Source organism: Hyperolius riggenbachi, chromosome 1 (genome assembly GCF_040937935.1).
Source record: "Hyperolius riggenbachi isolate aHypRig1 chromosome 1, aHypRig1.pri, whole genome shotgun sequence".
NCBI classification, from domain to species: Eukaryota; Metazoa; Chordata; class Amphibia; order Anura; family Hyperoliidae; genus Hyperolius; species Hyperolius riggenbachi.
Window position 1 is genome coordinate 595,138,635 of NC_090646.1, and position 60,948 is coordinate 595,199,582.

Genomic DNA, 60,948 nt, shown 5'->3' on the forward strand with positions numbered 1-60,948 from the left:
CCCCTCCTGTTTGTCCACAGTAATCGATGGAATTCTCCGTCCTCCATTTTAAAAATTGCAATGACCCAGTAACAGCTTTCGGGTCAGCACACTGTTAAACTGTAACATCGCCCACTTGAGCCATAGAGAAACATGGACATTATAACTGACAGCAACTGATATATAACTGACAGCATCTTATATATTTCAATTGACAAAAACTAAGGCCGGGTTTCCACTGCTGCGAATCCGGGCCGATTCCCCACCCATGAATTCGGATGGATTTCAGGAGCCTATAGAAGTCTATGTGAGCCATCCAAATTCGTGGCCGAGGAAAAATCTGATTCCCTGCAGCATATTCTGTGCGTCGCTGTCTAAATCCCATAGCCGTGCATTGCGCGGCTAGAGGTATTCGGCTGAGAGAGGCACCAGGTGTGCCGGCATCGCGTCTCGCAAGACGCATGCCGCCGCACAGATGGAAACCCGGCCCAATTGTTTGAAGAAAATGGTGAGCTTCTGAGAAGAACTGATGGCAAGGTAACTATGTAATATTCTCCTTCAATAACTCACCGTTACAGGGAATTTCAGACTAATATATCCATCACCAGACACCCTTCAAAGTGCAGGCTTACCAATTTCTGAAGAGACCCAAATTATAAGATCTAAAGGCTCAATTGGATCACCAATACGATCACCACAACGATCAACTTCCTCATAAGTCCTTGAAGATTTGTATTACCACTTCTCCTCCTTCTTACAACAACCGCTCCCAGCATAAAAAGAATAATAATCGGGACAAATCTAAGTGTACTCCATTTAAAAACAACACATTTATTGCACATCCACGTTTAGATACAATCTCAATACTCACTACCGGGCCCTTGTGGGGTACCATAGGGAGCGAGTGAACTATTTGCCTGCTCCAGCACCGTGGGTTTCCTTCATGCTTTAAAGGGAACCTGTACCAAATAAAATTATTTAAAATATACGCATGATGTACCTGCAAATGAATATTACATACTTGCACATGAATATATCCGCGCTGGAGATATTAAAATGTCCCATAAGCTGCCAGGAAGTCAAAAGTCCTCAGAAAGACTTCATCACCAATTCTCCTTTAAAGAGAATCTGTATTGTTAAAATCGCTCAAAAGTAAACATACCAGTGCTTTAGGGGACATCTCCTATTACCCTCTGTCACAATTTTGCCGCTCCTCGCCGCATTAAAAGTGGTTAAAAACAGTTTTAAAAAGTTTGTTTGTAAACAAACAAAATGGCCACCAAAACAGGAAGTAAGTTGATGTACAGTATGTCCACACATAGAAAATACATCCATACATAAGCAGGCTGTATACAGCATTTCTTTTGAATCTCAAGAGATCATTTGTGTGTTTTTTTTCCCCCATGCACTGAAGTTTCAGGCTGCTCTTTTCTTCCTGCAAACAGCTTTGTCCTTGTTTGTAATTCCTCAGTATGTGAAAGCCCAGCCACCTCAGAGGAAGATTTATCCAGCTGATTAGAGCAGCTTCTCTCTTATCTAAATAATACACAGGCAGTGTGCATAGAGGGGCCAGGAAAGGTGAGTTCATAGCAGAACCACAACACTGAAGAACTTGGCAGCCTTCCAGACACAGGCCGACAACTCTGACAGGGGAAAGATACATTGATTTATTACAGAGACTGTCATAGTAGAAAGTGCTGCAGTTAGCCAGAACACATTAGAATAGCTTTTGGAACTTGTAGGATAATAAAAAACAGGATGCAATTTTTGTTACGGAGTCTCTTTAATAACTTCAATGCCCCTGATGACGCAACAGCGAAACTGGTCAGGCCTACGGATGGTAGATAAGGACGGCACTCCAGGATATTTTTGTGATACGCGAGATAACATTAAGGGTCCCTGTCATAAGGGCCCAGAAGTGAGTATTGAGATTGTATCTAAACGTGAATATGCAATAAATGTGTTGTTTTTAAATGGAGTACACTTAGATTTGTCCGGGTTATTATTCTTTTTATGCTGGGAGCGGTTGTTGTTAGAAGAAGGAGAAGTGGTAATACGAATCTTCAATGACTTATGAGGAAGTTGATCGTTGTGGTGATCCAGTTGAGCCTTTAGACCTTATAATTTGTGTCTCTTCAGAAATTGGTAAGCCTACACTTTGAAGGGTGTCTGGTGATGGATATATTAGTCTAAAATTCCCTGTAGCACTGACGTTATTGAAGGAGAATTGGTGATGAAGTCTTTCTGAGGACTTTTGACTTCCTGGCAGCTTATGGAACATTTTATTATCTCCAGCGCGGATATATTAATGTGCAAGTATGTAATATTCATTTGCAGGTACATCATGCGTATATTTTAAATACTTTTACTCGGTACAGGTTCCCTTTAAAGCATGAAGGAGACCCGCTGTGATGGAGCAGGTAAATAGTTTACTCGCTCCCTATGGTACCCTGCATGGCTGGAGGAGGTGGTGGGACATGATTTTTATAAGGGGATGGGGGAGGTTTTTTAGCTTATACACATATACTTTCTTGAAAGGAGGAGCAGGGGCCCCAAAGGCACCCCACCATAACCTTCTTATCCTCCCCTCGGTAGCAGGAAAAAATGGCGCCGGCTGAGGTTGGACGAAAAGGGAGCCGCAACAGACTTTAATGCAGTTAACGTTAATACGGCGAAAAAAGCAGAAAAAAGTGCGCCGCGATAAATATCGTTAACAACATAAGAACATTAAAGTTTTTGAAGTATGTTATCGTTTTAAAAGCTTGCCACGTTATAGTTTTTATCATATTTTTTCGTTTGTATGTACAGATTTTACGTTATCAAAGATATTATCATTTCTATGTGGAAAATGGTGTTTCTGCAAAGGGAGTGGTTAGGGTTAGGCAACACAAGGGGGAGTGGTTAGGGTTAGGTACCACCCAGGTGGTGGTTAGTTTTAAGCAACACCAGGGGTGGAGGTTAGGGTTAGGCACCACCAGGAGGGTGGTTAGGGTTAGGCACCACTAGAGGGGTGGTTAGTTTTAGACACCACCAGGGAAGGGTTTTGTGTGAGAGTAGGGTTGGGTTAAGCTATATTGTTAAATTACGTAAAAGAAATTAACGTTAATATCTTCTCGTTATTATTTCCCATCTGTTTTAACACTGGTATTTATTGTTAACCTGACAAGGTTAAGTCTGACAAGGATGTTTATCGTTATCAGATTTCGTTATCCGCCGGCGCCATTTCGTTATCCAGTCGGGGCCCTTTTTTCATGCACGCCTCCCCTCCCCCGCGTGGTTGCAGGGCCTACTGCTACACCCATGGAAGTCTCTTACATGATATGCTTGGATAAAAGCCCAGATATAAATAATCATGCAAAGCTGGTAGTAATTTTGTGTTATGCAGTTGGTGACACCATGGGCCCAATCCAATTCAAGTTTTCTTTTGGAGTTAATTTTTCATCTTATGTTTAAATATCTTTTTCAGCACTCTGCAATTGAAAAAGTAACAAAAAGTAGGTGATAAAGTACTGTCAAAAGAATTTTCTTGTTTGCTTGTATTTTCTTGCTTGCTGGTGCCTTATTGATAAGATGTAAAAATATCTCCTAGGTAACAACTTAGGAGAAAAAGTGAATTGGATCGGCCCAATAAGAGAAGAGCTTGTGAAACTTGTGTCTTTAACTTAAAGGATACATGAGAGGAAAAAAACCCTGCAGCTTTACTCACCAGGGGCTTTTTCCAGCCCCAATAAGTCTCTGTGTCCAGAGATGAATTAAGATGTAATAGGGCCCTAGGTAAGTTAGTAGATTTGTGGTCCTTTTGGTAAGCTGAAGTGAAGAGAGGTAAAATAGGTGGCAGGTGGGCCCCTTAACAACCAGGAGGCCTCAGGCAACTGCTTAGGTTGCCTGGTGGATGATCCTGCTATGTCTGTGTCCCTTGGCGCAGTTGTGATGTCGGCGGGTTCTGTACATGCACAGGTGCACGTACTCACCACTTGCACCTCCCAAGCCTCCCTGCGTGACAGACAGTACAGACAATAGGGGACACTTTAAGTGGCAATGTGGGACTCAGCATGGTTATATATATGTGACCTGAGCGCAGGGATTCATTATTGATAGAGCAGGAGGGTCTGATGCATAGGATTTACTATATGCAAATTTATTGTCATTTTGCACATGCATATGTAAAAGGGGCAGTCTTTTCAGGATTGTCTTGGGTGGCCCTCCAACATCATGTTATTTATAGCTTGTCTGCGCTGTGATTAATTGTTTGTCTGCACTCTCTGAAGAAGAAGACCCCCGTGGCCCTGAAATAATTGTCAAATCTGCGTTGACAAATGCATAAAACAGATGCTGCATTTAACAGGGTGTGCTAACCTACTTTGGACTTTTTGCAGGGACAAGAAAGGTTCTGAGGAGCTGTTCGACCCAGAAGGTAGCTATATTGGTGTACAGTGCAAACAGTGACAGGCCGGACAGAGGAACAGAAAGGCTCTATCCACAGTCATAACTACAGGGGAGGGTCCAGTGTTGTAAGAGTGTTGTAAAACTACCTTTTCACCGCCTCCGATTTAGTGGTCCATTCTTCAGATCAGCTGTTTTTGTGGCTGCACTTGTTATGGGTGTAAAGATTATGATGTCACACTTGTTTTATGACCCTTGTGAGATGGGCTCCAAGGCTGTGAGGGCCACCAGAGGTAGGCAAGGGAAAGGGTGTAAACATGGGAGGCCCCATCAAAGTTTTTCTATGCCCCAGGCTCTATCTGTGCTATCCAGAAAGGCGTGCATGAAAAAAGGGCACCATGAAAAAAGGGCCCGGCTGGATAATGAAATGGCGCCGGTGGATAACGAAATCTGATAATGATAAAAGTTGTTTTAAAACTTGGTTAACAATAAATACCATTGTTAAAACAGACAGGAAATAATAATGAAAAGATATTAATGTTAAAAATCATTATGTAATTCAATAATACAGCTTAACCCAACCCTATTCTCACACAGAACCCTCCCCTAGTGGTGCCTAAAACTAACCACTCCCCTGGTGGCGGTGGCGCCTAAACCTAACCACCACCCCTTGGTGGTGCCTAACCCTAACCACTCCCCTGTTGGTGCCTAAAACTAGCCACCCTCCTGGTGTTGCCTAAAACTAACCACCGCCCAGGTGATAACTTACCCTAACCACTATCTCTGGTGTTCCCTAACCACTCCCTCTGCAGAAACACCCTTTTCCACATAGAAACGATAATATCTTTCATAACGTAAAAACTGTACATACAAAGTAATATGATGAAAACTATAATGTTGCAAGTTTCTAAAACAATAACATACTTTAAAAACTTTAATGCTCTAATGTTTTTAACGAGATTTATCTCTCAGCACCCTTTGTTCTGCTTTTTTCACTGTATTAATAATAATTGCATTAAAGTCTAAGGTGCCGCCCTTTTCGTCCACAATCAGCCAGCGCCCTTTTTTTCCTGCTACCCCAGAGCCTTCCTTCTATTAAGCAGAGTATAAAACCTGAAACAAATTCTCGTACTTTGCTTTAAATAGTCCAATCTGGAACACCAAAAGTGATTTAACCTCTTGAGGGCCGTGGGCTTAAACCCCCCTAGTGACCAGGTCATTTTGTTCAAAATTGGCCACTGCAGCTTTAAGGCCAAGCTGCAGGACCGCACAACACTGCACACAAATGATTCCCCCCCCCCTTTTGTCCCCACCAACAGAGCTCTCTATTGGTGGGGTCTGATCGCCCCTGCAGTGTTTGTTTTTTTAAATATAAATATTTATGTTATTTTTTTTTTATTAAATTCGTGTATTTTTTTAAATATTTTATTCCCTCCATCCCTCCCACCCCTCAGGCAGCCAATAACGGCGATCGGCTGTCATAGGCTTCAGCCTATGAGAGCCGATCGCTCTCTTGTCCTCCAGGGGGACAGCCGTGTCACACGGCTGTCCCCAGTACAGCGCTGCTGCAGATCGCAGCGCTGTACAATACAATTAAGCGGCGGTTTCGCCGTTACAGTCTCCAGAGCGGCAATCGCCGCTCGGAGACTGAAGGCGGAGCTCCGCTCCGCCCACCAAGCAGGAGATGCGCGCGCATCCTGCGCGCGATCTCCTGCAAATGCAAGACCCAGGACTTTCCGCCAATCGGCGTTAGGCGGTCCTGGGGCTGCCGCCGCGGCCACGCCTTCCGGCGTGTAGCCGTCGGCAAGTGGTTAATAGTTGATAGCTGTAAGGTTACATACTACACAGCTGATCCCCAAAAGGGGAAACAGCACTGCCCTTTTAATAAATAGACACAATGGACCCAATACAATGAACCTTTTCTCGTAAGTTTTCTCCTAGGAGATCAGTTTAATCTTCTGCTTACCAAAGTGCCAAAAAGTAGGGGGAAAAGTACTGTCTAAATTGTTCTAAATATTTTCTTATTTGCTGGTGGCATCATGATAGGCATTTTAATGACAAATATGAAGCTATCACCTAGGAGAAAAACTGAATTGGACCAAGCGCAATAAGTTCTCTAGGATGGTTAGAATATGGCATCAACTTTTTTAGAATACGACATCAGCAACAACCCAAGGACCCAACTTACCTTTAAAAATACAGTGTATATATTAGGTTTTCTGAGTCTTTCCCTCATTTTGTAACTCACTTCCAAAGTAAAACTTATCATAGCCTTATCATAAAAAGTAGGCATTTATACTTACATGGATGGATGAGTAAGGTGAACGTTGCAGCAAATAGTGGCAAGACAACCCTCATGGTGACTGCAGAGTGTTGTCACTTGTTTGGTCAATGCACTATACAGTGAGAAGTTAGAGCAGCTTTCAGAGCCGGGACAAGGTTCTCAAGCACCCAAGGCTGAGACACCAAAGTGCGCCCCTCCATCCCTCCCACCCCACCCCATCTTAATCTCTAGTTATCTGGCTTGCAGTATCTGCCATGTATCCCCTTTTCTTATTTCTCTTTGCTTCAAACACAATGACTTCAATTCATCAAGCATTATCGCATTCGGTAATGCTGAAAATAGCTGACTTTACGGAGCACTTAAGAAAATGTTAATTCATCAAAGCTGTTACCGCGTGAAAAGCTGAAATTACAGAGCAATGAGATAAATTACCGACTTGTGCTCAACACATGTCAGCAAATGTCAGTAAATGTCAATTCATCAAGGTTACAGCATTCGCTAACACATTCGGTGATTATCTCCAGCTCTCCTCTGTCATTAACTGGCTTCGAATGCCTTCCTGTGTATGTCCTCATGATTAACAGGAGCAGGCAGCCAATAGAAACAGCCCCTGTTCTCCTGCAAGTGCTGCTGATAGGTCTCAGACCCCCCAGACAGTGAGCAGAGAGAAGGGACAAAACATATTTTCCAGGTTCCCTTCGGTGGTGTAACTGTCATGATCGGTGTCAGCACGCAGAGAGAATCTGATTATTGGCGATCTGCAGTATCACCAAAAATGCAGATATATACCCGATTATTGATGATCTGCAGTATCACCGATAATCCGATATATTGCTAACCTCTGGACACCAGCAAAAGAACACAATAAAGACAGTAATAAATCAGATAGTGTGGAAATGTCCACCACACAATTCCTCAGAGGTGTGGTTAGCTCTGAATGGGAACCCTGTGAGTGAGATCCTCTAACCAGGCTGAGTGAGGAATCTCGACCCCCAGCAGTAATGGTCTGCTTGGGGCAGGCGTCTCGGAGAGGCAAGCCTCAGAGATAACCCTCCAGTGGGAGATGTTCCACTGAAGGGAGAAAGGTCAGACAGGCAAGGGTTCGGTAACAGAGATGTTGCTGGCAGTACAGGAACGGAAGGCAGTAAGAAGAGTAATCGTAAACAGGCAGAAGTCGGCAACAAGAATCAGATAGGCAAAGCACAAGATCAGCAAGAGATAGAGTAGTCAGGGATAGCAAAAGGTCAAAACACAGATCAATATACAACAATATTCCTAAGCTATGGTGTGAAATCCTTAGCATCAACACCAGGGAACTGCACTAAGGTCTGAGCGCTAACACAACATGTGTATTCATGACAGCAGACAAGGAGCAACTGACAGAGAGCTCCTTTTATGCTGGGGAACGCTCTAGCAGCATCCCTCAGCTGCCCAGCCAATCGCTGGCCCTGCTGGGTGCCGGCGAAGGAGACCCCACGGGAGGCAACTGCGCGGCGGAGTCCGCCGAGCATGCGGACTCCGCCGACCGCGCAGCCCCGCTCAGCGGCACGCCGGCGGTGGGAGTCCGAGAAGCTATCCCTCACAGTAACCCTTTCAGACCCTGTTTGGAAAAGCAAAGATGCTGGTGGTGAAATCACCAAGCATGGCATTTGTAATGTCTCCGGGAAGTTCATCTAAGCTGTGGCAATTAAATAAAATGTTAAGAAACACTGATGGACAGATTTAGAGCAGCAGAGGCAGTATAGAAAACAGTGAATGTAACAAATGTTTACATCTAAAGGGATGTCATGATGCCTCTGCAGCTTGTAAAAACACAGAGACATTCCAAGCTGCTCCAGCTGCTCTGCTGTTAGTAGTTCGGTAACTTAAAGAAAACCTGAACTGAACATTAAAAGTCAAAATAAACATACACAAGTCATACTTACCTCCTGTGTAGTCTACTCCTCAATCTATTTTTCCTCTCCTGCATCCTGTTTGTCTACTGTGATCAATGGACTTCTCCGTCCTCCATTTTGAAAATGGCTATTACCCCATAACAGCTTTCTGGTCAGCACACTGTTTAACTGTAACATCGCCCACTTGAGCCATAGGGAAACATGGACACATCAGTTCTCCTCTCAGCTGTAACTGACAGCAACTGAAATATAACTGACAGCAGCTGATATATTTCAGTTCTGACAAAATGTTGTCAGAACTGGAAGGCATCATTATAAGAAGAAAATGGCGAGCTTCTGAGAGGAACTGATGGCAAGGTAACTATGTAATGTTCATTTGAAGTTACCTCATGTGTTTATTTTAAATAATTTTACTCAGTACAGGTTCTCTTTAAGGAACATCTACCTCACATGTGAAAATATTGATGAATTAGCACATTGAAGTGTAAAATACCGAATGCGGTATTTTAAGGACTGGGATTTTGTTATCGAACAGCCTTTGATGAATTGAAGCCAATGGCCTCAATTCATAAAAATGAGTCCGGTAGTTCAGAGATGGGCGGGAAATTACCACCAGTGGTAAATGAGGGTTTTTGCAGTGAATTCATAAAAAAAAAATTCCGAGTGCGATAGCAGTCGGTAAGTGTGCGGTAAGTTGTCGGTAAAATTTGCTGAGTGCGGTAGTTTTCCGCTGACTTCCTAATGACAAGGTGCATGCAGTTTTAGACACATGTGACTTATTTTATATAAATATATATGTATATGTATCCTACTAATATAATAAATGGGAAAGTTCGGATGTTTGGATGTTTGTTACTCGATCACGCAAAACCGGCTGAACAGATTTGAATGAAATTTGGCACACACATAGTACATTACCTGGAATAAAGTATAAGATACTTTTTATTCCCATAACCAAAAAGTGGGCGGAGACAAATACAAATGTCACTGGAAAATGTAAACAGCAGCCATTCTTACACTGTTAATGGTAGGGTTCTCAAACTTTGCACAGTTGGTTACTGGGTAACTGGGATTAATATTCAGAAAGGTGGGTGGAGTCTATAAAAGCCAATCAAAATTAACCGATTGATTTTCAAGGGAAATATTAACATTTCTGCCATTCTTGCACTGTTAATGGCACAAGGCTCAAACCTAGTACAGTTGATCATTGGGTGACTAGGGTTCAATTTCAGAAAGGGGGAGGAGCCACAAACAGCCAATTAAATTTGTTTCATTCCAATGCAAATTATTGATGCCAAACACTGCAAAACTCACAAACTAGGTCATTGAGTAATTGAGTAATTGTGTGTTAGGGTTAGAAAAGTGGGCACAGCCAACACCAGCCAAATACATAATCGGGCAATGCCGGGTCATAAGTGGGTGGAGACAAATACAAATTTCACTGAGAAAATGTAAACTGCAGCCATTCTTACACTTTTAATGGTAGGGTTCTCAAACTTTGCACAATTGGTCACTGGGTGACTGGGATTAATATTCAGAGAAGTGGGTGGAGCCTACAAAAGCCAATCAAAATTCACCTATTGATTTTCAAGGGGAATATGTAATTGCTACCATTCTTGCACTGTTAATGGCGCAAGCCTTAAACCTGGTACAGTTGGTCATTGGGTGACTGGGGTTCAAATCCAGACAAAGGGATGGAGCCACAAACAGCCAATCAGATTTGTTTAATCTCAGTGCAAATTATTGATGCCAATGACTGCAAAGCTCACAAACTTGGTTATTGAGTAATTGTGTGTTAGGGTTAGAAATAGTAGGCAGAGCCAACACCAGCCAAATACATACCTGAACAATGTTAGGAAATAAGTGGGTGGAGAAAAATACAAATTTCACTGGGAAAATGTAAACTGCAGCCATTTTTACACTGTTAATGGCTGGGTTCTCAAACTTTGCACAGTTGGTCACTGGGTGACTGGGATTAATATTCAGAAAGGTGGGTGGAGCGTAAAAAAGCCAATCAAAATCCACCTATTGATTTTTAAGGGGAATATTTAATTGCTGCCATTCTTGCACTGTTAATCACCTGTACCTGGTACAGTTGGCCATTGGGTGATTAGGGTTCAAATTCAGAAAAGGGGTGAAGCCACATCCAATCAGGGGGAGTCAGCAGCTATCACAGGCTGGAGGTTGAAGGTGCACGCAACTGGGGGTGCTCAAACCCCTTAGGTTATATAAAAAAAAGCATGTGGAGTTGCAGCACACAGCTCTTCTTTTTATTTAGAGCAAATACATTTCCAAACAGCAGACAGTTGCCGGCATTGATAAAGGTCGGGGACGACCGAAACTGTCTGCTGTTTGAAAATGTATTTGCTCTAAATATAAAGAAGAGCTGTGTGCTGCAACTCCACGTGCTTTTTATATATATACTAGCTGGTCGCCCGGCGTTGCCCGGGTATGTAATTGGCTACTGTCCACTTTTTCTAATCCTAACACACAATTACCTAGTTTGTGAGCTTTGCGGTCTTTGGCATCAATAATTGGCTGTGGCTCCACTACTTTGAAAATCAATAGGTGAATTTTGATTAGCTTTTGTAGGCTCCACCTACTTTTCTGAATATTAATCCCAGTCACCCACTGTGCAAAGTTTAAGAACCCTGCCATTGACAGACAGTGTAAGAATGGCTGCAGTTTACATTCTGGCAGTTAAATTTGTATTTTTCTCCACCCACTGATGTCCTGATGTTTCCCGGGTATGTATTTGGCTGCTGTTGGCTGTGGCCACATTTTCTAACCCTAACACACAATTGTCAATAGTCAATGACCAAGTTTGTGAGATTTGTGGTCTTTGGCATAAATAATTTTCATTGAAATGAAACACATCTGATTTGCTGTTTGTAGCCCCACCCCTTTTCTAAATATTTAACCCCAGTCACCCAATGATCAACTGTACCATGTTTGAGGCTTGTGCCATTAACAGTGCAAAAATTGCAGCAATTAAATATTTGCCTTGAAAATCAATATGTGAATTGTGATTGGTTTTTGTAGGCTCCACCCACTTTTCTGAATATTAATCCCAGTCACCCAGTGACCAACTGTGCAAAGTTTTAGAACCCCACAATTAATAGTGTAAGAATGGCTGCAGTTTACATTTTCCCAGTGAAATTTGTGTTTGTCTCCGCCCACTGAAGACTTGGCATTGCCCAGGTATGTATTTGGCTGGTGCTAGCTCCGCCCACTTTTTCTAACCCAAACACAAAATTACTTAACCCCCTTGGCGGTATGAAAAATTCCGCCAGGGGGAAGCGCAGAAGTTTTTTTTAATTTTTTTTTTGTTTAACCACTTCACCACTGAGGGGTTTTACCCCCTGAGCACCAGAGCAATTTTCACCTTTCAGCGCTCCTTCCATTCATTCGTCTATAACTTTATTATTACTTATCGCAATGAAATGAACTATATCTTGTTTTTTTTTCGCCACCAATTAGGCTTTCTTTAGGTGGGACATTATGCCAAGAATTATTTTTTTCTAAATGTGTTTTAATGGGAAAATAGGAAAAATGTGGGGAAAAAAATAATTATTTTTCAGTTTTCGGCCATTATAGTTTTTAAATAATGCATGCTACTGTAATTAAAACCCATGAAACGTATTTGCCCTTTTGTCCCGGTTATAAAACCATTTAAATTATGTCCCTATCACAATGTTTGGCGCCAATATTTTATTTGGAAATAAAGGTGCATTTTTTTCAGTTTTGCGTCCATCCCTAATTACAAGCCCATAGTTTATAAAGTAACAGTGTTATACCCTCTTGACATAAATATTTAAAAAGTTCAGTCCCTAAGGTAACTATTTATGTATTTTTTTTAATTGTAAATTTTTTAATTTTTTTTTAATTACAAAAAAAAAAAAATGGGGAGTGTGGGAGGTAATGAGTTAATGTTATGTGTAAAAGTCATTTATTTGTATGTGAAAAATGTGTAGGGTGTAGTTTACTATTTGGCCACAAGATGGCCACAGTAACTTTTTGTTTTAATGCGACCTCCAAGCTTCCTTCCGGAAGCTTGGAGGAAGAATAAGGAGGCTGGACACGTGAGTTTTTTCTCACAATGATCGCGCTGCCCATAGGAGAGCAGCTGATCATTGCGGGGCTTAGATCAACGAACGGGAATGGATTTTCCCGTTCATTGATCTCTGGGCGAGCGGGCGGCGGTTTTACTAGCGGCGGGCGGCGTGTTTACGAGCGGGAGCGCGGGCAGCGTCGGGAACGCGGAAAGTACGTGTTTCTCCGTCCCTGGTTTTTAAAGGATGGAAAAAGGGGCGGAGAAATACGTACGCGCGGGGGTAAAGTGGTTAAATCATGTAGCGAGCCCAGGGCTCGCTACATGATAGCCGCATCCCCCCACCCTCTTCGATCGCCTTCAGCGATCTCCGATCAGGAAATCCCGTTCAAAGAACGGGATTTCCTGGAGGGCTTCCCCCGTCACCATGGCGACGGGGCGGGATGACGTCACCGACGTCAGGATGTCATTGGGAGTCCCGATCCACCCCTCGGCGCTGCCTGGCACTGATTGGCTAGGCAGTGCACGGGGTCTGGGGGGGGGGCGCACGCCGCACCGGATAGCGGCGATCGGGCGCGGGGCGGCGGCGATCGGGGTGCTGGCGCAGCTAACAAAGTGCTAGCTGCGTCCAGCAAAAAAAAATTATGTAAATCGGCCCAGCAGGGCCTGAGCGGCACCCTCCGGCGGCTTACCCCGTGTCACACACGGGGTTACCGCTAAGGAGGTTAATGACCAAGTTTTTGAGCTTTGAGGTCTTTGGCATCAATAATTTGCATTGAAATAAAATAAATCTGATTGGCTGTGGCTCCACCCCTTTTCTGAATTTGAACCCCAATCACCCAATGGCCAACTGTACCAGGTACAGGTGATTAACAGTGCAAGAGGCTTGTGCCATTAACAGTGCAAGAATGGCATCAATTAAATATTCCCCTTAAAGATTAATAGGTGGATTTTGATTGGCTTTTGTAGGCTCCACCCACTTTTCTGAATATCAATCTCAGTCACCCAGTGACCAACTGTGCAAAGTTTGAGAACCCTACCATTAATAGTGTAAGAATTGCTGCAGTTTACATTTTCTCAGTGAAATTTGTATTTGTCTCCGCCTACTGATGACCCAGCATTGCCCGATTATGTATTTGGCTGGTGTTGGCTGCGCCCACTTTTCCTAACCCTAACACACAATTACTCAATTACTCAATGACCAAGTTTGTGAGCTTTGCGGTCTTTGGCATCAATAACCTGCATTAAAATGAAACAAATCAGATTGGCTGTTTGGGGCTCCACCCCCTTATATAAATTTAAACCCAGTCACGCAATGATCAACTGTACCAGGTATGAGGCTTGTGCCATTAACAGTGCAAGAATGGCAGCAATGAAATATTCCCCTGAAAAATCAATAGGTCATTTTTGATTGTTTTTTGTAGGCTCCACCCACTTTTCTGAATATTAACCCCAGTCACCCAGTAACCAACTGTGCAAAGTTTGAGAACCCTACCATTAACAGTGTAAGAATGGCTGCTGTTTACATTTTCCCAGTAAAATTTGTATTTGTCTCTGCCCACTTATGACCCGGCGTTGCCCGCTTATGTATTTGGCTGGTGTTGGCTGTGCCCACTTTCCTAACCCTAACACACAATTAATCAATTACTCAATTACCAAGTTTGTGAGCTTTGCGGTGTTTGGCAACAATAATTTGCATTGGAATGAAACAAATCTGATTGGCTATTTGTGGCTCCACCCCCTTTCTGAAATTGAACCCCAGTCACCCAATGATCAACTATACCAGGTTTGAGGCTTGTGCCATTAACAGTGCAAGAATGGCAGAAATGTAAATATTCCCCTTGAAAATCATTAGGTGAATTTTGATTGGCTTTCAGAGGCTCCAACCACTTTTCTGAATAATAACCCTAGTCACTCAACGACCAACTGTGCAAAGTTTGAGAACACTACCATTAACAGTGTAAGAAAAACAAAATTTTGCTTTCTTAAAACAGAAAGAATTTGCGAAAAATTCAGGTTGTAGTGAGCTTGAGATGTCTCCCAGTGCATCACTGCTGATAACATGCTAATTAACCATTGTTACCCTTAGAAGCTAAACACACCTCCAGAACCGCTGGAATGCAATGATGTGTCAGCTTGTTAAATTGTACAGAGCCATAATAATCCAACACGCATACAGCCTGTTTTGGATTGTTTGATCCTTATCAGTGCATGGCATACATTAATTTGGCTCTATGCAGTAGGGCTTGTAACACCGAGAGGGACATGCTACCCAGCAAGCTCATGGTGACCCAGAACTCATTGGAGTGTGTAAGGGACTACAATGGTCCTAAAAGCCCCCTTTTTATTTTTTATTATTATTATTTAGTATTTATATAGCGCCGACATATTACACAGCGCTGTACAGTGTATATATATATATATATATCTTGTCACTAACTGTCCCTCAAAGGAGCTCACAATCTAATCCCTACCATTGCCATATGTCTATATTATGTAGTGTAAGTACTGTAGTCTAGGGCCAATTTTTTTAGGGGGAGCCAATTAACTTATCCGTATGTTTTTGGAATGTGGGAGGAAACCGGAGTGCCCGGAGGAAACCCACGCAGACACGGAGAGAACATACAAACTCTTTGCAGATAGTGCCCTGGCTGGGATTCGAACCAGGGACCCAGCGCTGCAAGGCGAGAGAGCTAACCACTACGCCACCGTGCTGCCCCCTTACTAAGATGTTAAGAAAAACAAACGTTTGCTTTCTTAAAACAGAAAGAATTTGCGATAATTCAGGTTGGAGTGAGCTTGAGATGTCTCCCAGTGCATCACTGCTGAATATATGCAAATTAACTATTCTACCCTTAGAAGCTAAACACACCTCCAGTGTAACAGTGTATGGCTGCAGTTTACATTTTCCAGTGAAATTTGTATTTGTCTCTTTTTGGTTATGGGAATAAAAAGTATCCTATACTTTATTCCAGGTAATGTACTATGTGTGTGCCAAATTTCATTCAAATCCGTTCAGCCGTTTTTGCGTAATCGAGTAACAAACATCCAAACATCCGAACTTTCCCATTTATTATATTAGTAGGATATATATATACAAAATATATATAAAATCGGGTGTGTGTGTGTGTGCGTGTGTGCGTGCGTGTGTGTGTGTGTGTGCCGCGATCACGCGAAAACGGCTTGACCGATTTGAACGAAACTTGGTATACAAATCCCTTACTACCTGGGATGATATGCTCTGGTGGTCTCGCGGCCCCCCTGCACACCTGGGCGGAGCTACAAACAGCAAATCAGATTTCACCCATTCATGTCAATGGAAAAAATGTAAAATGCTGCCATTCTCACAGTAATCAAGCCAGAGTCCCCACACTTGGCACAGTTGGTTACTTGGTGACCGAGATTACAAATCCAGGAAAAGTGAGTTGGAGCATAAAACAGCCAATCAAATTTCAGCCGTTCGTTTTAAATGGGAAAATGTAAACTGCAGCCATTCTTAGACTGTTAATCGCAGGGTTCTCAAACTTGGCACAGTTAGTCACTGGGTGAATGTGATTAAGATTCAAGAAAATGGGTGGAGCCTACAACAGCCAATCAAAATTCACCTATTGATTTTCAAGGGGAATATTTAAACTGCTGCTATTCTTACACTTTTAATGGCAGAGGCTTCAAACTTGCTACAGTCGGTCATTGGGTGACTGGGGTCCAAAATCACTAAAGGGGCGGGGCCACATACAGCCAATCAGATTTCCTTGGTGGATAAACTGCTTCCATTCACACATTTTTGATGCCAGGAACCTGAAAGCTCACAAACTTGGTCATTGAGTGACTGTGTGTCAAGGTTACACAAAGTGGGCGGAGCCAAAACAACTTTCACTGGGAAAATATAAACTCTAGCCATTCTTATACCGTTAATGGCAGGGTTCTCAAACGATGCGCAGTTGGTCATTGGGTGACTGAAATTAAGATTTTGGAAGGTGGGTGGAGCCTACAACAGCCAATAAAATTCACCTTTTGATTTTCAAAGGGAATATTTCATCTGCTACCATTTTCTTATACTGTTAAAAGCAGATGCCTCAAACCTGGTACAATTGGTCACTGGGTGACGAGGGGCCAAATTCAGAAAGTGGGCGGAGCCACAAACAGTCAGATTTGTTTATTTTTCAATGGGAATATACAAAGTATTGGTACCAAGGACCCCAAAGCTGATAAACTTGCTAACTGAGTGACTGTATGTCAAGGTTAGAAAAAGTGGGCGGTGCCAACAACTAAATTTTTTACATGGCAGGGTTCCCAAACTTTACACAATTGGCCACTGTGTGCCTGGGATGAATATGTGGGTTGAGCCTACAACAGCCAATCAAAATGTACCTATTGATTTTCAAGGGGAATAGTCACGTTGCTACCATTCTTACACTGTTAGTGGCGGAGGCCTCAAACCTGATACAGTTAGTCATTGCGTGACTGGGGTCCAAATTCACTAAAGGGGTGGAGCAACAAACAGCCAATCAGATTTGTTAGATTGATTTCAGCCATTCTGTTATTGACAGGGTTCTCAAACGTGACACAGTTGGCCACTGGGTCACTGGGACTAATATTCAGAAAAGTGGGTGGAGCCTAGAGCAGCCAATCAAAATTCACCTTTTGATTTTCAAGGGGAATATTTACATTGCTGCCATTCATGCACTTAATGGCAGAGACCTAAAATCTGCTACAGTCAGTCACTGGGAGACTGGGGTTTAAATTCTGAAGGGAGCAGGCCAAAAACAGCCAATCAGATTTGTTTAATTTCAAATGGTATAATGCAACTTATTGATGCCAAGGGCCCCAAAGCTCATAAACTTAGTCATTAAGTGACTGTATGTCAAGATTAGAAATAGTGGGCAGAGCCAAAAACAACTAACTTTTTACATGGGAAAATGTAAACTGCAGCTTTTCTTACACTGTTAATGGCAGGGTTCTCAAACTTCACACAGTTGGTCACTGGGTGACTAGGATTAATATTCGGAAAAGTAGGTGTAGCCTACAAGAGCCAATCAAAATTCACCTATTGATTTTCGAGGGGAATATTAAAACTGCAGCCATTCTCACACTGTTAATAGCAGAGGCCTCAAACCTGCTACATTCGGTCGTTAAGTGTCTGGGGTTCAAATTCAGTAAAGGGGCGGAGCCAAAAACAGCCAGATTTATTTGCTGGATAAACTGCTTCCATTAGCACAATTTTGATGCCAGGAACCCAAAAGCTCACAAACTTGGTCATTAAGTAGTGACTGTGTGTCCAGGTTACAAAAAGTGGGTGGAATTAAAAACAGATTTTTCTGGGAAATTGTAAACTGCAGCCCTTCTTCACTGTTAATGGCAGGGTTCTCAAACTTAGCATAGCTGGTTACTGGGTGACTGGGATTAATATTCAGAAAAGTGGGTGGAGCCTAAAAATGCCAATCAAAAATCACATGTCACTTTTCAAGGAGAATATTAAAATAGCAGCCATTCTTGCACTGTTAATGGCACAAGCATCAAACCTGGTACAGTTGGTCATTGGGTCACTGGGGTTCAAATTCAGAAAAGGGGACAGAGCCACGAACAGTGAATCAGATTTGTTTCATTTCATGGGAAAATACAAATTATTGATGCCAAGGACCCCAAAGCTCACAAACTTGGGCAGTGAGTAGTGACTTTGTGTCTAGGTTACAAAAAGTGGGCGGAGCCAAAACAAATTTCACTGGGAAAGCATAAACTGCAGCCCTTCTTACACTGTTTATGGCAGGGTTCCCAAACTTTGCCCAGATGGTCACTGAGTGACTGAGATTAATATTCAGGGAAGTGGGTGGAGCCTATAATAGCCAATCAAACTTCACCTCTTGATTTTCAAGTGGAATATTTAAATTGCTTCCATTTTTACACTGTTAATAGCAGATGCCTCAAACCTGCTACAGTTAGTCATTGGGTGACTGGGGTTCAAATGCTGGAGAGGGGTGGAGCCACAAACAGCCCATCAGATTTGCTTCATTTCTATGGGAATATACAAATTATTGATGCCAAAGACCCCACAGCTCACAAACTTGGTCATTGAGTATTTGTGTGTTAGGGTTAGAAAGTGGGCAGAGCCAACACCAGTCAAATACATACCAAATACACATTTCACTGGGAAAATGTAAACTGCAGCCATTCTTACACTGTTAATGGCAGGGTTTTTAAACTTTGCCCAGTTGGTCACTGGGTGACTGGGATTAATATTCTGAAAAGTGGGTGGAGCTTACAAAAGTGAATCAAACTTCACCTATTGCTTTTCAGGGGGAATATTTAATTGCTATCATTCTTGCACTGTTAATGGCACAGGCCTCCAACCTGGTACAGTTGGTTATTGGGTGACTGGGATTCAAATTCAGAAAAGGGGGTGGAGCCACAAACAGCCAATCAGATTTTTTCATTTCAAAGCAAATTATTGATACCAAAGACTGCAAAGCTCACAAACTTGGTCAGTGAGTAATTGTGTGTTAGGGCTAGAGAACGTATGCAGAGCCAACACCAGCCAAATACATACCCGGGCAACGCCGGGCAGTCAGCTAGTATATATAGTATACACATATATATGTGTATGTATATATATGTGTGTATGTATATATATAATTATTCTTATAAATTATTTAACTCTGTACGATTTCTAACCCTTTCTCCTCTGTAACTGATTGTTTATTTTGTGAGTGGCCAAACTGTATAGATACACTTCCTCCTCTGTATCCTTAAAAATTCCATAACATTAAGCTGAAAGGGCTCCATTTGTCACCTAAAATGCTACTGTGTAGAGCAAACTCGCCAGGTCTTTGCTGGCGATAACAAGCTGTTATTTATCGCTTCCTTACTCCCCCTTTTTTTTTCCATGAATACACTTCATACACTTTACAAACAATGTTTACATTACCGCACCATTACCGCACCAATACCGTACTATTACATGCGGTAAACATGCGGTAAATTTTATGAATCCACTAACAAAAACATACCATGCGGTAATTTACCGCTTGGGCGATAACGCATGCGGTAATGCTTTATGAATTGAGGCCATTGTGTCTAAAGTCCAACCGCATACCTGGGACATGGCAGTTTTCAGCCCAGACACCTCCAAAAAATTACGCAGCAATTGTGTTTTGGGTTAAATATACAGTGGTGTGAAAAACTATTTGCCCCCTTTCTTATTCTTTTGCATGTTTGTCACACTTAAATGTTTCTGCTCATCAAAAACCGTTAACTATTAGTCAAAGATAACATAATTGAACACAAAATGCAGTTTTAAATGATGGTTTTTATTATTTAGTGAGAAAACCTCAAAACCTACATGGCCCTGTGTGAAAAAGAAATTGCCCCCTGAACGTAATAACTGGTTGGGCCACCCTTAGCAGCAATAACTGCAATCAAGCATTTGCAATATTGTGTGTTGTCACTGTGTGTACAGCCCTTGGTAGGCCAGCCCAGCAGCAATGGAGCACAGCACACACACTGACTGTCAGACAATGGCATCAATCAAGCTAATTAACTATTAACAATAGTGTAGTGATACTGAAGGGGTTAATCACTGAACAGCTTTATGTTTATCACTGTGTACACACTTGATGGTCGGGTCCCGACTCCTCTGAACGGGTTGGGTTCTCATTCCCCCCCAATATGGCCACCACAGATTGCCGCGGCTGCGCAGTCCTCATAGACGTGATTGCAGCTGCGCATCTCTAGGACCTCCTCCCGATGCGTCCGATGCATGCAGGCATATTGATGACGCGGCAGGAGGAGGCCCTAGAGCTGCGCAGCCGCAATCGCGCCTATGCGGACTGCACTGCCGGCAATCTGTGGCGGCCATATAGAGGGGAAAAGAGAACCCAACCCGTTCGGAGGGGTCGGGACCTGACCAGGGCCGGTATTACTGCGGGTGCCATGGCGGAATGAATGGGAGGGCGCGGATGGCGTCCTCCACGGATCTGGATTATGAAAAGGTATTTAACTTTTTCACATTTGTGGCCTCGGAAGTCCTTTAAATATTGTTTCCTGCTATCTTTTTAACATATCCTGCAAATTTAGTGTTGCTAGGATGTAAGGGGCCTTTGCTATTAACTGCTAAAGTCGGCGGGTGATGATAACCAACCAGAGTTATAGGGGTGCAAAAGTGCTAAAATCTGCCATAGGCTTCCATTGGGCTCCCTATTTCACTTTCAAAAATCTCAAATCTTTTCAAAGGGCGATGGCTCAGCAGTGGCAAATTTTCTAGCATTGTAGGGACTCCTAGGGGGATCGTGACTGGTGAGTTTCAGGCCCCTAGGCCAAAGAGGTCATAGCCTAGGGTCACAAAACCCTGCTTATTTGGGCAATGTTAATGGTGGAGATTCTGACGAACATAAATCGCAGCCATGGCCGTTAGCAAAGTCTGAATCTCACGACATGTCTCATACAGGTAGAAGGCATATTGTTGTACTTGGACTCCAATGTTGGGTTCCCCAAATCTCTGCAAACCAGAGGTGCAAATAATGCTAAATTCCCGCATAGGCTTTCATTGGGCCTCCTATATCACTTTCCAAAATCTCACATTTTTTCAAAGGGCAATGGCTCAGCAGTGGCACATTTTCTAGCATTGTAGGGACTCCTAGGGGGATCGTGACTGGTGAGTTTCAGGCCCCTAGGCCAAAGAGGTCATAGCCTAGGGTCACAAAACCCTGCTTATTTGGGCAATGTTAATGGTGGAGATTCTGACGAACATAAATCGCAGCCATGGCCGTTAGCAAAGTCTGAATCTCACGACATGTCTCATGCAGGTAGAAGGCATATTGTTGTACTTGGACTCCAATGTTGGGTTCCCCAAATCTCTGCAAACCAGAGGTGCAAATAATGCTAAATTCCCGCATAGGCTTTCATTGGGCCTCCTATATCACTTTCCAAAATCTCACATTTTTTCAAAGGGCGATGGCTCAGCAGTGGCACATTTTCTAGCATTGTAGGGACTCCTAGGGGGATCGTGACTGGTGAGTTTCAGGCCCCTAGGCCAAAGAGGTCATAGCCTAGGGTCACAAAAACCTGTTTATTTGGGCAATGTTAATGGTAAAGATTCTGACAAACATAAATCACAGCAATGGCCATTAGCAAAGTCTGAATCTCACGACATGTCTCATGCAGGTAAAGGCATATTGTTGTACTTGGACTCCAATGTTGGGTTCCCTACATCTCTGCAAACCAGAGTTACGGGGGTGCAAAAGTGCTAAATTTCCCCATAGGCTTCCATTGGGCTCCCTATTTCACTTTCAAAAATCTCACATTTTTTTCAAAGGGGCGATGGCTCAGCAGTGGCAAATTTTCTAGCATTGTAGAGACTCTTAGGGGGATCATGACTGGTGAGTTTCGGGCCCCTAGGCCAAAGAGGTCATAGCCTAGGGTCACAAAAACCTGTTCATTTTGGCAATGTTAATGGTGGCGATTCTGACGAACATAAATCGCCGCCATGACCATTAGCAAAGTCTGAATCTCACAACATGTCTCACACAGGTAGAAGGCATATTGTTGTACTTGCACTCCAATGCTGGGATCCCTACACCTCTGCGAACCAGAGTTAAGAGGGTGCAAAAGTGCTAAATTCCACCATAGGCTTTCAATGGGCCAAGGCACTTTCAGACAGTAGCAAGGGCTCATGGGAGCTCAGTCTGGGCAGGAGGAGGGGGAGGTATTACTAGCCAGAGATTTCAGAGGCAGAGGGGAGGAGGGAGGAGGAGCTAGATTTGCTGTCTAATCTAAACTTTAGATAACATATATAGACACGTTACTTGTTATAGTTAGTTTTTCATCTTGGATCCTCTTTAAATGATTCTTGACTATTTAAAGGAATTATAATCAAAATAGGAAGTAGAGGATTCATAGGTTCACTATAAACAAAATATTTTATAGATGCTTCCTGTAAGCAGACACAACAAGCTGTGTATTCAAAAAACAAAGTAGATTTATTGGTACACTCCAGGGTATATTCGCAACGCGTTTCACGGGTATATTCCCGCTTCCTCAGGCAATAATTAACAGGAGTACACACAGTGCAGTCTTAAGGTCACGATATTCGGCTCTCGGTTCTCTCTTTTTAAAATATTTTATAGGTTAACAGGTATTTCTGGATAAAAAAAAAAAATACGCAACACTCATCACTTGGTTTTTATAAAGTTATATTGATACAAAGCTAAAGTTTATATTCAGAAATATATATTTCATCAGTTGTTATCCATCATCTGATATACATTGTCAAAGTTCATTGTTGCAAAATAAATCCATATTAACATAGTAACTCTACTTATATAGGTTTTAACCTCCATCAATAATTGATGTACAGTATTTGAGATTGTACAATGTATGGTGCATAAAAAATAAGGCGTTATCCTAATTAGTAGTATATAGAGTTCTATTCTTATATAAAGAACATTAGGTAAATAGATCTTAATCAGACAAAGCTGGGTAGTTATCCCGACACTTTCAATTGCATTTATATAGCAATGCTTACTGATTGGTATATAATAAAAATGACATAAAAAAACTTAAAATGCTAAAGCTTTAAAATAATGAGTTTATAACGTTTATGTAAATTCACCAAGAATAATGCATATTACTTCTGTGGAAGTTAGCCAATCTTTCAGCTAGGCCTCAGTTGATCTCAGTAAAGTTTCTGGCTAAATGATAATGCTATGCCAGGCTGCTAGGCCTTATATAATAAATGGTTCAAAGATGGTGGCTTTTAGGGGATTTTTGGTGGCGCACAACAATTATTACTTAATTTTTAGTTCATACATTCTCTAAATTGTGACATTTTAAATTAGCAGGTGCGTATATATGGCTTATTTTACATAAACAACCTGCATCTTTTTTTAATCATGATGATATTAATAAACATTTTCATTAGATCCTACACAGGTGGTGTTTAATAACATCTATCTAGATCTGATACTCTTAGGCCTCTTTCACAGTAGAACGTTGCGTTTTGATGCAACGTTAAAGTCGCAACGCAAATTACAACGCAATGCCCCAAAAAAGTCGCGACGCAACTTAATGCCCCATTATCTTCCCATACAGTAGAGCATACAGGCAATGAAAAGTATGCTTCCAAGTCATTACTGAGCATGTGCAAACAGTCTAACACAGCTAATGACGTGTATAACGCACAGCATGCAGCACTTTCTAATAATGCTACACGTCCCACACAAGCACAACGTGTGCATGTCACACAGACTTAGTATTGCTGTGCGTTACTCTGCGTTGAAACATTTTCTAACGTGTGAATTTAACATCGCACTGTGACAGAGGCCTTAAAGTGAACCCGAGTGTAATGATCGGTGTAACACAGAGAGGATCTGATTATCAGTGATCTGCAGTATCACTGAGAATACAGATATATACCCGATTATTGATGATCTGCAGTATCACCGATAATCAGATATATTTCTAACCTCTAGACACCTGAGTAATATGAGTGTTTGTGCAACAGTAATACTTTGAGGAAAGCACCCGTATAGAGGGTGCCAGGCAGTAAGAGATACTGCTCAGAGAACAGGTTCCTTCCAATGGTCTGATGTTCCCCAAGGGGCGGAGCCAGGCTGAGAGTGGGAAGGACCAGAGAGTGAGTGACACCAATGGTGAAGTGTCACTGACAGATCTGTGAACTATCTCCAAACAGGGAAGATAGTTCTCGAGGTCGGACAGGCCAAGTCGGCAACAGACAGACAGATCAGATACAGAGACAGGAGACAGATTCGGAATCTAAAGACAAGCAGGGTTCAGCAACAGAGTATCAGATATAGTGAAGTACCAAATTAGAGATCAAGAGAGTGGTCAGGAAAGCAGAAAGTCATAACAGATAATAACAATCCCTAGTCTTGGGTGTGAGTTCCTTGATCATCAACACCCTGGAACTAGTCAGATATATAACAGAGTGATAATACAGTTCCCTAGTCTTGGGTGTGAGTTCCTTGATCATCAACACCCTGGAGCTAGTCTGAAGTATAACAGAATGGTAATACAGTTCCCTAGTCTTGGGTGTGAGTTACTTGATCATCAACACCCTGGAACTAGCCTGAAGTAATAACACAGAAAATATCACAGATACTAACAAGGTCTGAGTGCTACCACGTAGTGATCGCAACGCCAGACACCAGAGAAATGACCAGCACCCAGTATATATACACAAGCGCTCTCCGGCACCTCCCCTAAGTGCTGGACCAATGAAACCTGATAGAATTGTCAGCTGATCGGCTGGATCAGCTGATACCCTTCTGACTGTCATAAAGGCTCTGCCTCTCAACGCGCGCGCGCGTCCTTCTGAACCTGTGTGGACTATCAGTCCCAGCCACACCAGACATGTGTTGTAATGTATCTGCTGGTTTGAACGCGGGGCCAGCCGCACCGCTGTCAGAGCATGCGGCGGTTTCCCCGCGTTCAGTCATACTGCTAGTGATAGGCCCATGCGTGCAAACCGCCGCGTCGGACGCGGAATCCGCCGCCTTGTTCACTGGGCATGCGGCGGTTTCTCCGCGCTCCGTCAGGTTAGTGGATGCCATGTTGGATGCGGAATTAGCCGCCTTACTCTGAATACTCGCGGCGGCTTTTCCGCGTTTTCTCACACCGAGATGAAAATAAACTGATGAGCTATACAATTGGATCTTTCCTCCTACTCCTAGAAATTACGTTTTTTTAGACATCTTATGGTTTTATTTTATATATAAACATTTACAAAGTAGATTTAATGTTTTATTGTCTCTGCTCAATTGCAGTGTCTCAAGAGTCCCAGAGTGAAAATACATGAACTATTAACCTTGTTATCTCACCCTTTCAGTTAGCGGCCAAGTTATCTGCTTAGGAAAGTGTTTTATGTTATAGCTCGGCTGGGTTTAACGACTGAAGAAAATCTGTTAGTTGCATATAGAGATGTCACGAACGGTTCGCCTGCGAACGGTTCCAGGCGAACTTTGGGGGTTCGCGTTCGCCTGCATCAGACGAACTTTTGCGGAAGTTCGATTCGCCCCATAATGCAAAACTTTGACCCTCCATATCACTGTCAGCAGACACATTATTGCCAAACACACTGGTCTCACTGCTGTAAGCCCACCCACCCTCCCTCCAGCAAGGTCCTTATACCATTTGACTCAGTTGTCTGCCTACACTAATTAGTTATGGGACAGCTGCTACAGAGATTTTAATTAGCCTCTTGTGGGTCTCCTCCCTACCGGAGGGAGGAGGGTCTCATCTGCCAGGGAATTATCCTATTTCAAAAACCGGTATACATCATACCATGGCTGGGAATCGAACCCAGATCTCACTGTGTGGTGGGCAAGCACACTAACCACTGTACCACTACAGTAGTAACTGAAGCTGGCCTAAAATTTACCATTTATGCTCAATGCAATAGAAACATTAGGCTGCTTAAAGGGAACCTTAACTGAGAGTGATATGGATGTTTCTTGTAAACAATACCAGTTGCCTGGCAATCCAGCTGATCTTTGTGACTGCTATAGTGGCTGAATCACACCCTGAAACAAGCATGCAGCTAATCCAGTCTGACTTCAGTCAGAGCACCTGATCTGCATGCTTGTTCAGGGGCTGTGGCTAAAAGTATTAGAGACACAGGATCAGCAGGCGATTCAGGCAACTGGTATTATTTTAAAAGGAAAAATCCATATCCTTCTCCGTTTAGGTTCCCTTTAAGGATTTGTAGCATAAAAGCCAAATCACATTGGCTGGGATTTGAACCTGGGTCTTACTGTGTGGTGGGCAAGCACACTAACCACTGTACCGCTACAGTAGTAACTGAAGCTGGCCTAAAATTTACCATTTATGCTCAATGCAATAGAAACATTAGGTTGCTTAAAGGGAACCTTAAATGAGAGTGATATGGATGTTTCCTGTAAACAATACCAGTTGCCTGGCAGTAGTAACTGAAGCTGGCCTAAAATTTAGAATCTCAGCTCTGTCTGTTTAGTAAGCCAGCACCTATTCAGTAGGAGACCTTAAGCAAGTCTTCCTAACACTGCTACTGCCTATAGAGCATGACCTAGTGGCTGCAGCTCTGGTGCTTTGAGTCCGTCAGGAGAAAAGTATGATATAAATGTTATTTGTCTTGTCTACTTTTTCTCTTGTATTGAGCATAAATGGTAAATTTTAGGCCAGCTTCAGTTACTATTGTAGTGGTACAGTGGTTAGTGTGCTTGCCCACCACACAGTAAGACCCAGGTTCAAATCCCAGCCAATGTGATTTGGCTTTTATGCTACAAATCCTTAAAGGAAACCTAAACGGAGAAGGATATGGATTTTTCCTTTTAAAATAATACCAGTTGCCTGAATCGCCTGCTGATCCTGTGTCTCTAATACTTTTAGCCACAGCCCCTGAACAAGCATGCAGATCAGGTGCTCTGACTGAAGTCAGACTGGATTAGCTGCATACTTGTTTCAGGGTGTGATTCAGCCACTATTGCAGTCACAAAGATCAGCTGGACTGCCAGGCAACTGGTATTGTTTACAGGAAACATCCATATCACTCTCAGTTAAGGTTTCCTTTAAGCAACCTAATGTTTCTATTGCATTGAGCATAAATGGTAAATTTTAGGCCAGCTTCAGGTACTACTGTAGTGGTACTGTGGTTAGTGTGCTTGCCCACCACACAGGGAGATCTGGGTTCGATTCCCAGCCATGGTATGATGTATACTGGTTTTTGAAATAGGATAATTCCCTGGCAGATGAGACCCTCCTCCCTCCGGTAGGAGGTAGAAGGGGAGGTGGGAGGAGACCCACAAGAGGCTAATTAAAATCTCCCTAGCAGAGTGTGTAGTAGCTGTCCCATAACTAATTAGTGTAGGCAGACAACTGAGTCAAATAGTATAAAGACCTTGGCGGGAGGGAGGGTCCTCCAGCAGTGATGTGTATTTCACTCAATCAGGTGTGCCTCCAGGTATTAGAGCTCTTGAAACATGTTTTCTATAATTTTTCCAGCCGGTAGAATTTTTTAAAATTTTCAAAGTTCGCCTCCCCATTGAAGTCTATTGCGGTTCGCGAACCGAACCTTTCGCGGAGGTTCGCGAACAGGGTTCGCGAACCTAAAATTGGAGGTTCGCGACATCTCTAGTTGCATAGCTGGATATTCACTCTTTAAGGCAGGGAGAAAAGAAAAGGAGCACAACATACGGTAAGTGTTTGTGTTCTTGCCACTGTATATATACATCTATCTCAGCACGTCACATGTCATCTCGGGTACACTTTAATTGGACTGAGGTAAGCCAAGAAGTATCATGTATGTTCTTTTCGTTATCATTAATTGATGGGGATTTTCTGCACCTTATCTGTACAGTCACAAGGTCTTATTTGGCTTGTATTCATAGCAAACCGCCATTAATGTTACTTCACAATAAAATATAAAAAGCAAACTTACCTTAATATATAGGTCTCTTATTGATGAAATCATTACCTAATAGTTCTATAATCACTATGCATAAGTATTCCATATACTAATCCTATATCTGCTCAAAGCAAGCTTTTAGCATCTTGCTGTGTATTATTAGGCCTTGCTAAGCATTGCATTTCCAGCAAGAACCGGGTGAAGTCAAAACATTTCTTTGGCACTATCTTAGCCTTGTATAGGGAGCAGACAGGCTACTGGGGAGAACATAAAGGGTCATTCTAACCTGCTGTCTAGCTCTGGTTAAAGAATAACTCTACTTAATTTCCGAAGCACAAAATCTTGAAATTCACTCAAATGGCAGGGAATGTTTTAACATATAATCAACTTAAAGCAGATCATAGTTCTCTGCATTAATATGATATTTTCTGACAATAGAGCGAGACAGGTTTTTCAGCGTGTGCTCTCTGACGCGTAGCGCCTGACTTGGGCGTGGCCTTGGAATGTAATATTATTATCTCTATAGTGACACAGCAGGATTCTCAGTGTAATTCGGGTACCAAAGTTCACTGGACCCTGAATTACTTTTTCCTCTGAGTTGATACAATGCGGGCAGAGAATAGTATTTAACGCTGCCCAGAATTTCAGCGGAAGCAGGGTGAGCCATTATAGGTTTAGGTTTAGTGGCAGTAAAATCTCATTAGAAGTAATCGATCTTTTACTATCGTATTTTCCTGTTAGAGAAATACAAAACAATGACAGGCTACGGGGACTAAAATGTAAAAAATACTTTATCCCTTTGCACAATATGTTATTGAAAACAAGGCACAAAATTGCAGCTGTATTAAAAAAAATTGTTGGTGAAGAAAATTGACTTATTGACTTATTGTCCCTGACGTTGTCATTTTATTTTTATTTTTTTATCCTATCTTTTTTTCAACTATCGCTGTGCCTATAAAGCTGTTGCATTTTATTACTGGTAGCAGTTAAATGATAAATAAGCAAATAATTTTCAAAAAAGGCTCAGTTTCTTTTTGATTTGTCTTTTAATCCAGTTGATGTGATCTTTAGTGAGGAAAGCATATACTGCTGGTCGTTGAGGATCTCCACATCTGTCTGGGCCGAAAGAAACAACTCCTCGGAACTTCCCCTGACATATCAGAGGTCCTCCAGAATCACCCTTAGGCAAAAAAAAAAAAAAAAAAAATACTACATTATTGTAACTATTTTTGGTCAAAGGTTTGTCTGCAGTGATATGTTTGTTGTTTAAATAGTAATTATGTAATACAATATAAAGTAAAAGGCTCCCATAACAAAAACAGCCAACATACATTATTTATAAACAAAACCAACAGAAAGAGGTCTTACATTTATGCAATGTGGTACAAGATCTCCACAAACAAAATATATATATGTAGGGCTAATATATGTAAATACAGTGGCTTGCAAAAGTATTTGGCCCCCTTGAAGTTTTCCACATTTTGTCACATTACTGCCACAAACATGAATCAATTTTATTGGAATTCCACGTTAAAGACCAATACAAAGTGGTGTACACGTGAGAAGTGGAACGAAAATCGTACATGATTCCAAACATTTTTTACAAATCAATAACTGCAAAGTGGGGTGTGCGTAATTATTCGGCCCCCTGAGTCAATACTTTGTAGAACCACCTTTTTCTGCAATTACAGCTGCCAGTCTTTTTAGGGTATGTCTATACCAGCTTTTGCACATCTAGAGACTGAAATCCTTGCCCATTCTTCTTTGCAAAACAGCTCAAGCTCAGTCAGATTAGATGGACAGCGTTTGTGAACAGCAGTTTTCAGATCTCGCCACAGATTCTCGATTGAATTTAGATCTGGACTTTGACTGGGCCATTCTAACACATGAATATGTTTTGTTTTAAACCATTCCATTGTTGCCCTGGCTTTATGTTTAGGGTCATTGTCCTGCTGGAAGGTGAACCTCCGCCCCAGTCTGAAGTCTTTTGCAGACTCCAAGAGGTTTTCTTCCAAGATTGCCCTATATTTGGCTCCATCCATCTCCCCATCAACTCTGACCTGGTTTTCTGTCCCTGCTGAAGAGAAGCACCCCCAGAGCATGATGCTGCCACCACCATATTTGACAGTGGGGATGGTGTGTTCAGAGTGATGTACAGTGTTAGTTTTCTGCCACACATAGCGTTTTGCATTTTGGACAAAAAGTTCCATTTTGGTCTCATCTGACCAGAGCACCTTCTTCCACATGTTTGCTGTGTCCCCCACATGGCTTGTGGCAAACTGCAAATGGGACTTCTTATGCTTTTCTGTTAATAATGGCTTTCTTCTTGTTACTCTTTCATAAGAGCCAACTTTGTGCAGTGCACGACTAATAGTTGTCCTATGGACAGATTCCCCCACCTGAGCTGTAGATCTCTGCAGCTCGTCCAGAGTCACCATGGGCCTCTTGACTGCATTTCAGTTGGTTTACAGTTGTGCCATACTCCTTCCATTTCTGAATGATCGCTTGAACAGTGCTCCGTGGGATGTTCAAGGCTTTGGAAATCTTTTTGTAGCCTAAGGCTGCTTTAAATGTCTCAATAACTTTATCCCTGACCTGTCTGGTGTGTTCTTTGGACATCATGGTGTTGTTGCTCCCAATATTCTCTTAGACAACCTCTGAGGCCATCACAGAGCAGCTGTATTTATACTGACATTAGATTACACACAGGTGCACTCTATTTAGTCATTAGCAACCATCAGGCAATGTCTATAGGCAACTGACTGCACTCAGACCAAAGGGGGCAGAATAATTACGCAAACCCCACTTTGCTGTTATTGATTTGTAAAAAATGTTTGGAATCATGTATGATTTTCGTTCCACTTCTCACGTGTACACCACTTTGTATTGGTCTTTCACGTGGAATTCCAATACAATTGATTCATGTTTGTGGCAGTAATGTGACAAAATGTGGAAAACTTCAAGGGGGCCGAATACTTTTGCAAGCCACTGTATAATAGTTAAAATGTAGTTTTAATAATAACAAAGAAAAACATATATTATACAATATTATAAAGTCATAAGTCATACATAAGGTTTGAGAACTAAGTGATTGTCTTTCTGAAAGGAATTTAAAAACATCTGGGCCCATATGCAATAAACTTTTTCAGTTATCTCCTAGAACAGGGGTCCCCAACCTTTTTGAGCCCGGGGCCCACTGTCCCGACCAAAATTTTCTCCGGGGCCCCCCGGGGGGTGTGGGGAGGTGTTGGAGGGGTGTGGCAAGTGGCAGCGGCAGTCACCACAGTATAGTTAGCCCAGTATAGCAAGTACAGTTACCCCAGTATAGCTAGTACAGTTAGCCCAGTATAGCTAGTACAGTTAGCCCAGTATAGCTAGTACAGTTAGCCCAGTATAGCAAGTATAGTTAGCCCAGTATAGCCAGTACAGTTACCCCAGTATAGCCAGTAGTTACCCCAGTATAGCAAGTACAGTTAGCCCAGTATAGCAAGTACAGTTAGCCCAGTATAGCAAGTACAGTTAGCCCAGTATAGCAAGTATAGTTAGCCCAGTATAGCCAGTAGTTACCCCAGTATAGCAAGTACAGTTAGCCCAGTATAGCCAGTAGTTACCCCAGTATAGCTAGTACAGTTAGCCCAGTATAGCTAGTACAGTTAGCCCAGTATAGCTAGTACAGTTAGCCCAGTATAGCTAGTACAGTTAGCCCAGTATAGCAAGTATAGTTAGCCCAGTATAGCTAGTACAGTTACCCCAGTATAGCCAGTAGTTACCCCAGTATAGCAAGTACAGTTAGCCCAGTATAGCAAGTACAGTTAGCCCAGTATAGCAAGTACAGTTAGCCCAGTTTAGCAAGTATAGTTAGCCCAGTATATCAAGTACAGTTACCACAGTATAGCAAGTACAGTTAGCCCAGTGTAGCCAGTAGTTACCCCAGTATAGCAAGTACAGTTAGCCCAGTATAGCTAGTATAGCTAGTACAGTTAGCCCAGTATAGCTAGTACAGTTAGCCCAGTATAGCAAGTACAGTTAGCCCAGTATAGCAAGTACAGTTAGCCCAGTGTAGCAAGTATAGTTTCCACAGTATAGCAAGTACAGTTAGCCCAGTGTAGCCAGTAGTTACCCCAGTATAGCAAGTACAGTTACCCCAGTATAGCCAGTAGTTACCCCAGTATAGCAAGTACAGTTAGCCCAGTATAGCTAGTACAGTTAGCCCAGTATAGCAAGTACAGTTAGCCCAGTATAGCAAGTACAGTTAGCCCGGTATAGCTAGTACAGTTAGCCCAGTATAGCAAGTACAGTTAGCCCAGTATAGCTAGTACAGTTAGCCCAGTATAGCTAGTACAGTTAGCCCAGTATAGCAAGTACAGTTAGCCCGGTATAGCTAGTACAGTTAGCCCAGTATAGCTGCCCCAGTGTCGCCAGTACAGTTAGCCCAGTGTAGCCAGTAGTTACCCCAGTATAGTGCCCCAGTGTAGCTAGGATAGGTGCCCTCTCCCCCCCCCGTGGCCGCCGCTCCTGTTACCTTATGAGCGGGTGGTCGCTTCCTTCCTTATATTCCCCCAGGCGCTCCTCTCCTCGGTTGCAGCATCTCGTAATACAGCAGCGCTTCCCGCGCGGCTGCTGTAAAGAAGGGAAGGAAGCCGGGCAGTGGCTTCCTGTAGCGGCGATCGCCGTTACCATGGGAACCGCTGCCCTGCCTCCTTCCCTCCTTACAGCAGCCGCACAGGAAGCGCTGCTGTAATACGAGATAGGAAAGGGGCTATGGGGAATATAAGGAAGGAAGCGGCCGCCCGCTCATAAGGTAACAGGAGCGGCGGCCGCAGGGGGGGGGGAGGAAGAAAGGCCATATCCGCCGTGGCCCCCCAGAAATTTGCCCACGGACCACCAGGGGGCCGCGGCCCCCAGGTTGGGGACCTCTGTCCTAGAAGACATGGGCAAAACAATAGGGGCTGCAGCCCCTGCACCCGCCCCCCCCTCCCCCTCACCTCGGGCTCTCCCCTCTGCGCTCCCCTCCAGCATCAATAACTATGTGTGTGTAGTGGCGGGCAGGGGCAGACAGACATACCTTCCGTGCATTCCAGCGTGGATGATTCTTTCTCTAGTGTCTGACACTACTTCCTGTTTATACAGGAAGTCACGTCAGAGTCACGTCAGATTCATGACAACATCCTGAGCTGCTCTGAACTGCAGAGAGATTGCAGATGGCAATGAGACTTATTGCAAATGCAATCAAAAGCAAGCAACCAAATGCAGTCAGAGAAATCATAGCTGCTTGGTTGCAGCAGAGGGATCCTTACAAAGCCTCTGTGTGAAATAGGTGTTTTGGGGTGGAAATTGTGCCATTACCATACCTCCCAACTTTTGGAGATGAGAAAGAGGGACACTTAAGCCACGCCTCTGCCACACCCCTGACCACGCCCCTTTCACAACCCTAGTCACGCTTACCATAAAGATTTCATAAGAAAAAGATGTTGTTTTATAATTCAAACCACAATGGTCCTTTCTATCCTGGTTCATTTCCCTTCATATTAACATTTTAAAATTAGTAATGTATCAATTTAAAGGATGGGAATAAAGTTTAGAGTCAATCAAACACATTTTTTAGTAGAGAAATATATATATTTACATAGAAAGAGGGACAACGTCCTGAAAGAGGGACAAATGAGGAGGAAAGAGGGACAGGGCTCCCAAAGAGGGACTGTCCCTCCAAAAGAGGGACAGTTGGGAGCTATGTATTACTCCCCCTCCATCGTACCACTGCCCCTGTTTCTGGACAGTTTTGGCACCTTTTTAAAATAAATTGTGGCTGAAAAACCCTGAAGGTTTTCAAAGTTCAACTTCCATTACGTTCAATGGGGTCTTCTGCGAACATTCGACATGTCGTGAGCTTCTGACTTTGCTAACGGCAATGACGGGGATTTACGTTCGTCACCGGCATCATTGCCAGAAAACAAGCTTTTGTGACCCTAGGCTATGACCTCTTTGGCCTAAGGGACCCAAACTCACCAGTCCTGAGCCCCCTAAAAGTCCCTACAATGCTAGAAAATTTGCCACTGCTGAGCCATCGTACTTTGAAAAGATTTGAAATTTTTGAAAGTGAAATAAGAAGCCCAATGAAAGCCAAAGGCAAAATTCAGTACTTTTGCACCCCTATAACTCTGGTTGGTTATCACCCGCCGACTTTAGAAGTTAATAGCAAAGGTCCCTTACATCCTAGCAACACCAAATTTGCAGGATATGTTAAAAAGATAGCAGGAAACAATATTTAAAACAAAAATTAAAACATTTTTTTTTTTTATTTTTATGTATTGAGTGTAGTAAATCTGAAAAAAAAATGACGTGGGGTTCCCCCTACCGAGCTCTCTGTAACCCTTGTCCCCCATGCAGGCTGGGATAGCCAGAATGCGAAGCCCCGGCAGCATGGGGCTTCGCACCCTGAGCTATACCAGCCCGCATGGTCCATGGTATGGGAAGGCTCAGGGGTAGAGGGGCGGCCAAGCCTTCCCCTCTCCCCCCAAGCCCTTGTCCAATCCATGGACAAGGGGCTCTTCCCCACCTCCAGTGCCCCAGGAGGAGGTGGGAGCGACGACTCCCTGGAGGAGATTTATGGTGGCATCTGGGAGTCCCCTTTAAGAAGGGTACCCCAGATGCCCACCCCCCTCCCAGGAGAAATGAGTATAGGGGTACAAAGTACCCCTTACCCATTTCCACAAAGGGTTAAATGAAATAAAAACACAACGACGAAAAAAGTCCTTTAATGTTCTTAATTAACCAGAAATACTTACCTGTACCTTTAAAAAAAAATTCCCATGCCAATATCCTCGGTAAATGATCCCACGAATACAGTATCCTCTTATCTTGCGATCTTCAATTAAGTTGATTGAAGTTCTTTGCTGCCCCCCACATAGCAGGGAATGCGTCCTGTGGGACGCATAGCTGCCGGCTCTCGCTGTCCTCCCCGTCTCCTCACCTCTCACCCTCACCTAGGCTGGCACCTGGTGCACCCATGGGTGCACTGGGTGCCAGCCTAGGTAAGGGTGACAGGTGAAGGCAGGTGGGGAGAGACAGCGGGAGCCGGCAGCTATACGTCCTGCACAGGACGCATTCTAAGCTATACTAACGGTTCATGAATGAGCCGGTTCTTTTTAATGAATCGGCTCTTTTTAATGAATCAAATGAATCGGCTCTTGTTTCTTTGAAACTTTAAAATCGATTTTCTCAAAAAGTATAAGGTCTTTTTGAAAAAAAATGTTCCTCTTGTTCCCACTGTTCTTCTTAACATTCCCAGCAATTTTGGTGTTTTTAGCTTTTAAGGGGGCTTTGCTATTAACCGTTAAATTCGGCCTTTAATTTTCCCATGGTTAGAAGGAGAATTTTAAAATCGATTTTCTCAAAAACTATAAGGTCTTTTTGAAAAAAAAATGTTCCCCTCTTGTAGTCAAAAAAGTGAAAAAACTCAGGTGTTAGACCCCGTGAAACATTTTTTCCATCACTTTTGTGGCCAGCATAAATGTTTATAGTTTTCAAAGTTCGCCTCCCCATTGAAGTCTATTGCGGTTCGCGAACCGAAAATAGGAGGTTCGAGCCATCTCTAGTGAGAACAAGAGGGAAAAACCTTTTCAAAAAGACCTTATAGTTTTGGAGAAAATTTTAAAGTTACAATAGTAAAAAAGTATATATTTAAATGCTGTAAATGACAGATAATCTATCAATCTAACAGAAGTGTAAATTTACATATACCAAAAGAAAGAGCAGTGAATTTCATGTTGGGGTTTCGAGGAGGTCTGTACACTTTGGCCAGGGATTGCTATACAGCTGCGATATGGCTGTATAAGGAAGGATCCCTGGCAAATGTACCTATATTTGGTTTTTTTGTTTTTGTTTTTGTTCAGAGTGTGTGAAAGATATATATTATAAAAAAATTACATAGGTCCCACCTCCCGAGCCTCTTTATCGCTTTGTCCCCCATGCAGGCTTGGATAGCCAGAATGCAGAGCCCTGGCTCCTTGGGGCTTCGCACCCTCAGCTATACCAACCCACATGGTCCATGGTATGGGGGATGCTGGAGGAGAAGGGTGACCAAGCCTCCACCTCTCTCCCACAACCCTGCTCCAATCCATGGACAAGGGGCTCTTTTTTATAGTGGACTCCCAGATGCCACCATGAACACCCCAGGGCATCATTGGACCCCAACTCCTCCTGGGGCACCGCAGGTGGAGGCCAATGATGCCCAACAGCGGGTCATGGTGGCATCTTGGAGTCCCCTTTAAAAAAAGTTCTCACACCAATATCCTCAGAAATGATCCTATGCCAATATCCTCTAAACTTGCAACCTTGATTAAAGATCTTCGCCGGCCACCACCCTACACCACCGCTCCTGCCACAGCTCTAGCTATACTAAGTATAGCTAGAAGAAAAGCAACTTTAAATTTCCCTTAAATATTTCAGGGTGCTGTGGGTGCTACAGGGTGATGGGGTGGGTGGGCGCTATAGGTGCCGTGGTCAGGGAGCAGAGCAAGACCATGCATGACGGAGGACAAAGCAGAGCTCTAGCTATACTAAGTATAGATAGAGCCAAAAGCATCTTTACATTTGGCTCCAAGGCTTCCCATTGGTCTATTAACAGACCAATAGGAATTCTCCAGATTCCCATTGGTCTGTTAATATACCAATGGAGAGTCTTGGAGGGACATTTAGAGATGCTTTTGCTCGATCTATAGCATTGCTAGAGCTGCGGCTGGAGTGGTGGCGTGGCGGCGGCCGGCATGGATCTTCAATCAAGGTCTTGAGTTTAGAGAATATTGGTGTTTGATCATTTCCGAGGATATTGGTGTGAGAACTTTTTTTTTAAAGGTAAATATTCATGGTTAATTTAGACTAATAAATTACTTTTTACTCATGGTTCCGTTTTTATTTCTTGTAACCGTTTACTCATTTCTCCTGGGGAGGGAACTAGCATCTAGGGATCCCCTTTTTAAATGGGACTCCCAGATGCCACCATGAATCCTCCAGGACGTTGTCCACCCCCACCTTCTCTTGGAGCACCGAAGGTGGTGAAGAGCCCCTTGTCCATGGATTGGACATGGCCTCTGGGAAGAGGGAGGCTGGGCTGCCCCTCTCCTCCAAAGCCCCCCCCCCATACCCTGGACCAAGTGGACTGGTATTGCTGATCAGGGTGCGAAGCCCCACGTGGACAGGGCTCCGCATTCTGGCTATCCCAGCCTGCATGGGGGACAAGGGATTAAAGATGCTCAGGAGGGGGGACCCGACATCATTTTCTTCATTTCTCACACTGTAACCCCCCCCCCCATCCACACACACACACACACACACACACACACATACACACACACATATATATTACATTCATATAAGGTGCTCGGATAACACTTTTCAAAATCCGGATTGGATCCGGATACCCGGATATCTGATCCGGGTCAGATATGCGAGTTCAAAATTTTCCAATCCAAATCGGATATCCGACCCCAGTATCCGGGGTATCCGGGCAAATTCGGATAATAGAAAAAACGGAAGTGGCAACATTTTTTAGGGTAAATGAGGCATGTAGCATCATTATTTTTAAAGGGAAACACTAATTGATGATGTGGAGACTTAAAATCCCCCCCTCCCCCCCCAAAAAATGGCTGTCAATTAACATTAGGACTAGGTCCAACCGCACAACTGGGACATGGCAGTTTTCAGCCCAGACACCTCCAAAAAATAACGCAGCAATTGTGTTTTGGGTTAAATATAGGTGGTATCAGCACAGCAGCAGTGGCCTGTGGCACCCTGGTGGTGGGAGCAGCAAAGGCAGAAGGAGCAGGGCATTGTAGCAGCAGCAGGTGTAACGTCTGCCAGGAGCATGCCGGACGTGGCACTTGGCAGTGGCACATGGCATGTGGCACGTGGCACTTGGCATGTGGCACTTGGCATGTGGCACTTGACACGTGGCACTTGGTACATGGCACTTGGCACTTGGCACATGGCACTTGGCACATGGCACTTTGCACTTGGCACGTGGCCCTTGACACTTTGCACGTGGCACTTTGCATGTGGCACTTGGCACATGGCACTTTGCACTTGGCATGTGGCACTTTGCACTTGGCACTTTGCACGTGGCACTTTTCACTTGGCATGTGGCACTTTGCACTTTGCACGTGGCACTTTGCACGTGGCACTTTGCAAGTGGCACTTTGCACATGGCACTTTGCACGTGGCACTTTGCACTTTGCACGTGGCACTTGGCATGTGGCACTTTGCACTTTGCATGTGGCACTTTGCACATGGCACTTTGCCAAAGTGCCACGTGCCAAGTGCCAACTTGCTAGGGCCACGTGCCAAGTGCCAAGTGTTAAGTGCCACATGCCGAGTGACAGTCAGACAGCAGAGGAGAAGACACTAACTGTCACACTGGCACCGCTCAGCAGCACAGTAGTTCTGTAGTAAGCTAACACAGTAGTACTACTACTCTAACAACTACTAGCACTGACTGCAGTACTACAGTACTAACTACACAATAACACAGTAATCCTATTCCCTAATCCCTAACCTAACCTATACTGTAGCTAGCTAAGGCTAATAGCTGGCCAGCAGGCAGCAGCTGGCCTGGTGGTCTGTGCACAGGCTCAGCACACACACAGACACATAGTAGCTGCCTGCAGCAGCCCTCCTGCACACGCTCTGACTGTCACACAATGAAATCAAGCTAATTAACAATACAACAATAGTGTAGTGATAGTGAAGGGGTTCATCACAGAACAGCTTTAGGTTTATCACTGTATACAGCACTTGCTAGGCCAGCAGCCCTGCAGCACACACTCTGACTGTCACACAATGAAATCAAGCTAATTAACGATTTAACAATAGTGAAGTGATAGTGAAGGGGTTAATCACTGAACAGCTTTAGGTTTATCACTGTATACAGCACTTGCTAGGCCAGCAGCACTGGAGCATGTCTCTCAGTGAGCATTTACAAGCTAGGACAATATTTCTCATCATGGCAGCCCTCCTTATTATACAGGGGGGCTGGCCAGGGTTCCTTTCTGTGATTGGGTGCCAGGGATTAGGCTGGGAGCCCTCTGATTGGCTCAATGAGGTCAGGTGGGGCTGGCCAGTGTTTCCCTCTGTGATTGGTTGCTAGGGCTTCTGCTGGGAGCCCTCTGATTGGCTCAATGATGTCCTGGATGTCATATAGTATCTCAATAGTCAGAATTTCTGCGGATATCTGCGGATATCCGCATTGCCAGCCAACTATCCGCAGATAGCTATCTGGATTTCTGTGGAAATCCGGTATCTGAATCCGAATCAGATAGCTGAAAAATGGTCAGATATCTGGGTTACCCAGATATCCGGAATCTGGATGAGCATCCCTGGTTGATGCATTATCTGTCATTTTACGCCATTTAAATAGCAACTTTTTCCTCTAACTTCAACAACCATTTTCTCAAAAACTACAAGGTCGTTTTGAAAAAATGTTTCCTCTTGCTCACACTGTCCTTCTTAACCACTTGCCGACCGCACGCTTATACCGTGCGTCGGCAAAGTGGCAGCTGCAGGACCAGCGACGCAGTACTGCGTCGCCAGCTGCAGGCTGATTAATCAGGAAGCAGCCGCTCGCGCGAGCGGCTGCTTCCTGTCAATTCACGGCGGGGGGCTCCGTGAATAGCCTGCGGGCCGCCGATGGCGGCTCGCAGGCTAAATGTAAACACAAGCGGAAATAATCCGCTTTGTTTACATTGTACGGCGCTGCTGCGCAGCAGCGCCGTAAGGCAGATCGGCAATTCCCGGCCAATCAGCGGCCGGGGATCGCCGCCATGTGACAGGGGACGTCATGTCACTGGCTGCACAGGACGGATAGCGTCCTGTGCAGCCCGGATCACCGGGGGGGAAAGGTAGGAGAGGGAGGGGGAGAATGTCGCCGCGGAGGGGGGCTTTGAGGTGCCCCCCCCCCGCAACATGCCTGCACGCAGGAGCGATCAGACCCCCCCCTGCACATCATCCCCATAGAGGGGAAAAAGGGGGGCGATCTGATCGCTCTGCGTGCACCCTGATCTGTGCTGGGGGCTGCAGAGCCCACCCAGCACAGATCACAACAAACAGCGCTGGTCCTTAAGGGGGGGTAAAGGGTGGGTCCTCAAGTGGTTAACATACCCTGTAAATTTGGTATTTCTTGAATGTACAGGAGCTTTGCTATGAACCAATTTTCCACACTCACCACATGAACTTTAAAGCGGATCCGAGATGAAAAACTAACTATAACAAGTAACTTGTCTATATATCTTATCTAAAGTTTAGATGGTATAAACAGCAAATCTGTCTGCATACTGCTTTAATAGAATATGATTATTTCTTCCTGTGATACAATGACAGCAGCCATGTTGTTTGTAAACATTACACAGAGGCAGGCTTATCTGCACCATCAGCACTCAGACTGAAAAATCCTAATTCCCCCCTCCTCCTCCCTCCTCCCCTCTGCCTCTGAAATCTCTGGCTAGTAATACCTCCCCCTCCTCCTGCCCAGATTGAGCTCCCATGAGCCCTTGCTACTACCAAGGGTCTCTGAAAACTGTAGGTGGGGCTTATTTAGTTTATAGGGAATCAGAGTATTAAAACAAAAAACAAAACAGTATTTGGCTTGAGGAATGCCCGATAAACTATAGGAAAGGAACACAATTATGCAATGAGTAAAAGTTCATCTCGGATCCACATTAATCACTTAAGCATTTTGGACATAGCTGCTACAGCCAAAATGCTTCCCCTGCTGCGATTCGTCCCCACGTGCGATTGGGCACGTGGGGATGTGCGATTGAGTTCAATTCATTCATCTAATTCCCCGTATGAAAGACCGACGCCGTCTACGAGACAGCTCCGTCTTTCGCAAAGCCCATGCTCACACATCCACGAATTACTTCTTTATTGCATAATACGCACACTACGCATACAGAAGTGAGCTGCGAGGACATCTTGTGGCCAAATAGTAAAACCTCCCACACTCCCCAATAGTTCCACAAAAAAAATGTGTAATATACACAATTAAAAAAAAACATAAATAGTTACCTTAGAGACTGAAATTTTTTAATTCATATGTCAAAAAGGTAAATTACTGTTATTTTTAAACTTATGGGCTTGTAATAAGTGATGGACACAAAATTGAAAAATGCACCTTTATTTCCAAATAAAATATCGGCGCCATAGATTGCGATATGGACATATTTTTAATGGATGCATAAGGTGAATAAAAACTGAAGGCTGAAGTGGTTAAAATCGACATTCTCCAAGACTATGAGGTCTTTTTGAAAAACCTTTTCTTCTTGTTTCCCCGTCCTCCTTAACATACCCTGCAAATTTGTTGTTTCTAGCCCGTAAGGGGACTTTGCTATGAACCAATTTCCCACACTCAGCACATGAACTTTAAAATTGATTTTCTCAAAAAGTACAAGGTCTTTTTGAAAAAAGAATGTTTCCTCTTGTTCCCACTGTTCTCCTTAACATACCCAGCAAGTGTGGTGTTTCTTGCATGTACAGGGGCTTTGCTATGAGCCCGTTTCCCACACTCAGCACATGAACTTTAAAATCGACTTTCTCCAAAACTATAGGGTCTTTTGAAAAATGTTTTCCTCTTGTTTACCCGTGTCGTCCTTAACATACCCTGCAAATTTGTCTAGACCATACGGGGGCCTTGCTATGAACGAATTTCCCACACTCAGCACAAGAACTTTAAAACTGATTTTCTCAAAAACGACAAGGTCTTTTTGAGAATGTTTTTCTGTCTTGTTCCCGCTGTTCTCTTTAACATACCCTGTAAATTTGGTGTTTCTAGTACGTCCAGGGGCTTTGCTATTAACTGCTAAATTCAGCTGCCATTAAACTTTAAAAATAACCATTAAAAAAAGTATTTGCGAAAAATATGTGTTTTTTGCCGATTAGTTCGCATTTGATCTTCCTCCACCATACTACTGTTCAGGTTTTGGTGCACTTTTGTTCACCTTTTTTTAAAGAAATTGTGGCTGCAGAGATGCTCTGGAAGTTTTAGACGTTCACCTGACATTAAAATCTATGGAGACCTCCGCGAATGGTCGGTTTAAAATTTACCAGGTAAATTCGCATTTGCGAATGCAAAATTTGATGTTCGCTCCATCTTTACCCATAATAAGCCATAGTCGGTGGTTGAGCTGGCAGCCACTTGTAGCCTGATCACTATCTGCACGCTACTCTAGGCCCATGGGGATTCCCTCAAAAGCATCTATGCTTCCTGTGTAAGTTGCTGCCTGATAACTGAGGGGATTACCTGTCATCTGTGACTTGCTTGTGCATGGTTGCAATGCTATAGTATCATGCAAGCTGCACAGAAATGTGGACAGAGGAGCACACTATAAGTATTGTACCTGCATTAACTGGACTTATGCTTCCTGTGTAAGCTTTTACATAATTATTTCCTGCAAAATCCTGCATATTGAGCACTGTGCCTTTTGATCTATCTTAAACGCTGTCTGTGCCCTCTTACTAAAGCATTGCAAAGAAAAAAAATAACTCCCAATCCTTAAAGAGGAACTGTTGCGAAAATCTTAAAATTTAAAATACATACAAATAAAAAGTACATTTCTCCCAGAGCAGAATGAGCCATAAATTACTTTTCTCCTATGGTCCTGTCACTTACAATAAGAAGTAGAAATCTGTCATCAATGACAGATTTTGGACTAGCCCATCTTCTTATAGGGGGGTTCTCAGGGTTTTCTTTATTCTGAAAAGCACTTAGTGAATGGCAGTTGCTCCGTCCAACTGCCAAAATAGTCTGCAGTGAGCAGGGTGGCTGGCCAGCATCTTTGTATAAATCTTTCTCAGGGAATGTTTTTATAAAGAATAAAGGCCATGCTGAGAATCCCCTATGGAGAGATGGACTAGCCCAAAACTGTATTGAGATACAGTAATACAGTATAGTTTATGTGTGGGTTTGACAATTTGTGATACAGATATCATTATTATTATTATTATTATTATTATTATTATTATTATTATTATTATTATTATTTGAAAAAAGTCCAGATTGCCCATTAAGTCTTATCATGATACAGCTATCAAAATAATGATGAAATATATTTGCCTAAATATGCAGCCAAACCAAATAAAAACAGACGACTATAATACTATGCAAATCTAGTTTTAGGACTATCCCCAGATAAACAGAGGTATACTTACACGGCAAGTATCTTTTCCTCCATTGGCATATAGAGTGCACATCATATTTTCTGTGATGACACGAGGATACCACATTGCAGCACATTTCTCTCTACTTATAACAGGCAGACTGACTTCCATTAGCTTGTCTGATGCAATGCTTACATCATTCCTGGTTATGCCCCACCCTGCTGATTCACAGATGGTCCCAGCTTTCACATCACTGGACGTTGTTGGCAATTTCAGAGGCTTCACGGCTTTGTTTAACTTTGCTTTACCAGAGAGCTGAAACAAAAAGAAGTTTTGAAGTTTTAAAGAGAAACTCCGACCAAGAATTGAACTTTATCCCAATCAGTAGCTGATACCCCCTTTTACATGACAAATCTATTGCATTTCACAAACAGACCATCAGGGGGCGCTGTATGACTGATTTTGTGATGAAACCCCTCCCACAAGAAACTCTGGTACCGCGGTACTCTGGGCAAACTGCCACAATGTAACAATGTTCACAGACAGGAAATGACTGTTTACAGCTGTCTGTAACAGCCAAAACAGCTAGGAGCAGCTACATAATCTGCCCACAGTAAAAATGACACCATGTGATAAATGTCAGAATGTAAATCTGGGAGAGGAAAGATTTTACAACGAGCAAACACTGACTAAATCATTTATACATAATTATTGTAAAAATGAAGCACTTTTTTTATTACATTATTTTCACTGGAGTTCCTCTTTAAAGACCTGGCTCAGGCAACAAGTCAAATCACTCTGATAATGTTCAATCTCTCCATTTAAACATCACAGTTATGGAGAAGTCAGAAAACTTTCTCAGGTCCCAAAGTATGCTTTTTAATATTATTTTGAAATTACAGTAGTGGCTGTGTTGCACTGGCCTGGAACTGGTATAAATGAACATATATCAGTTGTTCCATGTATTGCTGTTATATTGGAGGTCAATGCAGGGCCGGATTTACCATAAGGCAACCAAGGCACATGCCTACAGGCGCCTTATATGGGCATTGGTACGTGCAGTCTGTGCCCGGGTCTTTTGAAGAGGACACTGCCGACCAATGCCTCAGCTCCAAAGGTGGGCACTAACGGTCCAATTTCTAGTGAAAAATTGTTTGCGCGATCAGAAATTCTAATCGGATTGGTTGTAAATAACCTCCATTGATGGACACAATCGATTATGAATGAGTGAAAAAAAATGTCGTCCGAATGAATTTTCGTCGAACCAAAATTTGGATTTTCTTGTTGGTTGTGATAGATAGGAAGCAAAGATTGGTTCGTTGATGGTGTAGTGAACGATGTATTACAATATTTCACTTCCGATCAGAATTTCTGATCGCTCGAATGATTTTTCGCCAGAAATGGGACCGTTAGTGGCCACCTTTACACTGCACAGCCAGCTTGCAGTCACACAGACAGCTCTGCAGTGACAAGTAAGTGACTGATCATTAGGCAGAGGCTTGGGACCCTGATTGATCCTCCTCCTTTTCCCAGCAGAGACAATCAGGGATGGATCAAGACCAAGTTGCGCCTGGGGCAAGGTCAGGTTTTGGCGCCTAAAGGTCAGGTTTTGGCGCCTAAACTGACATTCATTTTGCCGCCTTTTTAAGAATTCAACAAACTGCGACTGGGGCAAGATACCCGCTTGCCCTCCCCCTAGATCCGTCCCTGGAGACAATGCTCCACTCTCCCCTACTTCTGAACAGTGTCCACTGCTTGGGCAATTCTGTGATGCTTCCCAGTGTCTCCAGGGTGACAGGCAGCTCTGTCCAGCTGTCACCTGGCCTGGTCAGATGTCATTGCTGCTCAGACCAGGTCAGGTGACAGCTGGTCAGTGATGAGGTGTCCCCCTATGGAAACACTGCAGGAAGCCAGGTCTTTTAAGCTACATACACACGAGGCACGGATGTCTGCAGTTGCATGGAGACAAGCAACAGTTGAAAGTCTCCAGCAACGACAGTTGTATACAAGCGATGATTGTATACATGTGGCAACATAGCGGAAACTGTTGCTCAGCAACTTCTGTCGCAGGTTCAATGAACTGTCGGACTCACAAGAGTTGCTAGAGACTAGCATACACATGACCACACCGACTTGAGACTAGCGACGGTTCCTGCAACAGCTGTTGCCGGCGATTGGCCAAGTCAATCCCCTGGCGACAGCTCTGATTAGCAACAGTTCCTTGCGCGCGCCTCATACACACGGAGGACCTGTCACCGCAACATGCGCGCACCATGTGTTTCCAGCAACAGTTGTAGCTCGTGTGTATGGGCCATTAGATGTCAGATGGGGAGGGGCACCACTTGAAAGAGGGCAAGCATAATAGGATTGCCTCAGCAGGGGACACAGTTCAGAAGGAGAAGGGAGGTAGGGGAGTATTGTAGTTTTCAGCTATAGAAGTGGGGAGATCAGTTAGGGTTAAAGTATACTAGAGACAAAAAAAGTTTTATACATACCTGGGGCTTCTTCCAGCCCCATGCGCATGGATTGCTCCCACGCCGCTAGAATTAACCAATCACTGCCTGTCTGCTGCTAGAATTGACCAATCACTGCATGTCTGCTGCTAGAATTGACCAATCACTGCCTGTCTGCTGCTAGAATTGACCAATCACTGCCTGTCTGCTGCTAGAATTGACCGATCACTAGCACTAGGATCGACTGATCACTGCCTGTCTGCCACAAGAATCAACGAATCACTGCCAGCCTGGCACTAGGATTGATCAATTGCTACTAGCCTGCCAAAAGAATCAACTAAACACTGCAACCTTGCCAATAGAATCAACGGAACACTATCAGCCCGCCACAAGAATCAACTCTCCTCCAATAAGGCTTCTTTCAGACCTGCAGCGAATAGGTGGGGAAATTACTGCCTGTCAGCTGCTCTTTTGCACCTCCAAGGCGCTTGCTAGTGCTTGGTACTAGCGCTACACAGCCCCCCCCATGGAGTCAGATCTAGGTGTAGCCGCAGCTATTTGTATTCTCTATGTGTCTTTAGTAATACTGTATCTGTTACTTTGCGTTTAAAAGGGGGCGTGACTTGGGGTGTGGCATGTGCTGTTTGGGCGGGGCTTAGGGTGCCTGAACTTCTGTGCCTATAGGCTCCTGGCCTTTAAATCCGGCACTGGGTCAATGTAATAAAATGTATTAGTGCACTAAAGCCTATCTCCAAGCTTAGGCAAGTTTCTCCCCCTAATCTCCAACAAACTCAAAGCTTCTCACTAGACTCCCCCTTTTATTCAGATGGGGGTTGCAGTGGCACTACAACGGCCCAGCCTCATATGAGTGTCCCTTTCCCTTTGACCCTGATTGGAAGGGAGACATGGCTGGAACAGCTAAGGACCTACCAGTTGGGGAACACCAATTAAAGCCAAATGAGCTTGGAGATGACTCTGCCCTATGGACTGCCTGGAAGGATGGTAGGATCATATGACCTGAAAGATAAAGACCTCAGTGATTCAGTGATTGTCCAAAGGAAAGGGGAGGGGGGAGCTAGAAGTAGTAAGCCTAAATGCAGAGAATGCCGTAAAAGGTTTTGATTCACATGTTCAATGGTCTGTCTTGGCTGAGAGGGGTCAGTAGGAAACCCTATTCTTATAAAGAGTAGGGGGAGGAAAGCAACAGCAAATTTAATATAGATGGAAAGGAGGGTATCAGCAGGTAACTTGGAACTGCCACGGCAAACTGCAAGAGTTCACTGCCATGATGAGCCCACTCTCTGCACTGAGATCAAACCCTGAGTGCAGCAGACCTTGCTGCTTTCCTATGAGTGCTATCAAATGTTAGTGCAGAACCTTAGTTACTTCATTCATTTTTATGGAGGACCGATGGCAAAAGGAAAAAGAGAGGACCTGCCTTGGAGAATAGGTAAAAATGGTGCAGGAGGAGCACAAATAAAAATGGCACCACAATAGGCAGCAAGGGTAAAAGCTGCAATTCGTGCCAATAAATGATTACGTTTGTGCCCAATAAAATAGCCATGAGTAACGTTTAATGCAGCTAATTGTGGCTTTTACTATTGCCACCAATGGTGGTCAAAATATTGGGATGAGGGTTAGTCGGTGGCAGGATGGTTTTAGTGTTAGGATTGGGTTGATACTGAGGGGTAAAGTTTAGGCACCATGGGGGGGGTAAGGTTAGACACAGGGTTGTTTAAGTTTAGGCACTGGGGGGTGGTTTAGGTTAGGCACCATGGGGGTGGTTAAGGTTAGGCACCATGGGGGTGGTTAAGGTTAAGCAGTACCAGGAGGGTCTAATGGTTAGGCATAGGTAGATGGAGGGTTCTGTGTGAGTGTAGAGCTAGGTTAGGTCATAATAAAATGTCACTAAAGATTACTGATATTTTATCAGGCTGGTTTTAAACCTGAGGAAAGCATTGTCATACAATACGCTACCCCCATCGCACAGCAACGCCCAAAACTAGATTTACAGTATATAATCCTGCGGCCGAGTGTGCCAACAGAATCATATATATAGCGTTCAACCCCCCTTACCCACCTCCCCCACACACACTGCCCGCCCTTTGCTACCCATCGTTACCTCTTACCCAGTGAAGTACGTTCCTGGGATCCCTGGCTTCCCCATCATATTTGCATCATTCTGTATGTGTGCGCTGCACCGACACTGACAAATTGAAAATGTTGCCGTCGCCCACTGACTTCCATGCATTCCGCAGCCGCTGCGTTACTGCAGAAGTCACGCGGTAATGCGATGTTGGCTTTGCAGCAGGTTGGAAATGTCCAGCTCAATACGATGCAGTTAGTGTACTGGGCCCAATACACTTTCCTTGCTGTTGCATTACCCTGCATGCAGAAAGGGTAATGCGATGCAAAGAAAGTGGGAAAGTGTAAAAGGGGCCTCAGATTTAAGTAGTAGAGTTTCGGGAATTTTACCAATATTCTGCTAGCAGCTATTTTTATAGTTACCCCTTGTCCCCATTTATGATTTTGTGGCCTCACTTGGTGACCTTATACAATCTTTGCAGTTTCATGTCGCATGCCGTGCCATCATGTAAATGTAGAACCAATCAAAATATAAATAATGGGTGATCTGTTTGAAACTAAATTATGTGTCAGGTGTATTTTCATGTGATGGTCTGAGGATGTGTTGGGAGGAGACAGCTACTCCATTCTGTCTAGGTTAAGTTGTTCCCATAGAGAGTCCATAACTGAAGAGCTTGTTACTAAAACTCTATTTCAGGGGATGAAACATATATTAGAATACAGATCGAATTTCCAGCAAAAGCTTCTTCTGAAGCATCACACGAGGCAACCAGATCTGGGAATGTCTGCCAACAACTTTGTGTTACTTTCATGCCTACTTCAAGATTTCTAATCAGATAGGGATACCATTGCTCTGCTCACTCCCTACATAGAGATCCCAGGGCAGTGGCAGCTTCAGGAGAAGTATTGAAGAGCACTTGTGCGGAAGGTGTTTGTACCCATTTGAGGCTGGAATCTGTTTTTTTATGTTAGATCTATAAGATGGTAGGCAGTATATTTTAAGTGTACATACCTTTACAAGCTGGACATCGTTATCTTCTGTTTTATTATCATAGTCATGTGTAAACCACTGTAAAGCCTTGAACTTCTGTACAGATTGACCTTGATTTCTCAGGAAGTGGAGCCCCAATATGATTGTTGTGGAAGCATTACTAAAAAAAAAAAAAAAAAAAAGGAATGTTAACTGATGTCTTTAAAAGAACTCTGCAGGCGTAAAATGCAATCCAGTAATAATGTTACCAATAGATGTTCGAACTTTCCCTACATTATTTGTCATGGGAAACAACGTATGCCTTAATGTTTTCTCTATTCATGAAACTAGTTAGCTAATGCATTTGATGAGTGCAGGATTCAGGGGAATAGCTACAAACCATGCTACTGTCCACCACTGAAATTTGATCCACCTCCCCAGCCTTTATGACAGCTGTGGGCAGTGTAACTCTTCTTCCAACCCAGTGCAAGTGTGGAAAGTCCAACACCCACCGCTCCTCCTCTCATAGCAAAGTGTGACAAGTATAGAAAACCCCTACCATTCCCCAAGGCCTGGGCCCCACCTGTAGCACTTTGGAATCATTCACCAGCAATTCCAGAAGTGCTAGGCTAATGTTAGTCAATGCAAGTAATTCCACTGCCGTGATTGCGACTTCCTCAGATCGCAATAGTGGGTTCTGCAGCTCTTAGTTACCTATTAATTGGGATCAACCCAGGAAATCTCACTGAAAAACATGGTACTTCATGTTTGCAGCAGTGGAAGTGCCTGCAGTAATTTTTGAAAGCAGTGATTTATGAGAGCTCCAGTGGGTCCCAGGTAGGGTTGCGGTGGTACACTGGTATGGTGGTATACCGGGGTTTGATTGTGCATTGTAGTCATACCATGCACAATCCTGTTTTACTGGTATTAGGGGGTGGGGCAGCGGTGGGGGAAGAGCGGGTGCAAGGGCTTGGGTAGAGCGGTCGCAGTGGCGGGGAGAGAGAATAGACACAAGTTTGTGATGCTGATCGCAATTTTCAGTGGCATCTCAGAGATGAGTGGAATATTGTTTTCCTTGCTTGGGAAAACCAGCAGCTGTCAAATGATTTGTTGTAAAAGATAGTTGCAGAAACTAGGATTTTGGAAATTATATTTCCTCAATTTTGCTTTTCTTTCAGTTGTGGTTGGTGTTGACACACAACACTTTCATTAAACAACATACTTAATGCTTTCCCACTGCATCTAATCCCTCCAGATGACTCTGTCCAGGCCTACACTTTTACAAATCAGCCCTCAAAGTGTAGTAAAAACATCAGCAATCCAAATACTCACATAGTACAATGAGCAGCAGTCAGCACCCAGCTCGAATCAATCAAGGTACCGCCACACATGCATCCTTTTGTATTTATAAGAGCCATGTATGGCCTTGAATGGGGTTTGGCCTCCTTTCCTCCGATGATTTCCATGCACACATCTGAAAATAATTTACATTGAAGGAAATACATGTATATATAAGTAATGTGGAACAACAGTAAAGTTAACGTAGCAAGGATAAGAAGAGTATAATGTCAAGTAGTGATAGTCATGTCTAGGAGAACTCATTGAGAAGCATGCGATCAATTAGGTCAGGGGATAGATATGTAAGTCTATGATCGTGTGCTAAAGCAGGATGTGATCACAGCAAATCAGAGCTTTGCAAATCTATCAGATGATCAAACAAATTACATGCTTCTCCATGAGTTCTCCTAGACATGACCAGCAATAGGAAAAGTGGCCTGTTGGCTCAGTGTTCAGCATTTATACTGGAGGCTCAGCCCACACCAAGGAAACTATCAGGATGAGATTCACAGACTCTGCGTGTTTCTGCAGGTTCGCATAAAATTTACTCTAAGCAATTCATGCAATATACACAAAGAGACATTATTTTTAAGTGCTCAGTGTTCAACATGCAACCATTTTAAACAAGCACTTCTCTACATTATATATTAAGTATATAGTACAGAATGTGCTCTTATTGTTTAAAACCTCAAGTAAAAATAAATTAATATACGCTCTCTTAAAGCGGATCCGAGATGAAAAACTAAATATAACAAGTGACTTGTCTATATATCTTATCTAAAGTTTAGATAGTTTACACAGCAAATCTATCTTCAAACAGCTTCAACAGTATATTAATATATTTTCCTGTGATACAATGGGAGCAGACATGTTTTCTGCTTGTCACTATTACACAATCACACACACAGGCAAGTTTATCTGTATCTAGGCATGCTAATCTGCATATTCTGTGAAAACTCCACTCTTATCTTCTCCATTACACAGGCAACTGATCTGTATCTGCACTGCAGCTCTCAGATTGTGAAAACTCTGCCTCTGAAATCTATAGCTAGTAACACTTTTTTCACCTGCCCAGACTGAAATCCCACAATCCTATGCAAGCGCCAAGGCACTTTGGAGAAGCTGTGGGTGTGGCTTATTTAGTTTATAGGAAATTAGGGTATTAAAACAAAACAAAACAAGTATTTGGCTTGAGGAATGCCCTATAAACTATATGTAAGGAACACAATTATGCAATGAGTAAAAGTTCATCTCGGATCCACTTTAAGCAGTTAATGTCCCAACAACAGTATATCTACTTAGTACAAAAAAGTTAGTCCAGGCACTGTCCCTTGTCCCTTCAAAGGCTTTAATTTAAATGTAGGACGGCACTACAACCATTTCGCGCCAGTACGGCGCTTCTTCACGTGCTCGATGTCCTTGGGTCGACCAAAGGACACACCGAGCAGGTGAGCAAGCGCCGTACCAGTGCGAAACGGCTGTAGTGCCGTCCTACATCCCCTGGTCACCACTCTTCCCATCACCCCTTCACCACTCTGCGTTACAGGTTAGATGCATCTTTCAAGAGTGTTTGTATGAAACTGTTTTGTGTTATGGACATGGCTGCAGTTTGGATTAAAGCCTTTAAAGGGACAGTGCCTGGACTAACTTTTTCGTACTAAGTTCAATTACGTGTTTTTCTGCCAATTGACCGGCTGCACGCCCCTTGGCTATCCTCAACCGCTACTATAGGGTGAGAATTGATTCTTATTTTATTTGTTTGGATACGTGTGGGCCTAGTCCACCTCCATTTACGGGGTGCCGGGTAAACCACTCTCCAGTGTACAACAGATAGTATATCTATGCCCCTGGAGACTACATCTTAGCTCCATGGGCGTAGATATACGTACCTTGCCGCAATCACCGCTGTTATTATTCCTGTTAAAATGCATTCAGAATCAAATACCGTAATTCTTAGCAAAAAGTACCACCTAAGAACCACCTAAAGAAAGCCTAATTGGTGGCGAAAAAGACAAAATATAGATCATTTCAGTGTGATAAATAGTGATAAAGTTATTGGTGAATGAATGGAAGGAGCGCTGAGATGTGAAAATTGCTCTTGTCCATAAGGGGTAAAACCCCTTTATGGTGAACTGGTTAACTACTTTAGGACTGCAGTGATTGAAATCTACGCCCTGTTTTGGGGTTTACCAGGCTGGCAGGGTGTAGATTTCAATCAGCCGCCACTGCGCGCTTCCGCTGTTTTCGTCGCTCCAGCCGATCTCACCTCTGAATCCACGCTGTGTCCCATCGCAGCTCACTTGCTCTGCCTGTCTCTATGATGGCAGAGCCCTGTGAGCGGGTCAGGAGACGATTTTGACCGGCTCACAGGAACTCTGCCGTCATAGGGATGGCAGAGTGGGTGGCGCAGTTTCCCAACGTGCGGCTGTGATGGCTATTGCGGCGGGTATGTGCAGCAATTCAACGTTATCCGTCGGGATTCCGCCGTTTTTGTACCAGGGGTCTCTGGTCCTTAAGGGGGCAGAGACTGCTGGTATTTAAGTGGTTAAAGTGTACCTGAGATGGATAGAAATAAAGACATTATAGGGCTTCTTCCAGCCTCCTACAGCTAATCAGTCCCTCGCCGTCCTCCTCTGCTACAAGTCCCAGTAATTGGCCCTCCAAGTCACTTTTTCTCTAAAAGGACACCCAAAGTGAAAATAAACTAATAAAATAAACAATTGTAGTTATCCTCCTTCTCCTAAAAATGACTTTTAAGATATTTCACAGTTTTATTTTATATTTAAATCTACTTTTTAAGTTTTTACTGTTTTATTGTTTTTGCTCAATGGCACATTCATTGAAGTATGCCAGAGCTACAATCTATGAATTATTGACCATATTTATCTCTTTCCTGCGCTCAGAAGCCCTTTTCTGCTAGGAAAGTGTTTTATAGTTGTATTTTCTTATAAGTGATGATCACACTGTAGTCTGACCCAGTCCTGACTCAAGCTACGTACAAGCTACGTACACACATGTGACAACGATCGTTCGTTGTGAACGACGAACGATCTTTTAATTGAGGAAAGAACGACCTAAGTAAAGTTAGTTTTTAAAGGTGTGTAACGATCTGATCGTTATAACGAACGTTATATCACCTAAAGCAACTATTGCGCTTGCGCATAAAAATGAAAAGTTCCATGGAGAAATAGTGAAATGCGCATGTCAAGCCTAGTACGAACGACCGTTTCCATCGATGTACTACTTTTGCAAACAAAAAAATCGGCCAAGATAGATCGTTCGTTTTTAACGATCTAGCTCGTCCGTTGTTAGACTTAATGGTCATTGGCTGCTTTTTTTAAACGATCGTCGTTTGAAATGATTGGGGAACGATCGTTTCAAACGACTATTGTCGCATGTGTGTACGCACCTTCAGACAGGAACTGCCACTTAAATACCTGATGTTTAACTCTTTCAGGCAGAGAAAGAAAATAAAGGAACACAGCATAGTTATTTGTGTGCTTGGCACTGTACATACACATGTCTATCTCATCATGTCACATGTCACTTCGGGTATCTTTTACGTTTTCTCCTAGGAGACACTTTTTCATCTTCTGCTTAAAATAATTTTTGCCCTCTGCAATTGAAAAAGTACCAAAAAGTAGGTGAAGTACTATCAAAGTGATTCTGAGTATTTTATTGCTTGTTGGTGACTTAAAAGGTATTTTTATTTATAATATGAAAATATCACCTAGGAGAAAACATGAAATAGTGAATCAGTTTATGTGTAATGTATGTATTGAAACAGAGTTGGTCTATGTGGGCAAATTCTTCTATAGGCTGTTGCACAGCACATTATTATCTTTAACGCTGGCGAGTCTGACAATCTCATCAAGCCCAATGCCTGATTGGTAATGAACGGTGGGGTGCACTTTGGAATCTCCGCCTTTGGCACAGGAGGATCTTGTTCTAATACTGTATATTTCTCAATGAGCTCTGTAGCAGAAATACATAAGTAAATGATTTACAATGGCTAACATTAACCTCCCTGGCGTTCAATTTCCCCAGGGTTTCTGTGCAAAAAATGATTCAATTAATTTTCATAACCTTTTTTTCCTGTAACTTGTCAAAATAAGTCAAGTAAGGGTCTAGGGGTGCGTATTATATCGGCGCCGCTCAGTTCGGCACGGGGAGAGCCAAATGAGGGCTCTCTCTACTGCCGCTAAACTCCGAGACAGCGTTTTTATTATTATTATTATTATTGATTTATAAAGTGACAACATATTCTGTGGCGCTGTACAAAGTAAGAAACAAACATGGGGTACATAATACAGACAATGGTGTACTCTAAAATACAAGATACATAATTAGTGACAAAATACAAAAAATGATACAGCATACAGAATACAAAATACAGAAGTGGTACTGACAGTGATAAAGGTAACATGATTAATAAAATGTATAATGATTTGGGGGGAGAGAGCCCTGCCCTTGCGAGCTTACAGTCTAAAGGGCGTTAAATACTATTCCCCCTCCGAGTTGTCGCAACTCGGAGGGAGATGTAATTTGGGGTCTGGCAGCCACCGGAGCCCTGAATTACCGCTACGCGGGCCGCGTATCATAGCATTGCTGCTATGACGGCGTCCAGTTTCAGCGCTCGGCTCTCAGAGCCGCGTGCCGAAATGAACTGATCCGATCCGACTAGTATACAGTGCAGGAGAGCAGAGCAGGGACAAGGTCCTCCAGCACCCAAGGCTGAGACACCAAAGTGCGCCCCTCCACCCCTCCCACCCCAGCTGTCACTCACTGATTGCTGTTAGACTAAGAGGGCCACAGGGCCCACAACCTCCCCAACACCTTAATATCTAGTTATCTGGCTTGCAGTCACTGCTATGTATCCCCTTTTCTTATTTATTTCTGCTTCATACACAATTAGGAATGACAGCTGAATGAATTGTGCGCCCCCTCCTACACTGCGCCCTGAGGCTGGAGCCTCTCCAGCCTATGCCTCGGCCCGGCCCTGCAGGAGAGTATTGATGTGTGTGCATGTCAATACCGTTCGCAGCATGTTTTATATTATTATTATTATTTAGTATTTATATAGCGCCGACATATTACGCAGCGCTGTACAGTGTGTATATATATTGTCTTGTCACTAACTGTCCCTCAACAGAGCTCACAATCTAATCCCTACAATTGCCATATGTCTATATTATGTAATGTAAGTACTGTAGTCTAGGGTCAATTTTTAGGGGGAGCCAATTAACTTATCCGTATGTTTTTGGAATGTGGGAGGAAACCGGAGTACTCAGAGGAAACCCACGCAGACACGGAGAGAACATACAAACTCTTTGCAGATAGTGCCCTGGCTGGGATTCGAACCAGGGACCCAGTGCTGCAAGGCGAGAGAGCTAACCACTACGCCACCGTGCTGCCCATATTGACGTACATACACGTCAATACCGTCAGGGAGGAGAGGAACAGTAGTCAAAATAACGTGATGAAAACAGTTGCTTATTTTTTTACAATGTTTATTATCATATTATTTAGTTAATGTTAGCCCAGAGCCGGGACAAGATCCTCCAGTACCCAAGGCTGAGACACCAAAGTGCGCCCCTCCATCCCCCCCACCCCAACCGTCACACACTGATTGCTATTAGACTAAGAGGCACCCCAGAGCCCCCAACACCTTAATTTCTAGTTACATGGCTTGCAGTCACTGCCTTGTATTCCCTTTTCTTATTTCTCTCTTCTTCAGACACAATAGGGAATGATAGCTAAGTGAGTTTTGCGCCCCCTTCTACACTGCGCCCTGAGGCTGGAGCCTCTCGAGCCTCTGCCTCGGCCTGGCCCTGTGTTAGCCCATTGTAAAATCTTTCCTCCCCTTAATTTATTTTCTGAAATTCATCACAGGCAGCAGTATCTTTAGTAACCTAATGAAAACCTTTCTTATTTACTTATTTTTACAATACTGTATTTGTTTATGAATTATTTAGCCAGTGTGTGCCCATTGTAAAATCTTTCCTCACCCTGATTTACATTCTGACATGTATCACAGGTGGTGGCAACTTTAACCCTGTCAGGTGATCACTGCGGCATGTTTGTTTAACGAGAGTCCTAAAGCCAGTAGAAAATGTACCAGGTCTCCCACAATCCTCATCAATGCTCATTAATAGTCTAGTTTTTGCTGAACTGCTGATGTGCTGAAATTATAAGCAATGCAAACACGAATATGGACAAAATAGAGAAAAAGGGGGCACTCATACATGTTCCTTACATTTTTCAATCAGAGATAAGGAAATACAGTAGCTTGTTTGCTATCAGTATAGGCACAGAGTAACAACTTATACTGTACATACTGAAGGTGACATGACAGTATTATAAAACAGAACAGTCAGTAATGCAAGTATATTACAATGAAAAAGACTACAGTATTTAAAAAGCACGATCAAGAATCAGCACACAAAGGCCTCTTTTCCACGGGCAGTTACCAGGTAGCAGTGAGCAGTTACCAGGCAGCAGTTAGCAGTTACCAGGCAGCAGCAGGCAGTTGTGAAAGTTTGGGAGGAATTTCACTGCCTATCAACTGCCCGTGGAAAAGAGGCCTAACACATACTGTAAACACTGAACAAAATATTTGGCATGTATTGGAGCCTAACTTACTTTCTGGGAGAAGCAAAGACGCTGTGAATAATGCTAGAAAGCAAAGTGCCATCTTGTTCTCAAGTCTCTCAAAGACACAAGAAACCAAATAGAAACCTTTTGTGCAATGTTATATACTGTAGGTCCATACCTTTTATAGTAAATTACTGTGGTCTTGTCTTAGAAGCCACAATATTGTTATGGCAACTGTCTTCTTGCCACACTTGTACGTGCTACGGTGACTGACACGCAGGTATCTAGAAGTGATAGCAGGCACTTCCTGGCATCGCCCCCCATGAGCCAGCATTCTAATTTTGGTTTGGCTGTAAACCACAGGGCCACTGCAGAGCTAGAGCACAAGCACGATATTCTTTTATTTTTCTTAAATATGCCCGTGTGTCACGTAAATTTTACCCAAAATCACCACTCTGACACATATGTAGCAGATTTTGCAGCTATTAATGTTATTATTATCATGGACACATACAGAGAGGGAAATAAGTATTTGATCCCCTGCTGGTTTTGCTGGTTTGCCCTGTGACCAAGAAATGACCGATCTATAATTGTAATGGTAAGTTTATTGTAGCTATGAGAGACAGAATCATAGAGCAATACAAAAGCTTGGCAGATGAGCTTTTTGTCCCTAGTTCAACGGACAAGGGGACATGATTTGCGTTTGGAGGAAAAAAGTTTTTGCCATCTATTTAGAAAGGGGTCCTTCACAATGAGATCGGTAAAAAAAAAAGAAATATCTTACCTTAGGAAGTAGTTATGTCAAATTTTATATCTGCATTTAAAGATGGGTTGGATGCTTTCCTTGCGTTAAAAGTAAAGATGTTGTGAAGCATCCAGCCAGTTGCCAGTTAGAGATGTGCCCGGGCTCAGATCCAGCAGCACTCCAGATCAATCTTGCAAAATCTCGCAGTGTGCATTACCCACGCTTGATCTGTACTCTTATATTGCGTAATAGTGTAGCGCTGGTGTCTATGCATGTTTTATTTGTAAACATTAGCCTTTCTGTGTTCTATGCGACCTATTGGTCGCCTCCTCCGTGATGAATAGATAGGATTTTTTTTATTGGCCGCCGCCGCTGCCCTGCCTTACATCTGTCGATTGACGACAGTGGCTCTTGTGCCGCTGATGTCATCGCCTCTCCCGTCTTGACAATTGGAGGTCGCGCACAGCTACCAGAGCGTCACCTGGCCAAGTTCCCCATCAGGTCTGCGTTGTGCGGCCGATGTGGTGACGCTGCCGGGCAGGACGGGAGAAGGGGGCAGTGGCTGTGGACATAGGGGGAGTATGAGGATGGGAGGGACTCTGTGGAGGCATTCATATCCACAGGTGAGCACATAGTTCCCCATCAGATGCGCATTAGCAAGGACCATTTTGATTGGTGCAATGATGTTTAAACTGATTGGCCGCCTGTAGATTGGTTATACTATATATATGTGAATGTTGTATTGTCATTTGAATTTCACATGCAGCAAAGCTTGATAAAGAGGTAAGCACCTCGAAACATCGCATTTATTTGCCATAATGCAGGGATTTAATAAAAGAGCATAAAATCATCTTGGATGGTGCTGGCTACTTTCTGCTTTTCCTTGCATTAAAAGGCATCCACGGCTATAATTACTAGGTAATTCCCAGAAGAGTTGATCCAGGGATCAGTGTTGCTCTCCACGGCCTCGTGGTCACAAGCTGTTTTTCCTGATCACAAGGTTGGATTCTGTGAATTTGTGATCACCTCTCGATCACGGATTCAGTTCCAAATGCACTCGTGATCGTGGTCCAAATCCAGCTCGTGATCACGGATTTAGCCGTAATTATAAGCTGAAAACCCGCCGACTGTAGTGGTTAATAGCAAAGCCCCCTTACATGATATACAGACCAAATTTGCAGGATATGTTAAGAAGAACAGTGAGAACAAGGGTACAATTTTTTCAAAAAGACCTTATCGTTTTTGAGAAAATGGATTTTAAAGTTTCAAAGGAAAATAGTATACATTTAAATGCGGTAAATGACAGTTAATGTATTTACCGCATTTACTTGTATACTTTATCCTTTTAAACTTCCTTTGATACTTTAACCTCCTTAGCGGTAACCCCGCGCTGGACACGGGGTAAGCCGCTGGAGGGTGCCGCTCAGGCCCTGCTGGGCCGATTGACATAATTTTTTTTTTTTTTGCTACACGCAGCTAGCACTTTGCTAGCATAACGATCGCCGCCGCTACCCGCCAATTCGCCGCTATCCGCACCGCCTCCCCCCAGACCCTTTTTGCTGCCTGGCCAATCAGTGCCAGGCAGCGCTGAGGGGTGGATCGGAATGCCCGCTGACGTCACGACGTTGATGACGTCGGTGACGCCATTGCGATCGTCGCTACGGCGATGGGGAAGCCCATACAGGGAATCCCGTTCAGAACGGGATTCCCTGCAGGGTAAAAGCGCTGGCGGTGATCAGAGGGGTGGGAGGGATAGCGAAGGGAGGGGGAAAGCACGTAGCTAGCGCTAGGCTAGCTACATGCTTTAAAAAAAAAAAAGTGCTGCGCTGCCCCCTGGCTGATTTATTGTACCGCCAGGGAGGTTAAAATCGATTTTCTCAAAAACTATAAGGTCTTTCTTCTTTTCCCCTTGTTCCCACTGTTCTACTTAACATATCCTGCGAATTTGGTGTTTATATCATGGGGCTTTGCTATTAACCACTAAAGTCGGCAGGTGTTGGCGTTTTTTTAATAACGAATACTCTCTTTCATTTGAAACTTTAAAATCAATTTTCTCAAAAAAAATAAAGTCTTTTAAAAAAAAAAAACATTTTTTTAAGTTGTAGCCACTGATCACCTTTATAATCCATGCAATTTTGGTGATTGTAGCATGTATGAGGGCTTTGCTATTAACGTTAAAGTCAAATCCGTGATCACGGCCATGATCATTTATTTTAGATGTAATCACTGCTAAAATCTCAAAAAAGCTCTGACTCAAACTGATTCAAATCCGGATCACGATCATGGCGTATCTGGATTTCGATTCTGCCGTGCCCAGATTTACTCGAATTTGTGATTGGGGTATCCAAGCATCACTGCCAGGGATTTATCTGACTGCCATCTGGAGTCAGGAAGGAATTTTTCCATTTGAAGGCTAATTGGCCCAGGTCCAGGCCTTGTAAGGTTTTTCCCCTTCCCCTAGATCAGTGGTGGCTAACCTTTCAGAGGCCGAGCGCCCAAAACTGCGACCTAACATCGACTTATTTATCTCCGAGTGCCAATGGGGGGGGGTTGCGGCGCGCTACGCACGCCGCGGCGACAGATTGGCGTGGCCATGATATTGTATGGGCGGAGCTAACGTAATGATGTAACAGCGAGGTATAAGAAAGCAGTGTTTCCGCCATGATGTGGTGAAACGAGGATTCGCATCATGGGTGTGCAGAAACTATGATGCTATTTATACCCGCCGTAACCCCAAAGCAGCAAATATAGCCAACTATGACCATTAAGGGCTCATTCAGACTATGTGCTGCGCTGTCAGTTTTGACGCAACGCACATAATGTAAGATTGATATGGTAACATGAAAGTCAATAGACTTCCATGTTACCATTCACACTACAGGTGTGCGTTTCCATGCGTTACGTTGTAACGCATCTGGGAACATTTGAACGCACAACGCATACGTTTCCCCGATGGGTACAGCTGCCGACGCCCACGCTTTAGCGCACCACAACGTGCATTCCGCGCGATCACTGTGTGTTGGCAGCGCATGCATGAAATCGCATTCGTGCATACGTTCTGTAATGTGAATGAGCCCTTAATAATAAATGCAGCAACAGTTACCCCAGACACCAGAAAATAAACGCAATGTGTGCAACATTTCAGCAGAAAATAATGCAATGTTGGTAACATTTCAGCAGAAAATCATGCAATGTGGGCCACATTTCACCAGAAAACAAACGCAGTGGGCCACATTTCACCAGAAAACAAACGCAGTGGGCTGCATTTCACCAGAAAACAAACGCAGTGGGCCACATTTCACCAGAAAACAAATGCAGTGGGCCACATTTCACCAGAAAACAAACACAGTGGGCCACATTTCACCAGAAAACAAACGCAGCGGGCAGCATTTCACCAGAAAACAAATGCAGCGGGCAGCATTTCACCAGAAAACAAACGCAGCGGGCAGCATTTTACCAGAAAACAAACGCAGTGGGCAGCATTTCACCAGAAAACAAACGCAGCGGGCAGCATTTCACCAGAAAACAAACGCAGCGGGCCACATTTCACCAGAAAACAAACACAGCGGGCCACATTTCACCAGAAAACAAACGCAGCGGGCCACATTTCACCAGAAAACAAACGAAGCGGGCCAC

General features: G+C 43.5%; 1 protein-coding gene across 2 annotated transcripts; it reads right to left on the bottom strand.

Annotated features, from left to right (window-relative positions):
- Positions 1-27,537: 27,537 nt before the first annotated feature.
- LOC137528087 (granzyme A-like) lies at positions 27,538-56,804 on the bottom strand. Of its 2 annotated transcripts, none has more exons than XM_068249362.1 (5): positions 56,746-56,804; positions 49,968-50,109; positions 48,678-48,816; positions 43,179-43,442; positions 27,538-29,163 (listed from the first exon to the last, which is right to left on the bottom strand). In XM_068249362.1, the coding sequence occupies exons 2-5, from the start codon at positions 50,099-50,101 to the stop codon at positions 28,996-28,998; spliced, it is 705 nt and encodes a 234-aa protein (XP_068105463.1). In that variant the 5' UTR covers positions 50,102-50,109; positions 56,746-56,804; the 3' UTR covers positions 27,538-28,995. The 2 variants fall into 2 exon arrangements, with proteins under 2 accessions (XP_068105463.1, XP_068105453.1); XM_068249352.1 differs by lacking the exon at positions 56,746-56,804 and adding an exon at positions 56,616-56,731.
- Positions 56,805-60,948: the final 4,144 nt, after the last annotated feature.

Bases quoted from the DNA above. Each gene is read 5' to 3' on its own strand.
- LOC137528087 (XM_068249352.1), bottom strand. From the start codon at position 56,667: ATGGCACTTTGCTTTCTAGCATTATTCACAGCGTCTTTGCTTCTCCCA. The intron at 50,110-56,615 runs GTAAGTTAGGCT...AATTATTTTCAG, and splicing joins GTCTTTGCTTCTCCCAGAAA to ATGTGTGCATGGAAATCATC. The intron at 29,164-43,178 runs GTAAGTATACCT...TTTTTGCCTAAG, and splicing joins GAGGAAAAGATACTTGCCGT to GGTGATTCTGGAGGACCTCT.